This window comes from Molossus molossus, unplaced genomic scaffold, assembly GCF_014108415.1.
Source record: "Molossus molossus isolate mMolMol1 unplaced genomic scaffold, mMolMol1.p scaffold_m16_p_8, whole genome shotgun sequence".
Classification (NCBI taxonomy): domain Eukaryota; kingdom Metazoa; phylum Chordata; class Mammalia; order Chiroptera; family Molossidae; genus Molossus; species Molossus molossus.
In genome coordinates this window covers 7779329-7850582 of record NW_023425402.1, presented here as the reverse complement: position 1 = coordinate 7850582, position 71254 = coordinate 7779329, and the positions used below count along the sequence as shown (strand labels likewise).

The 71254-nt window shown below is 46.1% G+C and overlaps 2 protein-coding genes across 2 annotated transcripts; both read left to right on the top strand.

Annotated features, from left to right (window-relative positions):
- Window positions 1-11673: 11673 nt before the first annotated feature.
- On the top strand, window positions 11674-37231 carry PXT1 (peroxisomal testis enriched protein 1). Its single transcript, XM_036249389.1, has 3 exons — window positions 11674-11842; window positions 28858-28988; window positions 36721-37231. The coding sequence occupies exons 1-3, from the start codon at window positions 11674-11676 to the stop codon at window positions 36823-36825; spliced, it is 405 nt and encodes a 134-aa protein (XP_036105282.1). The 3' UTR covers window positions 36826-37231.
- A 1891-nt stretch (window positions 37232-39122) lies between these two features.
- Window positions 39123-59028, top strand: ETV7 (ETS variant transcription factor 7). The gene is made up of 8 exons (XM_036249390.1): window positions 39123-39351; window positions 40842-40977; window positions 49753-49917; window positions 50311-50436; window positions 52369-52599; window positions 54768-54910; window positions 56496-56596; window positions 56701-59028. The coding sequence occupies exons 1-8, from the start codon at window positions 39346-39348 to the stop codon at window positions 56816-56818; spliced, it is 1026 nt and encodes a 341-aa protein (XP_036105283.1). The 5' UTR covers window positions 39123-39345; the 3' UTR covers window positions 56819-59028.
- Window positions 59029-71254: the final 12226 nt, after the last annotated feature.

Here is a 71254-nt window from a genome sequence, read left to right as displayed (position 1 = left end):
TCATTCAGAAGTTCATCTTCCTAAGCTGTTAAAAGAAGAATAAAGAGAAAATGATAACATTTCTACTTACACATTTTATTACTTTAGTTAAAATTAGCAAATTTAAGCCCTGGCTGGGTGGTTCAGTTGGTTGCAGCATCATCCTGTACACCAAAAGGTCTTGGGTTCAATTCCCAGTCAGGGCACACACCTAGGTTGTGGGTCTGATCCCCAGTCGGGGTGCATATGGGAAGCAACTGACTGATGTTTCTCTCTCACGCCAATGTTTCTCTCTCTCCCTCTCCCTAAAATCAATCAAACAAACATATCCTTGGGTGAGGATTTAAAAAGAAGTAGCAAATTTAGTAATTAATTGTAAAGGTGCATTTGCCATGTAACTAAATACAAATCTTTTCAAACTGCAAGCTTTTAAAATATTTTACTTCTTTTTTACATACCTTCATTGTCCAACGAACAAATCTTTTTAAGTACGTATTTATATAGTAAACCTAAATACTAGTGACTGTCAATTCTTTTGTATGTCAAATTCTCTTGGATTTTACCCAAACCACTCCACCGAAACTAAGTAGGATTTCAGTTATATCATTAATTAATTTTCCCATCTGATTAGCCTGTAATAGCTACCTCACTTGATTAGATTCAACCAATTTACTGCTTCATTCTATTTTGAATTTGATTCAAAATAGGCCACAGTTCTTGCAGACATTAACATTAAAACCTAAAAAATTTTAGATATTTCTCATGACACCCCCCCCCCAAGTTTTTATTATGAAAAATTTCAAACATGAAAAGTTGAGGGTATGGTATATTCAACATGAATATACCCATTACTTAGATGCAACAATAATCAACATTTTGACATACTTGCTTTTCTATAGCTATTTATTATGAACTATTTCAAATATAAAGAAAAGTTGAGGGCAATACTATGATTAAAACTATTGGTTTAGTCCTGGCTGGTTTGGCTCAGCGATACATCCTGAGCAGATCAATGAGTCGAGGGTTCGACTCTGGCCAAGGGCATGTACCTTGGTTGTGGTTCGTCCCTGGCCCTGGTCGGGGTCGTGCAGGAGGCAACCAGTCGGTGTGTCCCTCTCATGTCAATGTTTTTCTCTCTCTCCCTTTCTCTCCCTCTCTTTCCCTCCCACTCTATCTGAAGATAAATTAAAAAATATCCTCCGGTGAGGAGTAAAAAAAAAGCTTTTAGTTTATCCCTGGCTGGGTAGCTCATTTGGTTAGAGCATTGTCCTGAGATGTCAAGGTTTTGGGTTCAATCCTGGTCAGGGCACATACAAGAATCAACCAATGGGTGCATTAATGAGTGGAACCACAAATCGATGTTTCTTTTTCTCTCCCTTCCTCTCTTTCTAATAACCAATTTATAAGACTATTAGTTTAAACACTATTAAGATTAAACAGTGTTTAAAATTATGATCATTTTCCTATGTTTGCTTTATTTATTTAACTATTTTGCTGAACTATTTGAAACAAAGTGGCAGACAACATAACATTTCACCCTGAAATACTTCAAAAAAGAAAATCCTAAAAATTAGGACATTCTCTGTATGCCTAAAATAGCATTATTGAACCTAGGAAAAATAACAATAGCTTATTAATACAATTTTCTTATAGCGTTTTTTCCCTCTTAAAAACAAAACAAAACAGGACCCAAAGTTCATATATGCATTGGTTGGTTTATCTCTTTAGCTTATTTTATTCTAAGCAGTCTCCTCATCTGCCCACCATTTTATGCCCCCATAATACTAAATTTTTTAAAGGATCAGACCAGTTATCTTACAGAATGTTCTCATGACTTTTTCTGACTTAAAACAATTTCCAAGTTTATTCTTGGAGGATTTCATTGTATCTATCTATCTAAATATGTTTTTATTGACATTTTAGAGAGAGAGGAAGGGATAGAGATAGAAACATGGATGTGAGAGAGACAGACATCAATCAGCTTCCTCATGCACGCCCCCTACTGGGGATTGAGCCTGAAACCTGGGCATGTGCCCTGATCGGGACTCGAACTGAGATTTCTCAGTCCGTGGGACAAGATGTATATTTTTTTACTGAATTTTAATTAGTTATACTATTTGTCATTTCCAATTGCTCTTTCTTACTCTTCAATTGTTCCATTCTTTTAACATCCTGTTCTTGTTTCATGGATACAATATTTCTCTGCTGATACTTTAGTTTTTTTGAAGTATTTTTATGCTCCCTGCATTGTCTCTATTTCTTGTGATTCCTCCCCCACCCCACCCCATTCTTACATGTTGGAGTTTTTTAATTTTTTCATGTTGAAGGTTTTCCGTCAGTCTCTGGTGAATTTTGTTCATTCATATTTTGAGTGATGTCCTAAAAGCCGATGGGAAGCTCTGAGTGTGTGTTTGACTATGGTCAATTGAAAAGATTCAGTGCAGGCTTTTCCTGTGGGGACCCCTCAATGTCAGCATCTGTGGCTCTTTTTCTCTGGCATGGTTCATTTTTTTCCTGAGAAGTACCCTTTATTTTCTGCTAGAGAGCAAAACCGGGCTGTGAAGGTCTGTATCTGGGCAGCAGAAGAGGCCTGGGTGTCTCTCCTTTAATTTGAGATTTAATCTCTCTTTTTTCAGTAAGATGTCTCACTCCCACGCTGATCTATGCCAGGTGTCTGCACATCTAGAACTCCTTTGGTTTACTTTCTGCAGAGGTGACATTTCTGCACCTAAATCTGTTTATTAAGTGGTCAGATCTCCACCTTCCCACCCCCAACTGATATAATCAGGCTACTACTTCTACTACCTATTGAGGTAGTGGCTTGATTATATCAGGTGGGAGTGGGGAGGTGGGGATCTGACCACTTAATGAACAGATTTTCAAACAAACCTTCCTATTCAGCACTACACTGCTCTAGCTTCCCTCTGCCTGTACCTGCTTCTGATTTCCGAGTATGTCCAAGGTTCCTCAGTGTGACCTGTCTTGCTTCGCCTCGGTTTCTCCTTCTCCAAGCACTGAGACCTGACCTTCCTTGGGTCTGCTAAGTTCTTTAGCATCCTCCATCTAGTTTCTAATCGTATGCATTGTGGTGTGGAGTGATTCCTAGTTCAAAAAAGGATGACATTTGTGTTTCTGGTTTTTCTTCTTAAAAATTTTTAAATTATTTTTGTTACAGATGTTTCTCCTTTTTCCCCTATTGACACCCTCCTCCCAATTCCCCCACCCTGCCCCATCCCCAACATTGTTGTCTTTGTCCATGGTTACACATACATGCATATAAGTTCTGTGGCTTATCTCTTCCCTCCCCCTGACCTCCTCTTCTGAGGTTTGTCAGTCTGTACCCTACTTCTATGTCTCTGGGTCTGTTTTGTTCATCAGTTTGTTGTGTTCATTATATTCCACAAATAAGTGAGATCATATGATATTTGTCTTTCTCTGATTGACTTGTTTCGCTTAGGATAATACTCTCCAGATCCCGCCATGTTGTCTCAAAGGATAAGAGATCTTTCTTTCTTACAGCTGCATAGTACTCCATTGTATATATGTACCACCGCTGTTTTTTCTTTCACAATTGAGATTTTATTGTTTGTTTTGAGGATAAGTACACAGACATTTCAATTGTACACAATTCTTAACATGCGTACAAAAAATGTAAAGTCATGTAGTTGTGATTCTTTTCTAAACTGTTATTCCAGTGACTTTCCAGCTTAAAATTGGGAGGTAAATTTTCCTCAAAAGTATCAAGTACCAATATCTTCAAATGTTGATACGCTGTTACATCAAAGTCCCACTAATTCACAATTTAATATCATTTATACTACATAATCAAATTTTCAGTCTTTCACAGCACATTAACAAAGTTACTAGGAAGACCGGACCACCACACCAAAGATGTTCCAGAGTGCACGGACTTCTGACAGGGAGAGCTAAGATCAAGGAATGGTTTCTTTAGGAAACAGTTCTACCAAAAACATGGGAATAAAAGTAATTTAAAATGTTCAAGACATATTAAATGCACAACTGACTCCAAACTGCCATGTAGTATGCTTTGTATTACAGGATATAAAAACCTCCCCCATCTATGGAATGTTAAGCTGACACCCAAGACAATCAAAGCCTCTCATATTCAATATCCCACCATTTTCTGGTTGTACCAAAAAATAAACAACCAACAAATGATTTCACCTCTTAAAAAAGGAATTTACACTAAAAAAAAAAAGGGATGACATGGAATTCCCTCCTTCTTAAAAATGTTTCTAGAGCTAGTAAAAAACTTGCATTTACAAAATAGTTGACAAAAATATTCCTCTGGATTGTACAAGAAGGGAGACAGGGACCACTGATAAGACATGGTACATGATATTAATCAGACTTGGCTTCTTTCTCTCCTGCTTCATCTGAGGCTGGACCCTCCTCGTTTTTAGTTTCTCCATTTTCCGCGGGTAGATCTTCTTTAGGTTCCTGGTCAGCCACGTCGGCCTGCTTTCCCTTTGCTCCCCTTTTCCCTTTTGTTTGCACTTGTTTGTCTGCAGATTTACCCTTTTTTGGCTTTGTTTCCACTTTTGCAGGAGCAGGTTTGGCTGACAACCTCGCCGACTTCCTCTTGGGTGTACCACCACTTTTTTATCCACTCATCTATTATTGGACACTTGGGCTGTTTCCAGATCTTAGCGATTGTAAATAGTGCTGCTATGAACATAGGGGTACACATATTCTTTCTGATTGGTGTTTCAGGCTTTTTAGGAACAAATGGCAGTTCAATTTTTAACTTTTTGGGGTAACACCATAGTGTTTTCCATAGCGGCTGCACCAGTCTGCATTCCCACCAGCAGTGTACTAGAGTTCTTTTCTCCACACCCTCACCAGCACTTGTTGTTTAATGTTTTGTTGATGGCAGCCATTCTGACAGGTGTGAGGTGATACCTCATTGTTGTTTTAATTTGCATTTCTCTTGGCCATTTGTATGTCCTGTTTGGAGAGGGGTCTCTTTAGTTCCTCTGCCCATTTTTTTAATTGGGTTCTTTGTCTTCCTTTTGTAGAGTTGTATGAGTACTCTATATATTTTGGAAATTAACCCCTTATCTGATGTATCGTTGGCAATTATGCTCTTCCATATAGTGGGTTCCTTTTCCATTTGGATGGTTGTTTCTTTTGTTGTGCAGAAGTTTTTTAGTTTGATGTAGTTCCATGTGTTCATTTTTCCCTTTGTTTCTCTTGCCTTAGGCGTAGTATCAGTGAAAATTCTGCTGCATGTGATGTCTGAAATTTTGTTGCCTACATTTTCTTCTAGGAGTTTTATGGATTTATGAGTCACATTTAAGTATTTTATCCATTTCTGGTTAATTCTTGTGTATGGTGTAAGTTGGTGGTCTTGCTTCATTTTTTTGCATGTAGCTGTCCAATTTTCCCAACACCAGTTATTGAAAATGCTGTCTTGATTCCACTGTATGCTCTTGCCACCTTTGTCAAATATTAATTAAGCATAATGACTTGGGTCAATTTCTGGGTTCTCTGTTCTGTTCCATTGATCTATATGCCTGTTCTTGTGCCAGTACCAGGCTGTTTTGGTTACAGTAGCTTTGTAGTATAACCTGATATCCTGTATTGTGAGCCCTCCTACTTTGTGCTTTTTTCCCAAGATTGCGGTGGCTATTGAGGTCTTTTTTGGTTCCATATAAACTTCTGGAGTATTTGTTTTAGTTCTCTGAAATATGGCGTTGGTATTTTGATGGGGATTGCATTGAATCTATAGATTGCTTTGGGTAGTATGAACATTTTAATGATGTTAATTCTTCCAATCCATGAACAAGGTATATGCTTCCACTTTTTTATATCTTCCTCTATTTATTTCTTCAATGAACTGTAATTTTCTGTGAAGAGGTCCTTTACTTCTTTAGTTAAGTTTATTTCTAGGTATCTTAATTTTTTTGCTGCAATGGTAAATAGGATTGTTTTTTTTTTTTAGTTCCTGTGAGTTCATTATTGGTGTATAAGAATGCCATCGATTTCTTTACGTTAATTTTGTATCCTGCTACTTTGCCAAATTCATTTATTAAATCTAGTAGATTTTTGATGGGGTCTTTAGGGTTTTCTATGTACGATATCATGTCATATGCAAATAATGACAGTTTCACTTCCTCCTTTACAATTTGGATTCCTTTTCTTCTTTCTTTATGTCTAATTGCTGTGGCTAAGACTTCCAGTACTGTGTTAAATTAGAGCAGTGAAAGTGGGCATCCCTGTCTTGTTCCTGCTCTTAAGGGAAATGCTTATAGTTTTTGCCCATTGAGTATGATGCTGGCTGTAGGTTTTTCATATATGGCCTCTGTTAAGTCAAGATATGAGCCCTCTATTTCCATATTGCTGAGCATTTTTATCATAAATGGGTACTGGATTTTGTCAAATGCTTTTTCAGCATCTATTAATAAGATCATATGGTTTTTATCTTTCATTTTGTGTGTGTGGTGTATAACGTTTATTGATTTGCAAACATTGTACTATTCTTGTATCCCTGGGATGAATCCCACTTGGTCATGATGAATAATTTTTTTGATGTATTGCTGGATCCAATTTGCTAATATATTTAATTTTATTATTTTTTGTATCCTCACCTGAAGACATTTTTGCATTTAGCTTCAGATAGAGCGGGAGAGAGAGAAGGAGGAAGAGAGAGAGAGAAAAATCCATGTGAGAGAGACATGTTGACTGGCTGCCACCTACACTACCAACCCGGGGCCGGGGACAAACTGCAACTGAGGTACATGCCCTTAGTGGGAACTGAACCCGGGACACTCTGGTTCGAGGGCTGATGCTCTAACCGCTGAGCCAAACCAGCCGGGGCCAATTTGCTAATATTTTGTTAAGGATTTTGGCATATGTATTCATCAGGGATATTGGTCTGCAGTTTTCTTTGTAGTGTCTTTATCTGGTTTTGGAATTAGGATTATGCTGGCCTCATAAAATAAGTTTGGAAGTCTTCCATCTTCTTGGATTTTTTGGAATAGTTTGAGGAGAATGGGTGTTAGATTTTCTTTGAATGTTTGGTAAAACTCCCCTGTGAAGCCATCCCGGCCTGGGCTTTTGTTTGCTGGGAGTTTCTTGATTACATCTTCAACTTCCTTAGGTGTTATTGGTCTGTTCAAGTTTTCTATCTCTTCCCGGTTCAGTTTTGGGAGACTGTGTGTTTCTAGAAATTTGTCCATTTCACCTAGATTGTCCAAATTTGTTGGCGTACAATTGATCATAGTATGTTTTGATGATCTTTTGTATTTCTGTGGTGTCAGTTATTACTTCTCCTCTTTTCTGATTTGGTTTATTTGGGTCCTCTCTTTGTCTCTTGGTGAGTCTGGCTAAGGGTCCATCAATCTTGTTTATCTTTTCAAAGAACCAGATCTTTGTTTCATTTATCTTTTGAAATTTTTATTTTTTTAGTTTCTATGTCGTTTATTTCTGCTCTGACCTTTACTATTTCTTTCGTTCTACTTGCTCTGGGTTTTTCTTTTTGTTTACTTTCTAGTTCTTTAAGTTGTAGGGTTAGAAAGTCAACTAGAAATTTTTCTTGTTTCTTGAGGTAGGCCTGTAGTACTATGAACCTCCCTCTCAGGACTGCTTTCGCTGTGTCCCATACATTATGTGTTGTTGCGTGTTTGTTTTTATTGGTTTCTAGGAATCTTTACATTTCTTCCTTGAGTTCCTTGGTAACCCATTCATTGTTTAATAACATGTTATTTAGCCTCCAAGTGTTTGAATGTTTTTGTTGTAATTGATTTTTAGTTTGATGTCACTGTGACCTAAGAAGATGCTTGATATGATTTAAATCTTCTTGAATTTGTAGAGACTTACTTTGTGTCCTAACATGTGGTCTTCGAGAATGTCCTGTTTGCACTTGAGAAAAATGTGTGTTCTGCAGCTTTGGGGTGAAATGTTCTATAAATATCAATTAAGTCCAACTGATCTAGTTCGTCATTTAAGGACTCTGTGTCCTTGTTAATTTTTTGTCTAGAAGATCTATCCAGTGGTGTCAGTGGGGTATTAAAGTCACTCACTATGATTGTATTGCTATTGATCTCTCCCTCGAAGTCCTCCAAAAGTTTTAAAATGTATTTTGGTGCTCCTGTATTTGGTGCATATATGTTTACTAGTGTTATATCCTCTTGTTGTTTTGATCCTTGTAATATTATGTAGTGACCTTCTTTGTCTCTTATTATGGCCCTCGTTTTAGAGTCTATCTTATCAAATATGAGTATGCTACACCAGCTGTTTTTTCATTTCCATTGGCTTGGAAACTTTTTTTCTACCCCTATACTTTCAGGGTTGCATTCTTCAGTTTCCTTGCCTTTAATAGAGGTCGCCTGCATTGCTTGGCTCTTAGAGACTTTCTCATCACTCTGACCTTTACTTCCACTGTAATGTCTTCTCTGAGTCTGAACTTCTTGCCCCCCTCTTGTAAGGACCCATATGATTAGGGTGGGCTCATATAATACAGGATAATCTCTGCGTCTACAGCCTTAATTTAATTATATCTGCAAACTCCATTTTGCCACATAAGGTAAAATATTCACAAATCCTGGAGATTAGGATGTGGACATTTTTGGAGGGCCATTATTTAGACTCCCACATGTAGACAGTAAAATGTGAACCCACAGATGAATTAATTGCTGAAAGAAATGATAAAAACTTCACTCAAACTTTTAAAAATGTTTTTATTTATTTTTATAGAGAGAGAGGAAGGAAGAAAGAGATAGAAACATTGATGTGAAGAGAAACGTCGATTGGCTGCCTCCTGCACACCCCCTACTGGGGATCAGCCCGAAACCAGGGCATGTGTCCCCACCAGGAATTGAAGTGGGACCTCTCAGTCCATGGGATGATGCTCAATCCACTGAGCCACACCAGCCAGGCAAATATTTTAAACTTATATCAGAACAACCTTCAAACAAATAGATAAAAATAACTTTATTAAGTGAAAAATATCATCTATATGTTGGAATAGTAAGACAAGATAACTAACATAAACCAATGATTGTTAAATAGACCACATATATCAGCTCAATGGTTGCCTAGGCTTCCACATGCAAATCCATTATCATGCTTTCATGAATCCTGGGATTTCCTGGTATTTTCAGGTAGGCACACCATTTCCTAAAGGCAATTATCTAATAATACTAACAACTAGAGAAGTGTTTTTATTACATATATTTAGAAGTACATTTTAGGTGAAAAATATAATTAGCATTGATTTATTTTTTTCAATAAATACCTCTTAACATCCTGCAGAACTGTTTGGGAAAATTATAATAAAAACCTATTTGGGCCCAGCCAGTGTGGCTCAGTGGTTGGGCATTGACCCATACATCAAGAGGTCACCAGTTCGATTTCAGGTCAGGGCACATGCCCAGGCTGTGGGCCTGATCCCCAGTGGGGGGCATGCAGGAGGTGGCCAGTCAATGTTCTTTCTCATAGATGTTTCTATATCTCTCCCATCTCCTTTCCTCCCTCTCCAAAATCAATAAAGAAAAAATATTTTTTAAAAAACAACCTATTTGGGGAAGATCAAGTTAAACATTTTTTTGTTGTTAATCCTGACCTGAGGATATATTTTTCCGGGTTTTTACATAGAGTAGAAGAGAGGGAGGATAGAGTGGAAGGGAGAGAGAGAGGGAGGGAGGGGGTGGAGAGAGAGAGAGAGAGAGAAACAGAGAGAGAGAGAGAAACATTCATATAAGAGAGACACATTGATTGGTTGCTTCCCAAACAACCTTGACTGGGACTAGGGATTGAACCTGCAACCCAGGTAGGTGCCCTTGACTGGAAAGTAAACCCACGAATCTTTGGTTCACAGGCAGGGCAAGTTCAACATTCTTGGTCATTTACTTTAAACGACCTTGGTTAGATATTTTCTTCAGATATCTAGCAATGCCATGTGACAATTTCACAGCGGGCTGATGGGTAAAGCTGTTAGATGGCTCTTTCAGATAAGAACCTCACCTAGTAACTGCATTTTGATGATGAACTTTGCCCATTTAATAATTTAATAATTTTATTTGGGGCTGATCTGGCTCTGATGGATTAGCTGGAGAACATACCTTTTTCGCAGTGGAAACTTTACTTGAGAAATCAAATTAAGTTCAGAAAGTTGCTTGATGAGTATAGTTAAAATGTCAGGCTGTGCAAGGCACCAAAAATGCTGAGGAAGTCACAACTCTCCACCCTACAGCTCTCTCTCCCTTAATCTGGCTCAAATTGCAATAATCAAAATATTGAAGTAGCATACTACACCGGAAAATGTGGTACATTTGAAAAATGATTAGTCAGAATTCTATCTGATTTCCTTTGCCCTAGTTTATATTGCTGAGATAACTGTTTATTGCCTTTTTCTCAAATTTCTTTTCAATTTTTGCTTCTTCCTCTAAAGCCGATGTACAGCTTTACTCTATACACTGTCTAATACAGTAGTCACTAACCTCATGTAGCTACTGAGCATCTGAAATGTGGCTAGTCCAAACTGACACATAGCAGATTTTGAAGACTTACTTTAATGAGAATATAAGATATTTCATTAATAATGTTTATATTGATTACCTGTTGAAATGATAACTTTTGGATTTATTTTGGATATATTTGGGTAAAAAAAACTTACTAAAATGAATTTTACTTATTTATTTATTTATTTATTTATTTATTTATTTTTAATCCTCACCCAAAGATATTTTTCTATTTATCTTCAAATAGAGTGGGTAGGAGGGAGAGACAGAAACATTGATGTTAGAGAGCCACATTGACTGGTTGCCTCCTGCACAACCCCGACCAGGGCCAGGGACAAACCTCAACCAAGGTATGTAGAATCGAACCCACGACTCTTTGGTCCACAGGCCAACGCTCTAACTGCTGAGCCAAACTGACCAGGGCTCTTTTACCTTTTAATGTAGCTACTGGAAAACTTAAAATTACGCCTGGCCGGTGTGGCTCAGTGGTTGAGTGTTGACCCATGCACCAAGAGGTCACTGGTTCGGTTCCTGGTCAGGGCACATGCCCAGGTTGTAGGCCTGATCCCCAGTGGGGGGCATTTGGAGGCAGCCAATTGATGTTCTCTCTCATTGATGTTTCTGTCTCTCTCTCCCTCTCCAAAAGTCAGTAAAGAAAAAAAAAAATTCCATGTGATTCATTCATTTTTACTGGCTAGCACTGATCTATGGCTCTCGAAGCCCTCCTCTGTTACCTTCTTTAGTTGTTCTTCACAGTGTGACCTCTCTTATCCATTCCTTTTCTTTCCAGTAACTGCTTAGATTTATAAGGTAAAATAGAAAGTCAAACTCTGTGGCAAACCTTTAAGTCAAGGGAAGAGCATCGTACAGATACACCAAGATTGTGGGTCCTCTTTTTCTGTGTTTACTAATTTAGACTGTTCGGTTGAGGGAATATGGCTATTGAAAAGATGAACAAAAGCTGCTGGGAGATGCAGATGTGGGGTGGTGTAGCAGATCTAAAAACCAAGTAACAGAAAGATGTTTATCTAAGTTGAAAGAGACCTCAGAGATCACCCTGTTCCATCTTCCACCCAAATCCATAACCCTTTTATATATGGAATAAAGGCTGCTTGTATTGTTAGAATATCAATATTCATTTAACATACCTAATATATACTGAGAAACGAGAGAAATCCTCTGAAAATATATTTTTCAACAGGGAAAAAACATGAAGAAAAAAATTAATACCATTGTTTGTGAATCTAAAGAACTCCTGAATCCCTCTTCCAAAGTAACAAATTGTTGCAAATCACTGTGGGTGAAATACAGTTTTCAGAAGGCACACATGACCAGACTTGCCAGCAACCAGCTAGTTTCAGCCATGTCAAGGAACCCAGGTAAGATATTTATATTAAATTAAAATAAATATTCTACCGAGCATGTATTTTTCTTGGAATTAAGGACACAAATTGGGCATTCAATAGATTACTTAAACATTAACTGTAAGAAGTTAGTGGTAAATCTATATTCATCAAAGTTCTACGTGCTAAAAATCTAAAACTGACTTTGCTCTTTGCTTCATGGTATTACATTTCTTAGTTCTATTCGCCCTGAATCATTGCTGTGACAATTAATTAAGATGATCCCAAAGCAACTTAAGTAGATCAAATTGATCTTTTAAGAAAAACTTGTCTTTAAACAAAAACTTGTCTTTAAACTGGACCTGACAATGTCTATATTCTTAACGTAGGAAATATTCAGTTAGATTTCTTCTTGATTTTGCCAATACAGGAAAGAACTGACAGAAAGATAAACCTGAAACTTTGTTTTGAAAAACTGTATGATTCCTAAATATCCTAGCCTGGTGGAAAATTAAAGTCTTATGTTTCGAAGAGCGTTAAAGAGTGTTTGCGTCAAATGTATGGATTTTTAGACGTTTAGATTAAAATATACTAGACACGTGAAAGCTGTTATTAAAACTAATCTCAAACTCTTCTCCAATTTTAAAAGAATCACATGCCACTGAGAAAGTGGAAATTTTAAGCACTGTGATGGTCTCTGGCCGCCATATCAAATCTGGTATCCGTTTTCCAGAAAGAACTCAATTGACTTAAATATTGAATTTTCATTAGCGCAGGTGTCAACAATTTTCAAAGCCTGAGATTCTGTCACCTGCGAATAAGATATATTTTTAATTGAGAAGCAATTCATACACTATAAAGTTCAACCTTTTAAAACGCACAATTCAGTGGACTTTAGTATATTCACAGAGTTGTGCAATCATTCCTATTCTAGAACTTACATTTTATTGTCAACTTTTCCCAGTAGGTTTCGCGCACTCCAGCGCTCATCCTCACAGGCAGGGGTACCTTCCGAGGCGCCCTGCGGGCGGGTCCCACACTTACCCCAGATGCTTCCCTAACAGTTTCCCTCTAAAGGAGAAAGAGTGAAGAATAATGCTACTTCCTTTAATATAGAGTAACAGCCTGCAACCTAATCCACACGTTTGTCTTCGTGCCTAGTCCTCTCGTTTTACTCCGTATGTCAAATCTTTTTTGTGACCGGCACCTTAGTCCGGCGGGTCCCACTCAGGGGTGGGAGCCTCCCGTGGCCTCCGCGCACGGTTCCCCCTTACGCTTTAGGATACCGCTGAAGACATGGGGATGTGCAAGCTGAAAGAGGCGGTGTGAGAGGGACACGCACTTAACTTTGGCATCGAGAACGCCAAAGCTGGGGTAATCGGGCGCGGGGTTTCCTCGCCTCCCGCTGCCTCCCCTCGGAGCCTCGCCGGGGCGCGGGCCGCTGCAGCGCTGCAGACGCTCGGGCCGTGCGCGCTCCCCATTGGCCGCCGCAGGCCCACGTGACCGCCACGAGCGCCCGGCCGAGCGCGCTGGCCCCGCGGGGAGCCGGCTCCGCCGCCCTGCGGGGTCCGGTCGTGGGAGGTGCCTCCGAGCACCCGGGCGCCCGTCCTGCCGGCAACCTTGAAAAAAAAAAATCTCCCAGTACTGCCCAAAATAAAACTTAGTGAAGAAACTGATTGTCGAGAAAGGTCCCCTCCGTGACTTGCGCCCTGGGCCGTGACACGGAGCCATCATTGGCTGGAAAGGGGCTCGCTGAAGCCCACGCGGACCTGACTTTGGGGAAGTCTACACCTACGAACAACTCTTGGGAAAAAAAAGAGAACAATTTTTGTATGGGGAACTGAAAGCCACTTTTTCTTGGAGAAGTTGAGGGGGTGGGTAGAATCTTGGGAAGCCCAGCGAAACCCTCCTGATTTGGCATTCAAGGGAACTTAGAATTTCTTGGGAAAGCAAAAATGAGTGAAAGGCAAAAGAGATCTTGCCCACCGATTAAAAAAAAAAAAAAAAGTAATAATTATTGATAGGAAAGGGAAGAATTTTTAAAAACCATATCTATGTATATTTATTATGTATATACTGGTATAAATGGGATATGTAATTGTAGGAGTCAGTAGAGTCCAGTGATTCAGCTGCTAGATGCACATTTTGCCTCTTCTTTTTTCTTCTAAGGCTTGCCAGCTCTCCCCCGTCCTCTAGGAAACATTTTCTTTCTTATGCATCCAAGAGTACTAGGGCCTACTCTGTTGGAGGTAGGTACTGGGGTGACAGTGGTGAACAAACCCACCTCTTCCCTCTTGGAGCTACAGTCTGGTAAAGAACGCATATAGCAGTAATTGCACATACCAATGTTGAATGTAATGTAAGTTCTAAGAAGAAATCCAGATGCTATAATGAGGCTTTGACCTAGCAGGGAGGTTAGAGAAGGTTTCCCTCAAGAAGTAACCCTGGACCCACGCCTGAAGGGGTTAAGGGAGGTGGGAGTTGCAGGCAGAGGGAACAGCTTGTGCAAAGGAGTGCTGGTAGCCTCTCCCTTTCCTAAGACTGCCATCTCAGCCATTTCCATCATACATACACTCATTAATCTTGCCTCTTAGTCTCAGAAGACATTCTTTTTTCTTTCAATTCCAAGTTCTTAGGAAGTAACTTGTAACCTGTAATTATCATTATAGACAATGTTTATCCAATAGGTAATTATACTCATATACACGTCTAATATGCATTATTATTTCTGTTGTTTTACATAATGATAACATGCAATGATTATAACGAAGTAAAGAATACGATGTATCTCAATAGAAATAAAAGTACTATAGATATTCAAAGTGCTGAGAGATCACATTATTTTGGAAGATAAAAAAGGCATCTAAGAGACAGAAATTATAATAAACAAGTTACTAATTCTAAATGGCTTGCAACAGTGGCTGACACACTGTAAGTGCTGTCTATGTGTTTGCTTAAAAATACATTTCACCCTGCCCTGGCCGGTTTGGCTCACTGGTTGGAGCATCGGCCTGTGGTCTGGAGAGACCTGGGTTGGGTTCCCACTAAGGGCATGTACCTTGGTTGCAGTTTGTCCCCGGCCCTGGTTGGTCGTGCGGGTGGCAACCAATCAATCCATGTGTCTCTCTAACATGATGTTTCTCCCTTGCTCCCTCAAAAAAATCAATGGAAGGATTAAAAAAAATACATTTTCATGATTGGAAAACTAAAGATTATGAAAAGTCTCTCCTGCATTTTTGCCTCCCATCTGCTCAGTTCCCACTCCCATTACTTCCTATTAGGCAACCACTGTTCTTAGATCCTTGGGCATCCCTCTAGAGGTTTTTAATGCAATTTTGAACAATCATGAATATAGATTTTTATACTCCCTCTTTAGACAAAAGATAGGATATTAAATAGACTGTCCTTGTTTGCTTTCTCACTTAACAGTATGATTTGGAGATCTTTCTGCATTAATTCTTAGAGAACTTCCTCATATTTAAAAAAAAATTTTTTAGAGAGAGGAAGGAGGAGAGAGAGAAAAAAACATTGATGTGAGAGAGAAACATTGATGGTTGCTTCCTTTATTTGCCCCAATCAGGGCTTGAACCCACAACCTAAGTATGTACCCTGGCTGGGAATCAAACCTACAACCTTTTGGTGTCTGGGACAACACTCCAACCAACCAAGCCACCTGGGCAGGGCTCATTCTTATTTACAGTGGCACAATATTTCATTGTGTGTTTACACCATCATTTATTTAAATAGTTTCCTGTGGATGTATATTTGGGTTGTTTCCAGTCACTTAATATTGAAACCAATGCTACAACAAATAACCTTGAATGTATTTGCATTTGTAATATTGGGTAAATAAATACATTGCCCCCTAGAGAGGTTGTACCGGTTTACACTCTCACCACTGATTGTGAGAGTATCTCCAGGCTTTTGATAAGGTTATATACCAAGAGTTCAAACTATGTGAATGTACACTATTGTTGCCATTGTACAACTTTAAATGAAAGGAGAGCTGTCTTCAAAACAAACTGTCCTTAGGTAAACTTACAGAGTAGCCAACATTTTCATCTAACTCTTACTTCCTTTCTGTTTCATTCTCTCCACTCCCTTATGCAACTGTATGTTTACAATCACAATCAACAATATCTGTTGAGTATCTTCTATGTGTAGGGCACTGAGCAAGGTCCCAGAGTTATGAAATAGATACATGTCCTCCAGGGTTTCATCATTTAGTTGGTCAGACATGCACAAACTATAAATAGTTTATGTGGAGTTCTAAAATGCAAAACACACCGATTGCTTTCAGCACAGTTCTTTGCCACATCCTAGCTCAAGGTACTTCCTTCTCTGCCCCACCTTGTAATCCATCTTTCTACTGCAGATAATGTATAGATCTTGTATTTTCCAAGTGATGATTAGTTAATCAGTTAAATACTTGTAAATCATTATGCTTTTGATTGGCACAGGCAGGGCTGGCCCTAAACTCTTTTTGAAATCAGTGACATTTGTTTAGAGGGTTTCCCCACTCGGTTCCCTTTTCTTCTCTCTGGCACCTTCTCGCAGCCTCATTTTTTCTCAGATAATTGTCAAATCTTGCTGTTGTGTTAACTAATCACTAATGTGTCATTTCAAAAGGGCTTGAGGTGAGATGGTATGTGTCTGTTTCAAGATCCTCTTGAAAACAAGAATAGAAATTTTGATCAAAGGGCCATATGTTGTACCTTCGAGTTAAGCCACCTGTTTAGGGGCTTTCCCTTGGCTGAGGTGAATTAATGCATCGAGACTTGTCCCTTCCTGCCCCATCCTATCCTCTCCCTCCCACTCTTTTTTTTTTTTTTTTTATCCTCACCTGAGGACATTTTTCCATTTTCTGTTCAAACAGAGTGGGAGGAGGAGAGAGGAAGAGAGAAACATCGACGTGCAAGGTACACATCGAGTGGCTCCCAACCGCATGACCCAACCAGGGCCGGGGACAAACTGCAACCAAGATACGCGCCCTTAGTGGGAACCGTACCCGGGTCTCTCTGGACCGCAGGCCGATGCTCCAACCGCTGAGCCGAACCGGCCAGGGCTCCCTCCCACTCTTTACACTGCTGTAGGGTCCTGGAGCTCTGGGGACCAGTGCCCCCAGAGCTCTTAACTTTCAAACTCAGCTGGCAGCCCTGGCTGAGTGGCATCTGGTGGTAGCAGAAGGGGTCCTGTGAAGTGGGTGGGTTGCCCTTAGACATTCTTCCCATTGTCTTTGCCCAGTCAGCTTGCAACCTGGCTGGCCCCACCCACTACCATGTGAAAGGTTGTTTTTTCCAACTGCATCACCGTGCATAAGTGGCTGCCCTTTCCACTCAGGGTGCAGTGGTTCTTGCTAGTTTCCCAGTGTATTTAAAAGTGTGGATTCAGGTAATGCCGCCGCTTTTATGTTGCACTAAAAAAATGTAAATCAAAGCAACTTACATGTTCATGGAAACGAATCAAGTACTGGAAAGCTGATGGTGAAAAGGGCCTAAAGCAGTGCCTGACGCGTAGGAGGCCTTCTGTAAGTATTTGTTGAGTGAATGATGAAATACAAGTCAGTATTCAGCCTCTCCCTCTCGCCTCAACCCTATCCCACTGTCCCATTCCCAGAAGAGCAACTCTAATTGGTTGTGCTTTCCAGTTTTCTAGGTCAGTGGTTCTCAACTCCGGCTGTATGTTAGAAGCACCCAGAGAGCTTTAAAAAAACACCTATGTGTTATTTCCAGACCAACAAAATTGCCCTTTTTTTTTTAAGTCTCTAAGCTGATAGTCATGTCAGCCAGAGTTGGGAACAACTGTTTTATTTCTCTCTCTCTTCATTTATTGATGCCATGCATTGTTTCCTTCATGTGACAGATGAGGTTTAGCTCATACTACACCCTCCCTTTTCATGTTTGATAGTTTTTTTGTTGTTATTGTTAATCCTCACCAAGGATATTATTTCCATTGATTTTTAGAGAGTGGAAAAGAGGGAGGGAGGGAGAGAGAGAGAGATCAATAGGTTGCCTCCCACACATCCCCCAGTCAGGGCAGGGGATCGAACCTGCAAGCCAGGTATGTGCCCTTAACCGGGAATCAAACCCAAGACCCTTTGGTGTGGGGGCTGACGCTTTAACCACTGAGCCACACCTGCCAGGGTTTGTGTTAGATAAATTATTATTTTAATACTTCTGTTTTTTTGTCTTTGCAAACTTAAATAATTTAAACTTCTATTTTTATCTCATATATTTTCAGCAATATCATGTGACTCAGCATTTTATACGATGAAGATACTAACTTCCCTGCTTTCTTCTCGCTCAGCCTTGCACCGCCTGTTATTTGTCCCGTATATTGTCTTCTTTTTCTGTGGCCAAAGTTGTTGATATTTACATTCTGACTTCCAGCCACAGCCTACTCTTCTAGACTTTGTCCATCAGTTTATGCTGAAGTTAAAAACCAATAACTTTGGTTTTGCCTGATTTTATCTATGTAAATATTGTCTCACACCATGTCTGGTAGTAGGAGCTGAGACATAGGATGTAGGACATTTTGTATAACCAGGCACTTTATGAACAGCTTTGTTTAATGGTCACAATAATACTAAATTCCCTTTTATTTTTCCTTTTTTTCTTTTTTGGTACGTGCCCCTTAGCGGGAACCAAACCTGGGACTCTCTGGTCCGCAGGCCGACGCTCCAACCGCTGAGCCAGACCGGCCAGGGCCTAAATTCCCTTTTAACAAATGAGGAAACTGAGGCACAAAGAAGCTAAGTAACTTGCCTCGGAACCAGAAATGAGAAAGTGACTGAGCTAAGACTTGAACCTTCCCCTGTGGGAGGACAGGGGACATTTTTCTTTACTTTAGGTACAAGTTTAGGACCCTGGTCAGCTGGAACGACAATGCACATCAAGGTCAAATACATTTTCTTTCTTCTTTTTTTGAGGGAGTGATGGTTGTTATACAACTCCGATCAGTTTTCTTGTTTCCATTTCTGTTAGTGACTAATTTCAGCCACTTCAGCATCCCGCTCTGTCTCAGCAGATGGCTCATTTTCTGTTCTGTGTACAGAACTGATGTCATCACGGGCAAACACCGGACTCTCCTTTCCCTTTGCTCCAGACCTCCGTATGTGAGCATCACACCCCATCTCCGTCTAGCCTGGCTCAAAGGAAGGGGGGGGGCTCCTGTCAAAGCTCATCCTTCTGTGTGTGTTCATTCTTTTCTTTTTTAAAATCCTCATTTGAGGATATGTTTTTGTTGATTTTTAGAGAAAGAGGAAGAGAGAGCGCGAAACATCAACCTTTTTTTTTTTTTTAATCCTCACCCGAGGACATTTTTTCCATTTTTTGTTCAGGTAGAGTGGGAGGGAGAGAGAGACAGAGAGAGAGAGAAACATCGATGTGAAAGGGACACATCGAGTGGCTGCCACCCGCACGACCAACCAGGGCCGGGGACAAACTGCAAACGAGGCACACACCTTAGCAGAAACCCAACCCGGGTCTCTCGGGACCACAGGTCGACACTCCAACCGCTGAGCCAAACCGGCCAGGGCGAGAAACATCAATCTTTCACCTCCTCATCTGCCCCGGCTGGAGATCAACTGTTATCATCAGAAGTGGGCTTCTTGGGGTACCGCTGGAATAAGAATGTCCAGAGGCACCCACAGGAGGATGAGGTATTATAGAAAGCTTTATTTCTGTTGAATCACATCCCTGAGTTTCCAAGGTTTCCTTTGTCCAGTCAAGAAAGAAATGTAGCTGTGACTTCAATATGGCTAAAATTAAAGCTGTTTTTGCTCCATGTTAGGACATGGTCCAATCCAGCATCAGGCTAGCTTAGTTTGTGTTCCCACTGCAGTTCATCTGTTTACTGCGTGCGGGGTCTGTGTGGCCATGGGTCACCTGGCTCTGGAGGGAACACAGGCAGGAACAAAGCCAGAGGAACCAGAGAGCCAAGAGCAAGAGCGAACGAACCTACAACCCAGGTATGTGCCCTGACCAGGAATTGAACCCGAAACCTTTTGGAGTACGGGTTAGCCGAGCCACCTGGCCAGGACTGTTTTCATCCTCGTTCCTCATTAACCTCTGAAACTTTGCCTCAACTGTCTGACCTACGCTATCTTCTACGTTTCATTGCACCTGCTCTAACCTCCCGCCTCAACCCACAAACCTGCTCAAGACTCTCGATTTAGGAAATTCCTTCAACACACCTCTTCTTCTTGCCACTGCCTTTCTCTCTCAGTCCTGCATCAGGACACCTCTTAGAGGAGCCCACACTTACTGATGCTAAATGTAGTCGGATAGCTTAAATTCACACCTCACTGTCCTGCAAACTTTCTTTTATCCTGAGTTCTCTTTTGTTATACTTCAATCCTGGGTGATACCAGCAATCTCCGCCCCCCCCCCCCCCCCCCCCGTTTATTGATTTTAGAGAGAGAGGAAGGGAGAAGGAGAGAGAGATGGAAACATTGATGAGAGAGAACATCGATTGGCTGCCTCCTGCATGCCCCCCACTGGGGACCGGGCCCACAACCTGGGCATGCGCCCTGGCCAGGAATCGAGCCAGTGACCTCTAGGTGCATGGGTCTATGCTCAACCACTGAGCCACACCAGCTGGGCCCAGCGATCTTTTTTAAAGGACCAGTATGTCCTTACTAAGAGACTTGAGCCTTCTTGAAATTGATTAATAGTCTTGCTAAGTTTAAGCAAATTACTTTGAAATTGTTCTTCAGATTAGATATTGTGAGGAATTGAAAATTCAATGATAATGTGTTTGATTGATTAGGACAGGGCGTGGCCTTCGAAATGGGGCAACTACTGTTGATTTTGTATTTGGCAGATTTAAATATTCAAATGGTTGAATTTGAAGCATTAGCTGATGCCCTAAAGCCCTAAAGAAGCCACCTTCCTCAAGTAAAAAGAGACGCGAGTGTGAGCTGAAGCCTCACTGGTGAGGCGCTTTATCTCTGAAAGCAGGAGGCCTGCGTTTCCACCATGTGGCGAGGCCAAGACTTCTAGTACCTGTGGCCTCGCTTCTGGCCACCCGTGGTATCAGCATCCCCCAAATAAAAGGTTGTGCAAACTCCCTCAACGCTCAGGGATTTGGGGTGGTGGCTACCAGCAATAATGACTGTATCTGCTGGCTCTGGCCAGTTTGGTTCAGTGGTTAGAGCGTCGGCCTGTGGACCGGAGAGACCCGGGTTCGGTTCCTGCTAAGGGCACGTACCTTGTTTGCAGTTTGTCCCCGGCCCTGGTTGGGGTCATGTAGGTGGCAACCACTTGATACATCTCTCTCACATCGATGTTTTTCTCTCTCTCTCTCCCTCCTGCTCTGTCTGAAGATAAATGAAAAAATGGCCTCAGGTGAGAATTAAAAAAAAAAAGACTGTATGTGCTGGAATGATTATCCCTGAGAATAACCACCTGCCAGTAAACAAGGGATTTAAGCTTCGGTTGCTTGTAGGTATGCCTAGTCACACAGGAAAAGCACTGTGAAGAGTAACACAGACAAGTATCATTTTAGAAAAAACTAGAAAACGACGCCTCCAGTTTAAACTTAAGCCACATTTTAATTTGCTTCACATATGGACCATAAACTTCCCGTATGACCTTTGATTGTTTTCTGGATTTTTTTCATCACCTCTTCTCCCCTCCCATCCCCTCCCCAACATGCTTTGTAGTTTCCCCAAATTTTCAACCACACTGTCTCTTCTGTCAAATCTCCCCTCCCCACCCCCTCACCCCCTGGGGCTTCCCATCTACAGCTGTTCTCTGGTTGCTCTCAAGGCCTTCTCGCATCATTACGGTCCCGGGACTTCCCTTCGCAGCGGTTGGATCCACCTTTTGCTAAATGTTCTGTCTTTTTTCTGGGCTTAGTCATACTCTGTTTACTCCGTTTCACTGGAATGCTTCCTCAAGAGGCTTCCTGAGAAGCTGTGTGTGGGAGAAAAACTTTCCGAGTCCTTGCATATCTGCAACTGTCTTATTCACATCTCACATGTGGCTGAGAATCCCAGTTTGAAAAGAATTTGTTAGAGGACATTCATTGTTGATGGGAAGTTAGCTGCCCAACTAATCTGTGTTTCTCTTTGGAGATTTTTTAGCATCTCCTGTGCTTGGTGTTTTGAAATTTCAGTATGTTTTGTTTGTTGTCCTGCAAATTTGGTGGGGCTTTTTTTTTTTTTTTTGGTGGGATTTAAAAAAAAAATTTTTTTTTCTTTATTGATTTTGGAGAAAAAAGAAAGGAGAGAGAGAGAGAGATAGAAACATCAGTGAGGGAGAACATAGATTGGCCTCCTCCTGCATGCCCTCCACTGGGGATCGGGCCCACAACCTGGGCATGTGCCCTGACCAGGAATCAAACTGGTGACTTCTTGGTGCATGGGTCAGCGCTCAACCACTGAGCCACACCAGCCGGGCTGGTGAGACTTTCTAATTTGAAGTTTGGTGTCCTTCAGCTCTGGGAAGCTATCTTAGATGGTTCTGATCATTTCCTCTATTTTTCTCTTTCTGGGACACCTAGTAATCAGATGCCGGTACGCTATACCACTTTTTCTCGCTCATATTTTTCAAGTTATGATGCTTTTTCTGAGTGATTTCCTTGACTTCATTTCTTAGATCATCAACTGTATTTTTAATTTTGGCAATTATATTTTTTAAAACTGAAAGAATTTGTTCTAGGATTATTCTTTTTCTCAGAGCATTCTCTTTGTTTCATGGATGTGGTATTTTCTTAAATCTCTCTAAAAACATACGTTAGATTTTGCACACATTCTCTTCTGTTCCCTGAATTTTGTCTGTTTTCTTTAGCATTACTATTTTGTTTGTTTATCTGGTATCTCTTATTCTGTGGTTCTTATCAATTGCCTGGTGATACTTTGTTATTTTAAAGAAATATGGACTGGGTAGCTGGTGAGGTTTTGCCTGCTGTTAATGGGGGCAAGACTGTTTTCCCGGGGGGTGTAGAAGCTAGCATTTCTGTACTGTTTACCTGGGCTCCTGTGCAGGTTAAATATGTTAACTCAACTCAGTCATCTCAACAACTCCTCTGCAAGGTAGTTACTATGGTATTTCATTAAACTTAATATTTCATCAACAGATTATAACTCACATTCTAATTTTGGAGGCATTAAAAATATTAGAATTGAGGAAATAATACATTATCATTCACATTTTACAGTGAAAACTGAGGCATAGAGAGATTAAATAACTTGCCCCAGGTCACATATTTTATTTGTTGTGAATTTTACATTTAAACCCGAGTGACCTGGCTTCAGAATTTTACTACTGTGCCTACCTGCCTCTCCAGGCTCCCAGGTGAGTGGGCCCTCAAATGCAGCACAGGAGGGTCTGAGTTGGGGGAGGGGAGGCTTCGGGAGATGAGTTAGGAAGCTAGCTTTCTGGCCTCAGGTTCCTCAAATACCAGAACAAAGAGACATGTAATCTAAGGCACCAGCATTCATAAAGAAGCTTTAGCTTCTTTCATAAGAAAAGATTGGTCTGGGTTCGTTTGATTGACTGCCTGATAATCTTTGCCGGGTATAGTGGGCTGGGATGTCAAGGGCACCAAGTGGTTCAATTGATCCCCATCAGAGGGAGTCAATGGCGTGCCTTCCTCCGGGCTTAATTTGAGGCTTAATTTTCTTTATGAAGGAATTATTTTTACAAAAAGATTAACCATGAGATTGGTGGGTAGATGGGCTTCCAGCCTCAGGAGCCCCTGTGGTAGGTTCTTGGTGCTTCCTCTGCCGGGCTCATATGACCATATCTTGTCTCATCTCCCGTCTGCCTTTCACAAACACACACAGGTCTTTCATCTGCGACTGACCTTGCCTTCCGGTCTCTTCACTGCTGTGGCTTTAGTCACTTTACTACTTGGTGGGGTTTGGGAGGGATTAGGAGAAATGGAGAGGCCAACACGTGTGCTCAGACTTGAACCAGAAGTCCCTAGCCCTCTCTGTTTAGTGAACACAATCAAGAGCAGAAAAGGATGACCACCATGAGGAAGTATAACATTCACAGGATAGCTGGCAATGGAAAGGCACTTAAAACACCTTAAGAGCATGTTTGCTGAAAGGTTTCCCTCGATGCAACCGAAGGGACGGCCGGGCAGAGTCAGGATTCTCAATATACAATATTTTTAAAAAGTTCCAATGCATCGAGGCTTAATTACTTTATGAAGGAATTATTCTTACAAAAAGATTAACCATGAGATTTTCCCAAATTCCCCTCTAGGCCATTTGGACTATGATTTTATTTTCAGAACTCTGTATGGATATATACGTATTCACACAACTTTCTAGCATAAAACGAGATACTTTTCCCCGTTGGGTATTAAAAATTCAATACTTGGAAAATAATACAGAGTTTTACTTTTTTATTTCATTCACAAGACTTCTCACCTCAATGTATGCTCATTTTAGAGCTTTAATTTAATTATTTATTTCCTGTTATCTTATAATATTTCTTACACTGTGGTGGCATAACTATTTTATTGTATAAATGTCTGTAGGACAGGTATACCAACTCTCTTTAGCCATCACACACTGCCATGTATAGGTTGAGCACAGCACAGCTCAATCCATTTTGCATTCAGCTTTTACAAGGAGTGGATTCAGGACCTGAACCAAAAATACAAGACACTGTAGTATCAGGAACGTGATTTTAAAATTTCACTTCCAGAGTTTATGCTGAAGCCGATTTATAGCCATTACAATCTCCTACACAGTTTTATTACCATAGGACAGTTCTGGACAATGCTAATTAACACAGCACTTATGACTATTTGTTTAGTTGCAGGGAAGAGAAACCAACTCTAGTCACCTCCAGAAAGCTGTGGTTTCTGGTGAGGATGCTTATGAAAAAAAATGTGGAGGGTTCAGATTCTGAGGCAGTTGCGGGGGTTAGTCTCTTTTTCCTTTTGAGTCTTGGTTTCTTTCTGAGTGCTCAGTTCTCTATCTGCTGGCTTCCCCTGCCTCTCCTCAAATGTTTCCTTCCCCTTTGTAATTTTCACTTGCAAATGACTTTGACTTCTTCTGGGCCCAACTTAATCCTGTGGCATTCCTGCTCGAGCTGCCAACTCTTCCCCTACATTGACCAGAGGAGAAGCTGACACTGAACAGAGAGGAAGGGACCCTGTTTTGGGACTAGGTTCTGAGTACCTGGCCATACAATAGATTATTGGTTCTTGCATCAGATGTCCATCTCTGATCCAATCAACTGTGGCCTGGGGTTGGGGCAGAACCATGTAGGAAGGAACCTGATTGCTTAGGCAACAGGTCAGATTCTCATGGAAAGGGGTGTGGGCAAGTCAGACAATGATTGGCATCTTTCTCTGGACCGCAGGCCGATGCTCTAACCACTAAGCAACGATTGGCATCTTTAATACAAGGACTCTAAGGTGTGATTCAGTATTCTGAATTATCATTAGCGTGCACACACACACACACACACACACAGAGTTATATTCTGTACATCATAGTTAACCAAATAACCTAATATCCATTAATATAATTTATTTATTTATTGGTATTTTAGTGTTTAATTTTTTTCTTTTTAAACTTATCTTTATTGTTGAATGTATAGATGTGCGCCCTTTTCTCCCTCGTTGACCCCTCCTCCCCGCTCCTGCCCTCTCCTGCCTTTCCCACAATATTGTCGGTGTCCATTGGTTATGCATATATGCATAGAAGTTCTTTGGTTTATCTCCTCTCGCCCTCCCTCCCCTCTTCCCTTTGAGGTTCATCAGTCTAACAACCAATTTATACTTCTTAATTCCTTCACCTTTTTCACCCATCCCCCTACCCCCCTCCCATCTGGCAACCAACAAAAAGTTCTCTGTATCTATGAGTCTGTTTCTGTTCTGCTTGCTCATTTTGTTTGTAGATTCAATTGTTGACAGATATGTATTTATTGCCATTTTATTGTTCATATTTTTGTCGTTCTTCTTCAAGAAGACCCTTCAACATTTCATATAATACTGGTTTGGTGGTGATGAATTCCTTTAGTTTTTTCTTGTCTGGGAAACGCTTTATAGGTTCATTTATTCCAAATGATAGCTTTGCAGGATAAAGTAACCTTGGTTGTAGGTTGTTGTTTTTCATCACTTTGAATATCTCTTGCCACTCCCTTCTGGCCTGCAAAGTTTCTTTTGAGAAATCAGCTGACAGCCTTATGGGAGCTCCCTTGTAGTTAACTATCTGCTTTTCTCTTGTTGCTTTTAAGATTATCTCTTTGGCCCTGGCCGGTTTGGCTTAGTAGTAGAGTGACGGCCCGCAGACCAATGTGTCACAGGTTTGATTCAGGTCAAGGGCACATACCTCGGTTGTGATTTGTCCCCAGCCCTGGTCAGAGTCGTGCAGGAGGCAATCAGTTGATGTGTCCCTCTCACGTCGATGTGTCTCTCTCTCTTTCTCTCCCTCCCACTCTATCTGAAGATCGATGGTAAATATCCTCAGGTGAGTATTAAAAATAAAAAGATTCTCTCTTTGTCTTTAACCTTTTGCATTTTGATGATGATGTGTCTTAGTGTGGGCCTCTTTGGGGTCATCATGTTTGGGACTCGTATGTCTGTTTCCTTCACCAAGTTAGGGAAGTTTTCTGTCATTATTTTTTCAAATAGGTTTTCAATTTCTTGCCCTCTCTCATCTTCTCTGGCACCCCCATGATGTGAATGTTGGTACGCTTGAAGTTGTCCCAGAGGCTCCTTACACTATACTTATTTTTTAGGATTCTTTTTTCTGATTGGGTGTTTTTTTTCTTTCTTATATTCCACTTTGATGGTTTGCTTCTTGGCTTCAACTACTCAACTATTAATTCCCTATAAATTATTTTTTTAGTTAGTGCATCCTTCACTGCTGACTGGTCCTTTTTTATGCTCTTGAGGTTCTCGCTAAGTTCCTTGACATTCTCACTAAGTTCTTTGACTTTCAATCCTCAGGCAACGTACTCAACTATTTTCTAAACCACTGGTTTTTAAACTTGGCTGCAAATAGGAACCACCTGGGGAGCTTAAAAAAAAACAAAAAAAAACAAACAAATAAAAAAACTGGTGCTTGGTTTAACTCCCAGGATAATGATGTCATTGGAATGAAGTTTTCACTGGGAGTTTTAAAAGGCCCAACTCCACCCTGGCCAAAGATTCTAAGGTGGAGCCAAGGTTGAAAAGCATTCTGTAAAGCACAGCTCTCTCATCTGTAACACAGGTAAATGTCCTCATGGGGGTCATTGTGAGGGAGTGGTCAGTAAAATAATGCATGTCTGGTCTGACATGTAGTAAGCATGTTAGTTATTGTTAGGCAACATCTTATCATCCATCCTCAGGACTTTGCAGTAGCCCCTAAACGCATTCCCTGCCTGTCTCACCATTCTCCACTCTGATCCCAGAAGGAAATACTGTAGCTAGAAAGCAAATCTGTCATATCATTTTCTGCTTAAAACCCTTCAGTGGGATCTTGCTCTACTAGATAAAGTCCAAGCCTCTTACTCTCCCTTCATGATTTTTCTGTTGCCTACCCTATTAGTTTTGTTTCCTATCACTCCCTGCCTTTCAACAATAGCATTACTTAAAGTTTACACACAAGAACTCACTGTGAGATCCCCCACGTCTTTGCTCCTGTGATCCTTCAGCCTGGAATGTTCTGTTTGCCACTCTCTCCCAGCTGGCTTTGGCCTCTATCTCTCTCTTCCTCTCCTGGCTAATTCTTTTTTTAAAAAGAATTTTTTTAATTGACTTTTTTGAGAGAGAGAGAGAGAGAGAAACAGCAATATGAGAGGGAAACATTGATTGGCTGCCTCCTGCATGTTCCCTACTGGGGATTGAGCTGGAAACCTGGGCCGGGACCTCACAGTCCATGGGACAAGGCTCAATCCACTGAGCTACACCAGCCGGGCTTCCAACTAATTCTTATTTATCCTTCTTCCTTCAAGACTGAATTTAGATATCTCCATTGGGATGTCTTCCCTACCTCTGTGCAGACCCTGTTCTTACTATGACATATTGAATTGTAGTGTGTGTCTCTCTCCTACTAGCCTCTTTGAAGACAAGGCTTATTCTCTTTGTATAAAACTTGAAAAATCAAAGTCCCCAAATTTTATTGGAACAAAATAATTTCAATGCGAAACTTGCTATACTTATGAAGTCATACTTTTGTCTACTTTAGCCCAATTTTATTTTCTTCTCTGTAGTCCTAAAGCACTTGGGAATAGTTTCATCCCTGATCAGTGTGTTGTGAGAAACTTAAGGACAGAAACCTTGTCTTTTTATTTTTTATAAGTTTCCCAAAGCACCCAGCACAGTAGTTTGCTCCTAGTGTTGCTTAAAAACACTCATTGGTTGCTGGAAGAAAATAGGAATTCATTCAAGGATTGTGGATTAAAAAAGGAAAAATCTACTTTTAAGAAGTGTGCAGATCCAGACCTATCCCATACCATGACTACTGGTTTTTGAGCACTTGAAATATAGTGATTAAAGAGCCAAATTTCACTTTAATTAATTTAAAAAACGGATACTTGATTTAATCATTGGAAAACTTTCAAGTATGTTTGGAACAACTTGGATATATGAATCTACTTTTTTAAATGTAAATTTCATGAAATCTAAACACAGATCCCGGTTTTCCAATGAAAAGTTAGCTTCTGAATTCATATGTGCTGTAAGAAAAAATTAACACTAGATTTCGAAGACTTAGGCATAATAAAAAAAATGCAAAACATAGATTTATAATTTTATGTTGATTATATGTTGTAATGATAATACTTTGGATATATTGGCTTAAGTAAAATATATTACTAATTAACTTTTATCTGACTTTACTAGTAGAAAATTAAAAATTAATGTTAATAAAATTAAGATATTAATATATAAAAATTAATATAACTTGAAAATTAAAAATTAATATTGAACAGAACTGGTCTACTTCAATGCAAGGCTTTGTTTTCTTTGATAATCATGATGAAGATGGGTTTTCATCCCTCTCTTTGTCTAAGACGGTTTTTAGTTACTAGTGGTAAGTAATTTCACAGATAGCTAATGAAGTACCTCATTTGAACTCTGTTATCTTAATGCAGATCACAATTCACCTTCGCAGCCCAAGGAAAACAGCACTGGCCAGAACGATTACCAGGAGGAGATAATCCAAAAGTTGGCCGTGCAGCTGAAAAACATTGGAGACAGCATTGATCACAGGATGGTTCAAGAGGTGAGACCTCTGTTTCTCCAGCAAGGGCCTGTCCAATAGGAGAAAGAGCAGGCAGAACAGTGGCTGCTGAGTGAACGAGATGCCCAGGAATTAGCAGAACACATGGATTAGTAATGTCTGGATTACCAAGCATTAGATCTGAAAATTGTGAACCTGATTCAAGGTCAGTATTTGACCTTACATTTGCTGCTCAAACTGTGGTCCATGGACTAGGAGCCTCAGCAGCACTTAGCAGCCAGCCAGGTGTGCAAAATCCAAGCCCACACGCTGGAATCACCATCCCCCTTTTTTACACACACCCCAGAGGATTTGTGTGCCCATTAGAGTGTCAGAGCTTTTGCTCCACACCCTAAACTAGGATGCTGATTGGAATCACCTGTGGAATTTTAAGACCTACAGATGCCCGGGCCCCACCTGAGAGATTCTGATTTGATTGACATGAGGTGTGGCCTGGGCAGAGGGCAGTTTTTAAAGCTCCCCAGGTGAATCGAATGCTCAGTCAAGGAGGACAACCTCTGCCTCAGATTGTCGTAATCCTCTTGGACCAGCCCAGAGGTATGCTCCAAGCCCCACTACCCCGATTTCTTAGTTTCTCCTGATTATTACAAGAGATAATAAGGGAAAACAGAAAAGAATAATGATTGCTATTGAGATCTTAGGGGTGATGAAACCCACAGCCAACTTCGTTTCCTCAGAGCAACTTGCAGTTGGCAGCAGAGGGGAGATGGGGGGCACTCCATGGTAGGAGGGTGGCTGCCCCTCAGGGCCCAACTTCCTGCCCTTCAGTTCTCCTCTCCTGATGGTTCTTGGTCATCACTGCTGCTGCCACCGCGCTGGCTCGGGGTGCCGTGTCTTCTTTCATGCCCTGGCCTAAATGTGGACAGTGTTTCCTTCAATAAAACATTCCCAAAGACAGAACATGAATGGGAAGTCCCAACAACAACACTACTAAAAGCAAGAAGGAAACAAAGACAAAATAAACACAGACAATCAAATAAAACATTTGCTAGACCAATTTCATTCAACCAGATATTTATTGAACACTTACTATATGCCTGGCTCAGTTCCAAGCGCTGGTAGCTAAAGCAGAGAGCGGGACAGAAGATGAGCCTCCTCTCGTAGACCTCACAATCTGGGAGACAGACAGACAGACAACGCAGTGGACAGGTCAGATAGGATGCCGACTCAAAGCAGGAGTAGAGGATAGTGATGGAGACTGAATTTGCATGGGCTATCAGGGATGGTGATATCTCTGGGGAGGTGAGGTTCGAGCAGGGACTGGAAGTGAGGGAGTGAGGCGTGGGAATACGTAGCCGGGAAGCGTTCCAGGCAGAGGGAACAGTGAGTGCAAAGCCCTTGCTACAGGAGCAGGCTCAAGAAACAGCGAGGAGGCCAGAATGGCTGGAGTGGAGTGAGGTGAGGTCTGGAAGTTGGCCTTGGTCTTAGAGGCAGTGGTAGGTGTTCGGGTTTTATGCAGAATATAAGAGAAGCTTCGGGAGAGGAACAGTCTTACATTTAGAATGGAGACTGGCTGTGGTGCAGAGAGCAGGCTGTATGCAGGGGCTGGAGAGGCAGAGGAGACCCCAAAGGCTGCGACCAGGGTGTAGCAGTGGAGGTGGTAAGAAATGATCAGACTCCGGATGAATATGAAAGTAGAGCCTGCAGGATTGGCTGATGAACTGGATGTGCAGAATGAGAGAAAAGGAACGCAGTGCTTGAGTGGTTTGGGCCTGAGCCTCTGAATGAGTGGCGGTGCCATTTACTGGGATGGAGGAAACTGGAGAACAGGTTTGGGGGAAATACAGAGCTCTGTTTGGGGGAAATACGGGAGTCTGAAGTTCCTACTGGACACGCAGACGGAGATGTGAAGTTGTGCAGGAGTTGTAAATCCCAGTCTGCAGTTAGAGGAGACGTTTGATTTGAGATTGTAAGAATTTGGATTATAAAGTGCTGCTTTCTCCCTGGGTTCACAGGATCAGTAATGGCCTTGCTCCCAGCCCAACTCTATTTGGAGGATAAACTAAAGCTGTGTAACAATAACTAGTGCTGACTGAGGGCTTGCTGTTTGCTAGGAGCCATGCCAAGGGTTTCACTTGCATTGTTTTATTCTTGTGTATTTATTTAAACTGTTTTTATTGAATTGAGAGGAAGGGAGAGGGAGAGAGAGAGAGAGAAAAACAAAAACATTGATTGGCTGCCTGCCACCAAGGCCTGACCCAGGATTCAGCCCACAACCTGGGCATGTGCCCTGACTGGGAATTGAACCGGTGACCTTTTGGTGCATGGGATGACGCTCGACCATTGAGCCACACTGTCCAGGGCTGCATTGGTTTTTTTGTTTGTTTGTTTTTTGTTAATTCTCACTTGAGGATTTTTTTCCATTGATTTTTAGAGAGAGTGAAAGGGAGAGAGAGAGAGAGAAAGACATTGATGCAAGACACATTAATCGGTGGCCTCCCGAAAGACCCCCAACTCAGGCATGTGCCCTTGACCAGGAATCAAATCCGAGACCCTTTGGTCTGTAGGCTGATATTCTAACTGCTGAGCCAAACTGGCCAGGGCTGCATTGTTTTATTAATTCTTACAACCATCAGTGAATCTGGGACTATTACTGTTCTCACATTTCAAATGAGGAAATCGATGATTTGAGAAGTCAAGTAACTTCTCATAGGTTACACAGCTGGTGAGTTACAGAATTAGGACCTAAACCCACGTCCGCTGGTTCCAAAACACGTGCGCCACCCATTACTGTCTCTACTATTTGGCCCCCTTTTCTCCCAGGAGCCACCTCCAGGCATCTACACTCTGACATCGGGGCCCAAAAGTGTGAGGCGCAGAGAGAGGTGGGGTGCCTTCCTACCTCTGTACATTTCCTGTATGGGGCCCCTCAGAGAACACCTCACCTGAGAGCCTTACTCTTGGCCTCGGTGGACAACCATGTCTGAACACTACAGCAGAAGCCCAACATACATAGAAGAGATACTTACACATGGACTCATTGAGTCTTCAACTGCGGTGTAAGGGGTTAAATGTGCTGGTTTTAGGGTCCCAGTACTGAATACAAAGTCTGCTCACCACTCTTTACTGTGACATGGGGCAAGTTACTTAGCCTCCCTGGGTCTCATCTATAACATGGAGATAACAACAGTATTTACCTTTTATGACTGTTGTGAAAATTAAATGAGAGAATCTATGTGAATCACTCAGAACAGAGCCTGACCCACAGAAAATGATCAATAAATGTTATCTAAACCAAAAAATTATTATTTTTTTTGTCTTTGCCCTTTCGATATTTGGAGTTGACTGTCTCTTTATCCTTTGTTACAGCACACTCTGATGTTAACTGTCTCCCTTCTAGGCTCCAGCTCCTTCTGTAGGAAAGTTCTCACTTTTTCTTCCAGGAAATTCTTTAGTTCAACTTTCCTGCTTTTTGATCACCTAATTCTGAATACTCATGGGTCCAGCTAATATTTTTCTCTGAATTGGAGAGACCAGAGTAGGACAAATGTAATCTCCTTTGCCTTTTAAGTTGTCATTTACTTATAAGTCTTAAATTCACCTCTGCAGCTGCATAAATCAACACGGAATGACCCTAGCTTTTCTTCTCGTTTATGTTGTAGCACATGCCATTACTTCATTTCTTTTATTGCTGGATAATATTCTGTTGTATGTATATATCACATTTTGTTTATTCATCAGTTGATGGCTATATGGGTTGTTTCCACTTTTTGGTTATCATGAATAATGATGCTATGGACATTTGTTTATATGTTTTTGTGAAGAATATATTTTCAGTTCTTTTTTGGGGGGGGGTGACTTTTTATATTTATTATTATTTTTAATGCTCACCCGAGGATATTTTTACATTTATCTTTCAGACAGAATGGGAGGGAGAGAGAGAGAAACATCAATGTGAGAGAGACACAGCCATTGCCTCCCGCACTATCCAGTTGGGGCCGGGGTCGAACCACAACCAAGGTACATGCCCTTGGCCAGAATCAAACCCGGGACTCCTTGGTCTGCAGGCCCATGCTCTAACTGCTGAGCCAAACCAGCCAGGGCATATTTTCCGTTCTTTTTGTGTTGTTGTTTTGTTAATTCTCACCTGAGGATATTTTCCCATTGATTTTCTAGATAGAGTGGAAGGGAGGGAGGGAGAGAGAGAAAAGAAACAGCAATGTGAGAGAGAGACATCAATTGGTTGCCTCTTGCATGTGCCCTGGCTGGGGCTGGGGATCGAACCTGCAACGCAGGTACATGCCCTTGACTGGGATTGAACCCAAACCCCCTCGGTCCTTGGGCTGATGCTCTAACTGTTGAGTCAAACCGGCAAGGGCTATTTTCAGTTCTTTTGGGTACATTCCTAGGTATGGAAGTGCTGTGCTATATGAGAAGTCTGTTTACTTTTTGTAGGAACATCCAGACTGTTTTCCAAAGTGACTGACCTACTTTACATTCCTACCAGCCGTGTACAAGTTTCCAGTTTCTCCACATCCTCGTCAATGTTTGTTATTAGCTGCTTTTGTTTACGATAGCCAGCCTGATGAGTTTGAAGAGATATTTCATGTGGTGTTGATTTGCGTTTCCCTGATGGCTCATGTTGTGTATCTTTTCATGAGCTTATTGGTCATTTGTGTATCTCTTCGGAGAAATGTTTTTCAGATCCTTTGCCCCTGTAAAAAAATATTTGTCTTTTATTATTGAGTCATAGGAGTTATTTATATATTCTAGATGTAAGTTCCTTATAAGAAATATCATTTGCAAATATTTTCTCCCATTCTGTAGGTTGTCTTTTCACTTTCTAGGTGGTATTCTTTGAAGCACAGAAGTTTTTAATTTTGATGAAGTTCAATTTATTTTTTCTTCTATTTCTAGTGTTTTTGGTGTCATATCCAAGAAATCATTGCTTAATCCAAAGTCATGAAGATTTTACACCCATGTTTTCTTCTGAGAGATTTATAGTTTTAGCTCTTAGATTTAAGTTTTGATCTAGTTGGAGTTAATTTTGTATGTGGTGTGATTTAAAAGTCCACCTTCAGTCTGGCATGTGGGTGTCCAGTGGTCCCAGCACCGTTTGTTGAAAAGCTATCCCTTCCCTGACGCTCATGTTGGAAATCAATTGCCTGTAAACAAGAAGATTCATTTCTGGCCTCTCGGCTCCATTCCATCGATCGGTATGCCCATCCCTCTGCCTGCCCTAGCTTTTCTTGCAGCATTTTATAAAGCTGGCTTTGACCCAGACTTTTAAAGATATCTTGTCCTGTTCCACAAAGCTGTATTCTAGAACACTTTTAAGCAGACCACATCATATTTTAAAAATAATTTTCTTTTCTTTTTTTATCCTCACCAGAGGATAGTTTTCCATTTATCTTCAGATAGAGTGGGAGGGAGGTAGAGAGAGGGAGAGAAAAACATCAATGTGAGAAGGACACATTGACTGGTTGCCTCCTGCACGACCCCGACCAGGGCCGGGGACGAACCACAACCGAGGTACGTGCCCTTGACCGGAATCGAACCCACGACTCATTGGTCTGTGGGCTGATGCTTTAACCACTGAGCCAAACTGGTCTGGGCTTAAAGCTAATTTTAGAAATTTCACTTAAGTCTGGCTGTAAAATGCTGACAGCTTCACTTTGGTGCTTCAGGCTTAAATCAAGCAACTTGAACAGAATTTAAACTCTGGCGCGGTTCATTTCTTTTACATGTGGTCATCACTTGTTCACCTTTGTACTCTGTTTAATCAAGTTGTCACACTGATTCTCCAGATCCCTTCCTGTTTTTGATATATTCAAAGAAATCTTATTCTTGCCTTTGGAATGTCATGGTTTTGTCCACGGATCCGACTGCCCTGCGGAGCGACTCATCTGCTAAGAAAGCTTTCACTGAAGCACGAGTTCTGTTTCCAGATGGGCCTGATTCTCGCAATAACATGTTTTGCTATTTAGTTATATAGGGTTTTGATTCAAGGACCTGGTCTTTTTTTAAACCCAGGGCACGTCATTTTTCTAGATAGAAAGTGTGTTTCATAATAGCTTTCCCATCATTTGTAGGCTCTTAAATGTGTCTTTGACATTTTTCTCTCCAGGAAGGACTCTTCCCTTCTGGGTTCTAGACACTGACCCCTCCCTGTCCCCACAGGCCAGGGGTACCTGGCTCTGCAGTTACCAGCACGGGGTGCTGTGCTGCCCTTCTGTCCCCTACCCCCTGGTAGATAGTCCCCTTATTCAACCCTCCCTGAATTATCCTAATTTGAGTGTGCCACTGTTTTCTCTGGGACTCTGCCTGATAACAGTAATGACAAGGAACTTCTTACTTTGTTAGGAAGAGGGGAGGGCCCCTAACATTTATAAACAATTTCTTCCAGGTCCTCTTTGAAAACACTCCCAGAGGGTAGAAGGAAAACAGAACTTTTCCTTTATTTTGATTCTCCCAATAACCCTATACACCAGTAATATAGGTATTTCAGGAGAGCCGTTGAGCTTCAGAGATTCAGTCACCTACGCCAGGCCACTCAGCAACTAAGGGACAGAACCGGAATTTAAATATACGAGCACCTGGCTCCTGGCTCGTTTTTCTGTCTGCTGTGCTGACTGATGTCAACTGATGTCAAAGATAAAAGGGAAACATCCTCGGTGACTCCCGGTTACTGATAGGACAAAGCCTAAATTCTTACCCTGCTGCCAACCACTTTCATCCCGTCATTTAGTACCAATATGTGCTGAGGCCCTGGGTGTCGGGCAGCCTCAGTCCTGGGGACAAGGCAGAGAGCAGAAGAGACAAGCTCCCTCATCTCGGAGTTTTCACTCTAAAAGAGGCAAATCATAACCTAATAAATAAAGTGTATGGTTTATCAGACAGTCATAATTGTTTTGGAGAAAAATAAAGCAAGGAAGGGGATGAGGAAGGTCAAGGATTTTCAGTTTTGGCAGAGGAGCTGAGGGAAGGCCTGGCTGAGAAGGTGACTTTGGAGCAGACCCGACACCGCGTTGGAGGGGTCGGGGCTGGCTGAGGACAGCGGTGCAGAGGCCGCTTCGAAGGGGCGAGGAGGCCAGTGCGGCTGGAGCTGAGTAGGGAGAAGGTGTAAAAGATGTGGTCAGAGTGGCGGGTTGGCTGTAGGTGAGGTAGGGCCTTCAGGTCACCGGCAGGACTTGTGTTCTGAGGGGGGCCCCGAGCCATAGAACTCTGAGCAGAGAAGCCACATTTCAATAGTCAACAGGCTGCAGTGCTGAGAAGAGACTGTAGGAGGAGGGGGAGGGGCAGGGAGAGCTTTGTGTGGACCCCCAGCCTCCTCCTCCTGCCGCTCCCACGTACACAGGCTCCACACACCTGCTGTGATCCCATCACCTCCCACTTTGCCCCCATTCACTCCCCTCTCCACCCGTCTAAGTCCCACAGTTCTTCCAACCCCAAAGCAAACTCCCTCGCTCCTTTGAGAGGATGAAGAAGTGCTCTGGGAAGCCAAAGGAAGCAGTTATCGGCCCTGAACAGAGGGCCCCCATTTGCTGCCGGTTAAGATGGGGAAACACGTCCAGGGGAAAACTTTCCAAGGTGGTGTGGAAGATATGGACATGACTAAACTCCCAAGATCCTCTCCTTCAGCTTGTGCAATTCGAAAAGCGCCCAAGAAGCTTGTTCTCTGGTGTTGATTGAATTAATAGTAATACTGAATTTTTAACTTTGGATTATTCTATTGCCTTTTAAAAATATCCCTCTCTCTTCCTTTTTAAAACAGGATCTTCAGCGGGAAGGCAGAGATGCCCTGGCTCATTTTGTCGTGGTTTTCTTTGGAGGAGCTCACCAGCTGCTGCGCTTCATCTGGAATAACCATTTGATGTAAAAGGAATGTAGATGTCAAGTTCTGTTATCCTACTACCCTCGGAGAAACATGAGACCCAGCGGCACAGATGGGAAGAAGACCCTTCTCCGGCTCCCTCTCTTTTTACCTGTCCTTGTTGGTTTACGCCTGGTTGGTTGGTTGGAGAACTGTGGACTCACTGACCGTTTGTCTGCTCAGAGCCACCAGCTGTGATTGCTTCATGGTAGGGCCCATGGAGGCGGGTGGATGGTCCCAGTGCTCCTTGTGAGGAGATCCTGAGCATTTCCTTCTATAAGTGAAACTGAACCTTGTTCTGAAATCAGAGGTCACAGAAATGGGTGCTTTCTCCTGGGCCCCTCCCTGGGTACCCCCAGTTCTTGGTGCCCATGTCCAGATCCGCAGTGCCCCATTTTTCTCCTCCTTTCTGTCTACCTCATATTCCCCCTCTCCTCTCCTTTAGAAGTAGTATAGGTATTAAGAAAGTTTGTTATTATAAATTATAAGTTCTGTATATGTTTGAGTTTTTTGTGGGAAAAGTGTTATTTAAAAATGAAATAAATAGTTATTTTATTGAGCATGAAACATCTATGCATATTTCTTTTGTGAGGGAGGGATTTTACTTATTCCTGCTCACATGGGTTTATAATTTTGTAGACTTAGATCATATGTAGCACCGCCTTTGTCCTTCCAAAAGGAAAGGTCCCCTTTTTATTTTTTTTAATCCTCACCTGAGGATATTTTTCTATTTATCTTCAGATAGAGTGGAAAGGATGGAGGGAGGGGGAAAGAGAGAAACATTGACGTTAGAGGGACACATCGACTGGTTGCCTTCTGCATGACCCCGACCAGGGCCAGGGACGAACCACAACCAAGGTATGTGCCCTTGACCAGAGTCGAACCCATGACTCTTTGGTCCGTGGGCCTATGCTCTAACTGCTGAGCCAAACCGGCCAGGGCATGTCCCCACTTTTTCAGTCTGCCTCATGCCTTATTTCCATATCACCTAGGTTTTGGCTTGCTGACATGGAGCAGGTCCTTAAACTTCTTTCTTTCTTTCTTTTAAAAAAACACTCTTTTGAATAGATATTTAATGATATGGTTCAAAAATCAAAACAATATAAAAAAGTTTGCAATGAAAACCCATCCTCTTCCTTTCTATCTTGAATCCCAATTATGTTTGTTTGTTACACATCCTTCCAGGGGTGTCTTTGTATGAATACCAGTGTACACACACACACACACACACACACACACGGTAGTGTGTAATACTGCCATTGGTGGGAGTGCTGGGTGAAGGGTAAATGTATTTGTAGCTTTGCTAGATCCTGCCACAGGGCCCTCCATGGGCTCATACCACTTTGTGCCTCCAGTGACGCGCCTGTTCCTCTCAGCCATTCCAGCAGATTGTCATTAAACTTTTGAATTTTTGTTAAACTAATCGGGTAAAAATTGTATCTCGAGAATAACTTAATTTGCACAGCTTTTGTAATGAGGGAGTCTGAGCATCCTTTTCCATGGTCAGGAACCATCAGTATTTTGTTTTATGTGAACTGCCTATTCATATCCTTTGCTCATTTTTCTGTTGCATTTCTGGCCTTGTTCTTATTGGCTTCTAGGAGCCCATAATATATCAGTGCTAAGCCTTTTTTATCACAGCATTTACACCCTGAGATTTCTGGCAGAAGGCTACTAAGGCTCCTTCCCTTCTTTTCTTTGGTGGGCATGTTGGTTTGCTTTAGTGCTTACAACCTCTCTTCGTTTTCCCTCGAGACAGGAGCTGAGGCAGGGCACGCAGGCAGGGGCGCATCATGCCCCAGGCAGCCAGAGGCCTGGGAAAAGGTGCCAGTCGGGATCCACTGAGTACTGGGGTCTAGGTCAGGAGGGGCACAACGCCAGCTCTGCTGGTGGCTCTCGGGCCCAGGGCCTTGGGGTCTCCACCCAGCCAAATGGCATGCGGGCAAAGGTCACCCTCCCTAAGAGGAGGCACCTGGTCCAGATGCACAGCATGAACGGGCCCCCTCCTATCCATCTATGGACACACATAAGACCAACTTGAAGTTGGTCTGTCTTGGTCGGGAGCCCAGGGCCAGGGGTTCCCTTGGCCCCTCCGATTCCGCAGAATCCCACCTTCATCTCCCTGGAAGCCAGGGCCGGGCTGCCCACCCGGCGGCAAGATGCGGGCGGGACCGACGCCTCCCGCCGGTCGAGCCACAGCGCCCCGGGCTCGGCTCCCGCAGGGGCCGGCCCTGCCCTCCCCCCAGCCGGCCGGGGCGGGAGTGGAAGCCGGATCCTGCTCTTTCGTTTTCGTTTCCCGGAAGGATAGCGATTACCGGAGCGCCCTGCGCGCCTGCTCGCCGGGAACCGAGCGCACGCTACTGGCACTCGGTGAAAGAGATTTCCTCCCACGAGACATCTCAGCTCTCCGGGCCAAGTTAGGGGTTTGGGAAGGGAGGGTCTGGCAGCTCCGGCCTGGCGCCCAGCAGCTGCGGGCTTTGCGCGCTCACCACGGACAGCCGGGCGGCTCCCACGCCTCCACCTGTAATGCAGGTAAGAGCCCGGCGGCCGAACCACGCAGCGCGGACGCAAAACCAACTGCCCCCATCCCTTCTCCACCACCGAATTTTCCGTACTCATTTTATCAGACTTTTTCTCCTGGCTGGAGTCTCACTTTCCAATACATTCCCAAATCTCGACCCCCCCCTCCCCCCTTACTCCCTTCACCGCACCCCCCTCCAGCCCCTTGCTCTCTCTCTTTGAAATTGCTCTGTGTGCGGCTCCTCCTTCCCTTTTCCTCAGCCCTACATCAACCAGGTGTGAAATCTCTGAACGTTTCTGCGCCAGCCAGACCCTCACAGCTGCCACACAGAAGCTCCCCGCAGGGGCCCCTCTTCTTAGCAGTTCCTCTTCATTCGTCATATTTTCCTGGGAGCCTCAGAATGTGCCCAGAGCTGGGTACCCTCTCTGACCCCCAAGGCCTTCCTCTGCTCCCTTCTCCCCAGGATCCACATCCATGTCTGTTTCCCACACTCCTGCCTGGCCCTCAAGCCGGCACCCAGAGCTCTCCCTCAGCAGCTCCCCAGTTGGCCTTCTGCAGCCTGGCAGCCGCGGGCCTGGAATTCCCCGTTCCTCTTGCTTGGAAGACAAGGATCTTTCTAGAAGTCCTAGGCCGGTTCTAGGACTCCAGCCCCTCCTCCAGCTTGGCAAGCTCCGCTGCCTCTGAGGCTGGGTTACCTGGAAAACAGCACCAACTGGGGCAGGATGGGGGGCACCCAGGAAGGAAGTGGGAATTACCCCAGAAGTTGTTGAATCCTCTTCTGCAGTGACCAAGGTTTTGGAGTTTGCTTTGCTGGCTTCAGGTCCAGTCTTTTACTGCAGATGGCCCTCCTCGGACACCAAGGGATGAATGTAAGGCTCAGAAGAGCCCAGAGTGAGGCAATGACTCTTGCTGGGACTGGTTTCACTTTCACTTTTTAGACTATGGCAGCCTGTGGCTGGGCATCAGCCCCAAGGATCCCCCTGCTTCTGCAAAACCTTGCCATGTTTTTCACCCCCTCACCCTGCTCAGTGCACTACATCACCCCTGGGGGCTAGGCTGATGGTAAAATTGTAAAGATACAGACGTCCTTTGGTGGGACTTTGGGGTTCAGAAGTTTATTCTTCCTTTTTCTCTTTTGAAAATAGCATGTAATTGTTTGTTTATTTCTGATTTAAGGTCTTTTTATCCTGGCCCCTCGGGTTCTCACTGAGTATTATTAAGCCCTCAGATTTCCAACTTACAAGTCAAGTCTTGGCAAAGAGGCCTTCTGGTGGGGTTAGGCACAGGCCCGAAAAGCTTGACTAGGAAAGATGAATTTATCAACTGTCCACTGTGTACAAGATGTTGATTGTATCCATTGAAGACATACTGGCTCCTACCTTTAAGGTAGACATGGAGATGGATGCTCTTTCCCTTTGAAAGAAATTCTGAATACATTTCAGGATGACTGAGCCTGCACCAAGATGCTCAGCTTTGACTACACTGGTTTTTCATCCTCTAGGAGGGAGCATTGGCCAGTCCTCCTGTGAGCCCCGTGGCAGCCCCGCCACCTCCAGGCACCCAGGCCCAAGCCAGGTGCGAAGCTCGAGGGGACCTGCTGGACGAGGAGGGGATCTGCAGGCTGCCAGGAAGGCTCCGTGAGTAGAAGGAAGGGGAAAGGGTGATATTTTTAAAGGACATAAATGGGAAGCACTAACTTTTCTTATTTAAGGATTTAACGTCCCTCCATGTGCCGCGTCTTTGCTGGGTGTTCTTTATTCCTCGGCGAGGCAGTCAGAGGCGGTAAATGTGAATTCTCCCTGCAGAGAATACAGCTGACATGACTCAGGGCGCCAGTCTCCTCTCTGCTAACATGTTGGGATCCGATGAGCTGTCGCGTGCCTCCCAGCCTACAGACAAAGAGTTGGGGACATTGCCAGTGAGGAAGCCAGTCGGGGCTAAACGTGAACAGTTGTGTGTATGTAGAATCATCTTTTATTTTATTAAATTTTTTTCAAATTGATTTTTAGAGAGAGAGAGAGAAATATCAATGTGAGGCTGAAACATCGACCGACTGCCTCCTACACACCCCAACTGGGGATCAAACCAGCAACCCAGGCACATGCCTGATCAGGAATACAACCGACAACCTTTTGGTGCGCAGCATGATGCCCAACCAACTGAGCCGCACCTGCCAGGGCTAGAATCCTCTTTTAAATAATTATGTTTAATTTTTATTATAAAAATAGCATGTATTTATTATCAAAAATTGGGAAATGACAGAGAAGTATAAGAAGAATATATACAGAATAATCGAATGCACCCAAAAATAACCACGGGAAATATATTGGCCATGTTCTTTCACTCCACTCCACTAATATATTTACGCCTGTGTTTCAAATGGCAACGCTGAGAGGCAGAAACGCTGAGCGACGTTGAAGATCACACAGGCTCTCCATGTTAAGGCTAAACCTTGGTCCTGTTGATAATCTTTTAAAATTTTTTTTTCCTTTATTGACTTTAGAGAGAGAGGGAGAGGGAGAGAGAGAACATCCATGAGAGAGAACATCAACTGGCCACCTCCGGCATGCCCCCCCCAGGGCATGTGCCCTGACCAGGAATCGAACTGGCGGCCTCTTGGTGCATGGGTCGACGCTCAACCACGGAGCCACACCGGCCAGGCGATAATCTTCTAAGAGATGTGCGAATGCACTTTCTAATCTGTGGAAATCATGGGCGAGGCAGCGAGCTGACAGCCGCGGGATCTTTGATCTGAGCGAGGGTCTTGGGGCTCCCAGGCCACTTCCTGCTGGGTGGCCCAATGGCTGGAACACCGCTTTATCGATGTCACACCCTTCTGATTTCCTGGCCACAGAGTGCTTCTGAGGCGCCGACAGGACTGAGCAGAGTGTGGTTAGGATTTCACAGGCTTGCGGAGAGCCTGCTGCTCCTTAAAGCCTCGCCTCCCTGCTGCCTGGCATTTGCTAAATGGGGGACAGAGCCTGCCTTGCCACGATTAGAGGGAAGGTGGGGTCCGAGACGTGGACGCATGGACAGGAGAGAAGCCCAGAGTGTGGAGGCCCCGAGCCGCAGAGCAGCGGTGGAGGGAAGTGGCGGTGTGTGGGGAGAAGGGCGGGGAGGTCTGTAAGAACCTCTGTTGTTTCCCTTTGTCCAGATGCCAACCATGACCGGTAGTTGGGGCTCAGGGCTGCTTCTAGGAGGCATTTGGCAACAGTTACATAGAGGGTAGGATTTGGGCTCCATTCCCAGTCCAAGCCATGGTGATGAGGAAAAGCAGGACCTGGAGGACAGACCTGAAGACCCTGAGTGTTGCTGCTGGGAAGGACCTTAGAGGTCATCTAATCCAGTGTCCTCGTGGCAGCTGAGGTCACAGCCTCAGAGAGGGAGGGCCTTCTCTGCAGGCCCCCAGAGCCCTCTGGATTGTCCCCCATGGCCTCCCCCATATTCAAAGACCACTCCCACAACAAGCTCACCAAGTCCTAGGACATCAAAACTGGCAGAGACCCTAGATGTCACCTCAGGTAACTCCCTCATGTTCCAAATAAAGAAACCGAAGCTCAGGAGATTCATTCTTCTCAAAGTCAAGTAGCCTTCAGTCCCTGCCTTCCACTGTGTACCTAACTCAAGGTTACTAGGTGAGAGGGTACAGAAGTGGGGACTTAGAAAGTTGAGACTCCCATTTGGTGACTACAGTCCCCTTCAGTGGGGCCCCTCGGAGACGGTCGTCAGGTCTTCCTGCTCATTTCTAGAGACAGGAGTTTCCTCCCCTCTGGACCAGCCTGGTCCCTGGTGACTCAGCTCAGAATACAGGGTCATGTGACCTCTCTCAAGCTCCTGAGGTACTAGTCTTATTGCCCCGGGTTAGATTTCTCCAGAAGCAGACCCTGAAATACTTCACAGAGGAAAGAAGGAATTCGAAAGACTGTTCTCTCAGGCCAACAGCACTGTGGACCCCTGGAGCTCAGTCCCGGTGGGGACCTGTCGGGGACAGTGCGAGCACACCCTGAGTTAGCCCAGCCCAGGGGGAAGGAAGCTGGACCTTTATCCACTCACTTCTCATCCTGATGGGATGACGGCTGCTTCCAGGGGTATGGACTCCCCAGGGGCCTGCTCACTGGCTGAGTCCGGCCGAGCATGGAGGTGAGAGCTACAGCCCACGGGCCGGGCACCGACGGTGTCTTTTATATTTCTCATGTAGATTCTGTGACTCATATTTACTTCCGAAAATATTCAGACAGCCCAGTCTGGCCCTTAGTAAGTATCTAACAGTCTTAGAAGATAGGGTACACTAAATGACTCATTTTCCTGTCAACAACATGCCACATAAGCCAACTGCTGACACCTAATGAGGGTTTGACCTTTCAGATGGCTGGGTGACATCAGTCCAATGCTTACGCCTCCGGAAATTGGGTTGGCATGGCCCTGACGTTCGTTCCCAGTCACCCAGCCCGCTCCCTCCTCCACCTCCAGCGCCGTTCTAATCAGCGGTGCTGCTTTGCCCCAGCGGGAAGGCGAACACACGAAGTAAACCTGGCTCAGCTTTGTAAGTCAGCGCCCCGAGGTGCGACCAGCCAGGGCCCCGCAGGCCCCCGTGCCGCAGAGCAGGGGGATCCTGATGTCGTGACAGGCGGAGGGCAGGGTGGAGGGATGGGATTCCTGGGGCTCTGGAAGAGTGACCCCCACTCACAAAAGGGAACTCATGACTGTGTGTCCCCCTGTGCAAGTGGAGAGAGAGAGTATCGCCCCGTCTGAGGGCCGGCTGAGGCTGGGGAGTCAGGAGCTATGAGGGCACGGCCAGCCCTGTGGCCACTTCCAGGACCCCTGCTGAGATCACAGGGAGTGAGTCTGGGAGGAGGTGATGCCACCTCAAAGATCAACTGGGGGGATTTTGAGAGGAGTCAGTTTAGACATGATCACCAGCACAGCCTCACTCGATGACAGAAACAGAGACTCCTTGAGAGCAAGAGTCTAACGATGGTCAGAGAGCGCCTCAGCCCGGGACTCTCAGTTCTCGGTCCCCAGTCCCTGATTTTCCAGGAGCTCATTCCTGGGGAAAAGCTCTGTGGACTTCCCACTGCTGGATGGAGAGGATTGTGTTTTCATTTTTAAAGCTCCTCGTTGTGGAGCCACAGGAAGAGATATAGAGTGCCACCTCCAATTTTCAGATGTCACAGGCAGAGGGGTGGTATCTGTCTGCAACTCCCCAGCAGGGTACAGGAGGGGCAAGGGCTCTAGGGGAGCTCCAACAGAGGATGCTCAAGCTCACATCCTTCACCCATAGGAGAGCCCTGGGCATTTACATTTTTTTCCCCTTTATTGATTTTAGAGAGAGAGGAAGTGAGAGAGAGAGACAGAAACATTGATGAGTGAAAATATCGATTGGCTGCCTCCTGCACGCCCCCCACTGGGGATTGGGCCCAGAACTTGGGCATGTGTCCTGACCGGGAATCTAACCGGCGACCTCTTGGTGCATGGGTCTACACTTAATCACTGAGCCACATTAGCCAGGCTCCATTGAATTTTAGATAGAATGGGAGGGAGGGGGGAGAGAGGGAGAGAGCGAGGGAAAGATTAATGTGAGAGAGGTTGGTCAGGATGCCCAGAGGCCTCTTTGGCCCTCCCTGATTTGCTTAGCTCCTGCAGTCAGGCAATATATGTTTATTGAGCATCTACTATGCAGCAGGCATGGCTCTAGGTGCTGGAGAGACAGAAATGCCTGAGACTGACAAGGTTTGTGTCTCACAGAGCTGATGTTCCAGTGGGGTGGGGGTGACTACACGAGGAAGCACAAAGTTCTGGTAAGGGCCTTGAGGGCAATACAGCTGGGGGGAGCCCCCATGTTCAGCCCTGCTTGTTCTTCAGGGAGACACCCAAGCCCTCTCACCATGCCCTGGACAGGCAGCTCCTCTGGCTGCCCCAGACAGCAGGGTCTCTGTTCAGATCTGTCCAGAAACTGGTTGTTGGCCAAACTGGAATTTCCCTGTGAGCAAGGCTTGGGGCAGGGAGAGGAAGGTGATATCGGGCTGGAGTCTTGCGAGGCAAAGATGGTTGGTGTGAAGGAACTGAAAACACAGCGGATCACTGCGGAGAGAGAGAAGTTGTGGGCTGGTTTGCAGGTGAAGCCCCGGGGGGTTGGTTCGACTGGGAAGGGAGCCCCAGTTAGGCCCATCCCAGTCACGAGGTCAGGGAGACTTCTGGGGGGAGTCCACTCCTTAGATAAGGGCACCGGCATTTGTTGGGGTGCAGGCGTGCTGGGCCCCATCAGGCATTTCACACGCGTGACCTCATCTAACATGAAGAGCTGGGTCTCGGAAGGCAGACACCACATGCCCGGCGCTGGATTTGAAGTGGATTCTCTCAGAGTCCTCGTGACAGCCCTGAGGGGCTGGTCCTATTTGTGTTTGCTTTGGTTGCTGAAGGCTGGCCCAGATCCAGATGAGAAACCTGAGACAGTCATTTAGGCCCCATTGTTGACCGCTGACCTGGCACAAGCATGGGTACTTTTTGCTGTTGTATTTTTTTTTTTTTTTTAGGTATGACTTACATACAGCCAAGTATACTAATCATAAGTGTGCAACTCCTTGCATTTTTTAATGTATGTATACACCAGTGTGACCACCAAGTACATTAAGATCTGGAGCATTTCCTGTGTCCCGGAAAGTTCCCTTGTGTCTCTTCCCAGTCACTTCCCCTCCAGAGGACCACTCTGCTGACTTCTCTCCCAAGAGGAGCACTGCCCGTTCTTGATCACAGTTTTATGTCTGGCTTCCTTCCCCAGCACAATCTGTAAGCTTCACCCATGTGTTGTAACACTCGGCTGTACTTTCTGGTTTATTACTGAGCAGCATCTATTACATGAAAATATCACAGTTCGCGTGTCCATTCTCTGGCTGATAAACACGTGGGATGTTCCCAGTGCTTGTCTGTTGTGAAAGAGCCACGGTGGACATTTGCATGCATGCCTTTCAGTGGATGTGTTTCTTGGGTCTTTACCTAGAAGTGGAAATGCTGGGCTCACAACTTCTGCACCACACTGTCCCTCCGGCAGCACAGCAGCCCAGAGAGGCAGTGCTTGCTATTAACCCATTTCACAGAGGGGGACATGGAGGCTGAGGGAGGTTGGGTGGGGAATTGGCTAGCAGGGGCTGAGCTGGAACCCAAACTCTTGGGAATTTGGGCACAAGCTAGGTGGCTGACCCACTTCTCGGAACCTGGTCCTTTCCTAGGGCACAAGCCCTATTCGATAGCTCTTTGATGTTAGTACTCTTTGCAGACCTGGGAGCAAGGTCCCTGTTCTTTATCACTGGACCGGAGGTGCTGGCAGCGATGGGATGAAAGGCAAGGGTAGGAATGAGCACAACATAATGAAAGCAAAACCAAACGACAGTCCAGCCAGATGCAGGCTTCAAGGCCTCGGGTTGCTGTGGGCTGCGCGTGACCTCAGGGTCCCTCAGAGATAGCTCGGAAAGTGTGCAGCCCGTGTCTCTGGATCTGGGAGCAGGACCACGTGTGTGGTTGTGAATGTCTGTAAGTTCAGGTGTTCCCCTCTTACTGTTGTCATTTTCTCATGGAGGCAGAACAGCGGGGGGTTGGGGTGGAACCCATCCCCACATTCTGGCCAAACATGGGAAAATGGGGCCCTCTGACTCAGAAATTATAGTTTCGAATTTTCAGACTGACAGCCTCAGATATCACGAAATAGGCAACACTGCAGAAAATGCAACCGCCAGTTAGCCCGGAGCCCAGACAGCCCTGACTCTCGCCACTGCCACCTCGGAGTCCTACCTGCCTGGCCCTGTACCACCAGGCTGAGCTCCGCCGTGGCTCCGAGTTCCCGTTTCACAACAGCAACTCATCCTTCTGTGGTCGCGCCAGGCCCTGACTATCGGGGTGCATTTCTTCCCACGTGTTTAGTGGGGGTGCTCCTCTGCAGAGGTTCTCAACCGGCCGAGACTGTGCTCCCCTGCCCTTGTGGACATTTGGCAATGTCAGCAGACATTTTTGGTTGTGACAACTTGTGGGGGTGTGTGTACCGCTGACATTGAATGGGCGGAGGCCAGGGATGCTGCTAAACTTCTGCAAAGCGCTGGACAGCCCCACAGCAAGGGGTTCTCAGGCCTGAGGTGTCACAGTGCTAAGCAATCCTGCTGCTCTGTGAACTCAGGTGGGATATTTTTGTCTTAAAAAAAAATGTAGAGATGCTCTTGACCTCTGACAGGTATTAGTCTTTTATCTGTGATTTGTGACTACTGTATTTCCCCGAAATCTGCCCCCTGTTGGCTTTGTTGATGATATCTTTGCCACACAAAAATTAATGTAGTCAAGCGTGTCTTTCGTTTGTATTGCAGCCTCAGTTTCCTGTCGAGGTCGAGGTTTCCCTACCCTTGTTTAGTGCACAGGCTTCTTGTTTCTCCTTCTGTTGAGGTTTTTGTTAGGCCTTATTTCATCAGAAATTGATTTTTGTGAATGGTGGGAGGTGAGGGTGCAAATATGTTTTTTCCATGGGGAGAGCCAGTGTGGTTTTACCACATCTTAAATCAACTGTCCTTTCCCCTGAATTAAAATCTTACCTCTGTCATACTTTAACTCACACACACACACACACACACACACAGCGCTCCCTCTTCTTTTTCAGTGATTCTTGTCAACCTTAGTTTAATACCATTGGATCTTGATTACATGACTTTGTGGTATGTGGTACCACAAAGGTGACTTGTCACCTCTATTCTTCTTTCCCCCTTAAATAACTTTTTGGTCCACAGACATTTATTCTTTCTTATTCACAATTAGTTCCCAAAGTCAGGTGAGGAAAACCTGTCCTTCCTTCCCAGCCGGGCTGCCTTGCCCCGCTTTCTGCGATAGCACAGTGCCCTGTGCAGCTGGCTAGCTTTGTTATTAGACAGCCTCTGCCTGCTGGGGTCCCTCCCTCCTGCCAGCCTCGCTCTGTGCCGTCCCCAGCGGTGGCCCGGAGCTTGGCACATGGCTCTTGCTTGTTAGATATTGGCTGAATGAATGAATGAGTAGATGGTGCACATTTTTTTTTTAATGTGAAAACTACTTTGATCTCTCATGTTGTTTTGGGAACAAGACAGTCAGAGGTTGTCACTGCCAGGGTGCGGTGTTCGACAGCTGTTTCTCTCCTCTGCCGCGGTTTCTTACCAGTCATACTGGACCCAGTGAACCCTGAGCCCCTTCCACTGTCACACGGCTCAGGGTCCTGGAGGGACACAAGCTCTTAAGAGGGAAAGCACCGCACTGTGCAAAACGCCAGGCTGACTCACTGCAGGGGCACAGTGCTGGGGCCCAGGACTTTCAGGAACCCATGAAAATATTTCAATTTCTTTTGAAATCAGGAGAAAAAAAGGTTTTAGGTAGAAGGAAATGTTTTAATATAAAACAGTATACTCACTTTATGCCAATACAGTCATAACATATAATTAAATTTTTTTTGTGTGTGCCCGGCCTGTGTGGCTCAGTGGAATGAGTATCGTCCCATGGACTGAGAGGTCCCAGTTCGATTCCTGGTCAGGGCACATGCCTGGGTTTCAGGCTCGATCCCCAGTTGGGGCGTGCAGGAGGCAGATGATTCTCTCTCACATCTATGTTTCTATCTCTCTCTCTCCCTTCCTCTCTCTTTAAAAGAAAATCAATAAAAAAACATTTTCAGTTGAGTAAGGGGCCCGTGAGTGTCAGGTTATGGCCCTGCGAAACAAGCCAGGTTAGGGAGGTAAGTAGCTGGTATCAGGAGCAGCCAAGCCAAGGCAGACTAGAAGTGTAGGGGGAATAAACAAAGGCAGCCCCTTGTCTGGGTATTCCCAGGGATAAGGTGGGTGGAGGCTCCTTGCCCTGGGCTGTTCCCTGAGCACACCCAGATCTGCGCTGTTGCCATCACCGAATGGAAGCGTACCGCAGCCAGGCGGACCTGGTTCAGACCTGGTTGTACCTCATGCCACTGTGGTACTGAAACTCTGAGAGCCTTGGTTTCCTTACTTGGAAAACAGTAACAATAACAGCCTCTTTGTAGGACAGGTTGGCCATTCATGCAATCATTCAACTGTGTTGACGGGCACCTATGTGCCAGGCACTGTCCTGGAACCCATACACAGTGTGCCCCAGCACGCCCAGCCCAGAGCAGCTCCTCATTAAACATTTGTTGGATGAACAACCGGAAAACAGGCTGAGGTGGGGGTGCGGTTGGGGGGGCACCAGAATTATAAGTGAATACATACATAATGCCTAGATAATGATACACATAAACATATAATTATATCAAATGGAAAGTGCAGTTACAAAGAAAGTAAGGTGCCAGGAAAGAAAGCACAGGACCGGGTGACAGAGCCAAGGACGGAGTGGGGCAGGGCAGGGGGGCGTCTGCCCCGGTGGGCGTTCAGGGTGGGCTTCCCGTGTTGCAGGGATCCAGCCTGCGCTCTGGAGCCGCGAGGACGTGCTGCACTGGCTGCGCTGGGCCGAGCGCGAGTACTCCCTGCAGCGCACCCGCGAGCACGGCTTCGAGATGAACGGCCGCGCGCTCTGCATCCTCACCAAGGACGACTTCCGGCTGCGCGCCCCGGGCTCAGGTCTGAACCGCACGGGCTGTGCTCTAAACCGGCGGGGACCCAGGTGGGCCCGGGAGGGAGCCGCGGGCGTCGGTGGGAGGATCAGGACCGTGCTCCCCCCAGCACTGCCCACGCCCCTCTCTTCGCACTTGTCTGCCCGGTGGTTGCAGCCACAGCCGGCCTGCGGCTAAGGACCCAGAGTGGCTGTTGTTTTCAGAGCCCCAGGGGCTCCTGCCCCTCACTTTCCCCTCCCGTTCCCTGTGGCCCTGTCTCCCCTACCGCACTACTGCCCCCATCTCCATCAGTACCAAGCTTGTGACAGGACATGCCACCCGAGAGGTAGGTGACTGCGGGGGAGTGAGGCCAGCCTCCCCACCCAGCTGGTCAGCAGCCCTCCTCCTGCCCTGCCCCCAGGTGACGTCCTCTATGAGCTGCTCCAGTACATCAAGACCCAGCGGCAAGCCCTGGTACGTGGTCCTTTTTTCGGGAGGGCCTTCAGGCCGAAGATGTCCAGTCAGTACTGCCCCTGCCCCCTGGAAGGTGAGAAGGCCCTTCGCAGAGCTCTGAGACCCTCCCCAAACGGCCGTTAGGAGAGCAGCGCTTCCTCCAGGCAAAGTCATGCAAGAGGCCCACCTGTGGGAGCGCCCTCTCTCCCCCCTGCCCTGCCCCCAGCCCGCACCACCTGCCCTCTGGGACCCTCCAGCCTCTCACCTCCTCATTTCTCTGCTGGCCTCCCCAGCAGAAGGTGGTTGTGGGGTGCCGGTGTCTCCCTTTCTTTTCCTCCTGATCTCTCCATGAAAACTGCTCTTATCAGGGTCTCCAGGGAGCTGAACTTAGGGATGACCTGACCACTCACCAGGACCTTTCACAGCCTCCCACCCAGTGGGGTATCCTCCTCCCCAAGTTCTTCCCTTGGCTTCTAGGACACCCCACTGGTCACTCCGTCTCAGTCTCCTGGTTTCTCCTCTTCTCCCCTACTTCTAAATGTTGGGGTACCCCAGGGCTCAAGGCACCTCTTCTTTTTTTTTTTTTTAAAAAAAATGCTTTTATTAATTTTTTTAGAGAGAGAGGAAGGGAGAGTGAGATAGAAACAGATGTGAGAGAGAAACATCCATCGGCTGCCTCCTGCATGCCCCCTACTGGGGATGGAGCCCACAACCTGGGTATGTGCCCTGGCCAGGAATGGGACTTCTCAGTCCATGGGACAACGCTCAACCACTGAGCCACACTGGCCAGGCAGTGGACCTGGGTAATCTCACCTAGTCTTGTGTGTGAAATACCATCTAGTGCTGATGATTCCCATACATACCTGGACCTCTCTGAGTTCCAGATTGAGCACCCCACACTGCCTGTCTCACCCCCACAATGGGATGTCCACTCCAACAGCAACTCAATTCCTAAAGCAAACACCTGATTTCTGGCTCCCCCCAAGTCTTCTTGCCTCCTTCCAATTGCTCTGGTCAAAATGTTGAATGTCATCTTTGGTTGCTGTCTTTCTCCCATAGTGGGAACCGAACCAGGGACTCTCTGGTCTGCAGGCTGACACTTCAACTGCTGAGCCAAACCGGCCAGGGCCTCTTAATGTCCTGTGATCTGTTCTCAGCAGAGCAGCTGGAGAGAGTCATTTGTCAGTTCATGTGACCTCTCTGCTTAGAACCTTCCAATGGCTCCTGTCTCACTTAGATTCAAGGCTACAGTCCTTACCACCTGTCGTCCACTGCTACCCCTTTCCCCCTTGCTCATGTGGCTCCAGCCACACTGGCCACCTGTTCATTGAACAAGCCAGAGACGCTCCTGCCTCAGGGCCTTTGCACTTTTTTTTCCCTTTTCCTGGCATTCCCTTCTCTAGATACCAACATAGCCCACTCCTCTACCTCCTTCAGGGGTCTGTTCAAATGTTAACATGTGAGCGAGGCCTTCTCTGACCGACATGCTGCACCTTTCCCAGGATTTCCTATCAGTCTGTGGTGCTCTGTTTTCACCCCTCATACTACATACTGTTTCTATTTCCTTTTTAATTTTAATCATCTATCTCCTTCCACTCCCAACTAGAATATAAGCTCCATGAAGGCAGGTGCTATTTTTGGGTGTAGTGATGTGTCCCCAGTATTCTCAGAACAATGCCTGGCTCATCGAAGGTTCTCAGCTTATTGGGTGGATGGAGAAGACACTGGACTGAGATACAGGGCGCCTGGGCTCTGGACCTGGCTCTGCCACCCCTTGGCTTTGTGAACAATTTTACAGATGAGGGAACAGGTTTGAGAGATGAAGTTACTTGTCTAGGAGCTGGGGTTAGCACCAAAGTACTTGGCCGTCACCCGTGCCCTCCGCTGCTTCCTTGACCTTCTAACCAGGGCCTAGATGGAGGATTATTAGCAGTGCTGCCTACTGGGCTCCCAGGCATGTCATCAAGGAGGCCAGGGCTGGGGGAGGCTCTGGTCCATAGAATCAATGGTGCTCATTTGCTTGCAGATGGGACCAGGCTGTCTCCAGTGGCTCCCCAGCGAGGCCTCCTGCAGCAGCCACCAGATCTGGAGCTTACCAACTCCTTGAGCCATCTGGATGGCCCTGGCCTGGCCAGGTGTACCCTCAGCAGGGAGGAGTCCCGCGACTTATCTCACTGTGCGGAGCTGGGCTGTAGGACTGAGGGAGTCTGCTCTTTCCCCATGATGCCGCAGGCCCCCATCGACGGCAGGATTGCAGGTGGGTAGGGGGCTGTGTTCCCCTGGCCTGGGGAGAGGTCACAGGTGACAAGGAGGAGGGTGGTATTGATCTGGGGGATGAGAGGTTCTGTCTGCTGGGCGGTAGGGTGTGGGTGACTGTCCCGTGTGCTGCCACAGCCTGGCCACGGTGAGCAGTGCTGCTCGGGATTGCCAAGCCCCCCTGTCTCCAGACAGAGACAATTAAGCCGTCCCGGTCAGTCAGGTCAGCGTTTCCAACCTTATTTACTTTTATTTTTTAAATTCTCATCAGAGGATATTTTTCCATTTATCTTCAGATAGAATGGGAGGGAGGGAGGGAGAGAGAGAGAGAGAAACATTGATATGAGACACATCGATTGGTTGCCTCCTGCATGATCCCGACCAGGGCTGGGAACCAAACTGCACAGGAGGTATGTGCCCTTGATCAGAATCGAACCCGAGACTCTTTGGTCCGAGGGCTGACGCCTTAACCACTGAGCAAAACTGGCCAGGACCTTATTTACTTTTATTTATTTTTTTAAAGAGAAAGCGACGCCATTTATTTATTTATTTATTTATTTATTTATTTATTTATTTATTTATTTACTTACATACATACGTGCCCTTAGCGGTAACCGAACCCGGGACTGTATGGTCCGCAGGCCAATGCTCCAACTGCTGAGCCACACCGGCCAGGGCCTTATTTACTTTTAAATAGTGGAGCACGTACTATGTGTCAGACATGGTTCTTTAATCCCACAACAGCCCTCGAGGTCGGTATTTTTTTTTTTTTTTTTTCGAGGACATTTTTCCATCTTTTGTACAGACAGAGTGGGAGGGAGAGAGAGGAAGAGAGAGAGAGGGAAACATCGATGTGAAGGGACACATCGAGTGGCTGCCACCTGCACGACCAACCAGGGCCGGGGACAAACTGCAACTGAGGTACGTGCCCTTAGCGGGAACCGAACCCAGGCCTCTCCGGACCGCAGGCGGACGCTCTAACCGCTGAGCCAAACCGGCCAGGGTGAGGTCGGTATTTTTATTAGCCCCAGTCACAGATAAGGAAAATGAGGCACAGAAAGGTTGAGTGACTTTCCCATGTTCACACAGCAATAAATGGCAGAGCTGGGCTGTGAACCCAGGCAGTCTGGCCTAGAGCCTGAGCTCTGCAGGGGATACATCTCCATTTTGCATTTGTTGTTAAAGGATTAACGAACAGACAGGCAAGCAGACAGACTGACAGATAAGCACCAAAGGGTGTTTTCTAGCCATATTTATTCTATATTTATATTTATTATTAAGAGGGGGGGGGACACTATATTTATTCTGAGACCACAGAAAGGGAAGAAGCCTGGTTTCTGGGTTGGAAGTGACTGGGAATCACTAAAACACAATCATTTAATTTTAAAAATAATAGTGCTTAACGTTCTTTGAGCGTTTCTTCTGTACCAGGCACTGTGCTAAGGTTTTTGCTTTTGTTTTGTCTGCTATTTCACGCTCACTTCTGGCCTTGAGGAAACCAGCTTGGAGACCCAGGAAGTGGGACTGAAGCGCTCAGTGCTCCTGGGCTCCCCCTGCTGCTTGCCCTCTGCAATGGCACATTTGCTTTTCCTGAATCTCCGGTTAGGATGGAGATGGATGTCAGAACCTGATTTAATAGAGTCCAGGGGCTGAGTGCCTGGGCCAGGGCCAGACAGGGACCTGGACCCTGAGGGGAGGGCATTGGCTTTAGTGTCTGCAGAGCGGGGTTAGACTCAGGCGCTTGGTGCCTTGGGACACATCTGTACCTCTCTGAGCCCAGTGCCTCATGTCTTCCTGGGGATGAAGGTAGCACCCCCTAGACAGGGATGGGGAACCTTTTTTCCTGCCAAGGGCCATTTGGATATTTATAACATCATCCTTAGGCCAGACAAAATGATCAACTTTAAAATCAGCCTGCTGTATTGGTCAGGCTGATTTGGTGAGGTATGTGACGTTAACTGGTGTTGATTTGCGGGCCTGACCTTCCCCACACCTGCCCTGGAGGTAGGGTGACTGAATGAGACAATGAGTGATGGCCCGTTTCGGTTGCCATCATCTGCACCATCCTGCTGCAGCCTGGGCTCCAGCCTCGAGGGCCCAGAGCGCCTTTCTCGTGCCCGTCCTCACAGCCAGGAAAGGGCCCTGTCTACACCCTGTGCTCCATTGCAGACTGCCGGCTGCTGTGGGATTACGTGTACCAGCTGCTCTCCGACACCAGGTACGAGTCCTACATCAGGTGGGAAGACAAGAATGCCAAGATCTTCCGAGTCGTGGATCCTAATGGTCTCGCCAGACTCTGGGGAAACCACAAGGTGAACCTCAGCTAGCAGGCGGGATGGCCTCAATGCGTCCAGAAGAGGACAGGGCGGGGTCGGGGGCCCTCAGCACAGGGGCAGTCCTTAACTGATGGGCTTCGCCAGCAGCTCTACACAGTGTTGGGACCGCTTTACTGGGGGAGATCCTGAAGGACAGACAGTTACTTCTTAAGGATGGGGACTGTCCCTGGAACTTGGTCCCTTTGCTTAGCGTTGGAACCTTTCCGAGCTCATTCCCGTGAACTGCACCTCATATGCTGAGGGCTCTTGGGCCAGGTGAGGAAGCTGGTCCCTGGGGAAGCTGGGCCCAAACGCAGGTCCCAGGCCCTGCAGGGCCATCCGGTGTGAGGGCTGGACAGGCCTGGGGACGACTGGGACCAGCATTCCAGCTCGAGAAATGCCCATACCCAAATGGTGTCTGCCAGGGATGCTAATGACTAAGTACTTATTTTAGTAAGAACTAGAATTTAAAATGTAACTATCATGTCACTCTCATGATTTACAGTGGTGATATAAAGCAAGTGTCCTTGTCTATAAATTAATTCATTTAAGTGGAAAAAAAACACGAGTCTTTTAAGGAAAACTATTAATAATCACAATAATTTGCAATATATAGCATTTCTTAAAATGGTATAGCGTTTGATTGGCAGGCACTGCTCTGAAGGCTGTACCCGTATTAACTCATTCACTCCTCACAACAGCCTGGTGAGGGCAGGTGGGTATTATCAGATGGGGAGCCTGAGGTACGGACTGGTTTATCAACTTGTCCAAGAATCTGCAGCCAGGAGGTGGTGGAGCAGGGACTCGAACCCAGACTGGAGATCTACACTGCTCTGCTCTATTTTATTGCCTCTCAGTGCTGCTGGTGGTTGGAAGAATGTAAACAATTAAAGTTTGGCTCCCCTTCGCCCTCTTACAGAAAAAAAGAAAAATAAATAAATAAATAAAGTTTGGCCGTGCTTATCTGGCCCAGTCCCTGTGTGGTACGGGGGGAAACAGGCTTGGAGAGTGGCAAGTTCGTTTAATGAGCACATGCTACATGCCAAGTACTGTGCTAACCGTTTACTCCTCACCACAAGCCTGTGAGATGGATGTTCTTGTCCTCATTGTACAGCCAGGGACACAGATTCAGAGAAACTCGTCCAAGGGCACACAGCTGCCAAACAGTGGAGTTGGGGCTTCAGTTGACACCCAAGCCCGGCCGCTTTGCCCCTGCTCTGCACTGCGCACCCTGCGGAGAGAGGAAACCGTCACTTGGCCAAAGTCATTTGGCCCTGACCCCCCCTTACCAGTCTCTCTGATGACCTTTCCAGCTAAATGTGTATTTATGCGTGACTACCTGTGAATTCCCTATTTAAAGCAGCGTGTGACTTGCTCCTGCTCATGGTTCCCAGTCTGGTAGATGAGAACCGCCCCAGGGTCCTCCACCCCCCCCCCCCCCCGCCCCCGTCTTTCTCCTTCCAAACTGAAGAGAAATCTCATGCGCGCTCTCAGAACTCGGGCTGCTCCCTTCCAGTGTAGAAGCCGAGGCCTAGGAGTGGGGGGTAAATTGGGGGGTAACGCGGGCTGCTTTGCCTTCCAGAACCGGGAGAACATGACCTACGAGAAGATGTCACGGGCCCTGCGTCACTACTATAAGCTGAACATCATTAAGAAGGAGCCGGGGCAGAAGCTGCTGTTCAGGTGAGCAGCCTTGGCCCAGGTGCACAGCGGGCGGGGTGGGGCGGGAGGGCAGGAGGCCCCACAGCTGGGCAGTGGCTGACTTGCAGCTGGGGCCTGAATTCCAGATTTCTGAAGATCCCCGGGAAGATCACCCAGGACAAGGGCAGCCGCCCGGAGCAGCTGCAGGGCGAGGAGCAGGGCAAGATGGGCTTCAAGGCAGAGACACTGGAAGTCTCTCCATGAGGGGCACGTGGACTCTAGGCGCTGGGCACTGATGGGATGGAGACCGGGTCTCTCGTGACGTAGCTAGCTGCAGGGTGTCCTCCCTCTCCCAGGGCAGCAGGGACGGCCAGGCGGGCTCTGCTCGTTCAGGATCTGTTGTCTGGGACCTTAAAGCTGCCCGAGGGCCTGGGCTGGCTGAGAACTGGGAGGCTCACAGCCAGGACATTGTGGGGGCATCAGTCTTTGGGTAGGGCAGCCCTGGGCCTACGCGGGGCACAGGGCGTGGACTCGCTCTCTGCCTTACCCCTGGCTACCTGCCCAGCTAGGGAGAGGCAGCTGGGTGCTGAGAGCATCCAGCCCATCTCCTTCAGTTGGCAGAGGGAGGGAGCAGAGGTCCCTCACTGAGGCGCAGCTGGCCTCATCTGTCAAAGGGGCTTGCTCATGAAATCACGCCCTCGGGGCTGATGTATGAACAGGACTAAAGGATCATTGCTTTGTCAGCCTTAGTGATAATAATACCTGACATCCAAGGGCTTACTGTCTGCAGGCCTTGTGCTAAGGGTTCTTCCTATTTTTTATCTCATTCAATTCACACATCAGCCCCGTGAGGTTTAACGGCTTGGAAACAGAGGCAGAGACTCCCAGAACAGGGGTGTCTCTCCAGAACCCAGCGCTGTTGCCTGTTTCCTGTGACTCTGAGTGTCTTGGGCGCTTCTCAAGCAGAGACCGGGGCCCTACCTCTCTGCCTCGGCTCTTGGCGGAACAATCCCCTCGTCCACGGTTTTTCTTTTGGTGACTCTGTGACTATGGCCCAATGAAGACTGCCACCCCCTCCACCTGTGGCTCCCTCTGCTCCTGCACCCGTCTCTGCCATGTGACTTTGGGCAAGTTGTCCCACCTCTCGGGAGCCTCAGTTTTCTCATCTGTAAAGGGGGGATGCTGCCCTGCCGGACCTCTCAGGAGAGCCGGAAAGCTCAGTAAGAGTGTCCCTGCGTGCTCAGGGCGTACCCGCTCTGTGGGGCGCTCACTCCGCGTGAGCTAAGAGAACGGCGAACTGAGAGCTGCTCCGAAGCCTGAGAAGGCCTGTGCCGTGGTTTCAGCTTCTCTCCGCTCCCCAGCTTCCCAGCTCCCCGCCCTGGCTGGGGCCTCCTGGGCCGGTCGGAGCCTCCGCCCTGCACCACGGAGGAGCTTGGGGAGAACTCGCAGGGGGTGCTTCACTTATCAAAAGCAGAACTTCTTGGGTCTTTGTCTTCCTTGGAAGGAGAAACCACCTGTGCCTTCAGCAAACCCTGTCTGGCTTAGCCTGAGTTGGCCTGAGTCACTGTACAGGGAAACTGACGGTTTTTGGATCTGGGGACTCAAAGCTCTGACCACTTGCAAGCAGGGAAACTCCTGGCTGAGTCCTGTCTGGGGCTCTGACAGTTGCACACCCAGACGGGCCAGGCAGGGATCTTACCCTTCCATCTCTCCTGAGACTGTTCTGTCTCCTTGACTTCAGTCCAGGACGAACCCACACCCCATAACCTTTCTCGTGATCCTCAAACTATGTAACTGGAGTGAGAGGGACCGTTGAAAGCAACGTGTCCAACCTCTCCCTTTGTAGAAAACACAACTGAGGCCAGAGACAGGGGTGACTTGCCCAAGATCACAGAGCCCAGCTCAGCCTGCTGGCCCCTAATGTTGCCTCATTTCTTCTTGTCTCACATCTTTTTCATGGGTCCAAGATGTAGAGGTTGAGACGAGAATGGAGTCATGGGTCACTTCTGCCGGTTGCAATGCTGACATTTGCCTGCTGGTGCATTAATGGTTGAACACACCTGTGTGTCCTAGGGACTGTCTTCACCCAGAGCAATGAATCTCACCCCCCGCTGGGACTCTTGGGGCCAGGAGTGGGCTGGGGGCTTGGGCAGAGCTTACCACCCCCGATCCCAGATCCTTGGACGCTCCGCTCGGCCCTGGGCTCAGCTCCACCCTCTCCCCATCTCCTCGGGCACATTGGCTGTGCCCAGGGACGGACACCTGGGTGCCAGGAATAAAGGGATTCTTCAGCCCTTCCTCCCATGAGCATTAATTGAGCACCTGCTATGTACCAGCGGAGGCTCTGGGTTTACCTCCACTTTTTACGAACTGGATTCCTGAAAAGCCAGGGGTCGCTGACGACAACATATGTCAAAACGGACTTCCTCACAAATAATTTTAACAAGCAGAAAATACATTTCATGGTTTGAAAAAGTAGCCAGTCATATCCTTTATTTTATTTTTTACCAGATTATATTGATGTCAACAATAAATAGTTTATGGAAAAAAGTGGTATGTTAAGAGGTTCACAAATGAACAGATGATGCAGATCACTGCCTCCTCCCAGCACAGACCCAGGAGCACAGGCCCCGCGATGCCCCAGCTTCTCCCTGACAGGGATTCTTTTGTTCGTTTATTTTTAAAATTTTATTTTTCAGGCATAATTTCCACTCAGTGTTGTTCTGAATGGGTTTCAGGTGCACACGTGTCAGACAACCACACACTGCAAAGCTCTCCCCGCGGTATGTCCAGTACCCGCCTGGCACCACGTGAAGTGATTCCAGTGTTGTTGGCCGTGTTTCCTACGCTGTAGTTTTCATCCCTGTGACTGTTCTGTAACTACCAGCTTGTACTTAGTCCCTTCACCTGTCCACCCAGCTCCCAACCCCGGCCCTCCGGCAACCATTTGTCTGTTCCCCACGTCTGTGAGCACAACAGGGATTCGGGCTCCAGATCTAGCACCCCAGCTTGGTTGGATACTTGTGCAGGAAGCCTGGCAGATGCTGGGGACCCACCCACACACTCTCTCTCGTGTGCCAGATGCTAGTGGTGACAACCTGTCCTGACTTCTTCCTCTGGTCCCTCCCCATGATGGTAATCCACATTACTACTCAAGTGCTCTCTGAGTTTCAGAGACACCCAGAAAACACGTGATTTACTGAGCAAGGGCTTGGTGTCTGCAAACCACCCAGCGTCTGGTGGCAAATGCAGAGGTGGTGGTGGCAGCCCAGACAGAGCCTGTCCAGGGCTGGTCAGGTCACCTCCACACTGGCTTGGTGGCCACTCCTAGGACCCCTGAGACAGCCCAAGGTTAGGATGAGGAGTTTAAAGTGGGTGGTCATGCAATCTGAATGTGCGTATTTTAAACATCTTTTAATCATACTCTTTAGATTTCCAGAATCTTTGTAAGCAAACTGCTCATAGGGGAGGGGTGGGGGCCTACAGAGGAGGCAGGGCCCTGCCTTTATGAGCTCCGTGAGGGGCACGCCCACTGGGCAGTGGGGACAAAGTAGCACTGGTGACTTCTGCTTGGCAGGTGCCAGGGCAAGTGTCCCAGAGGAGGATCATCTAGGCTTCTGCTCTGCTTCCCCTTCCCTTTGGAGGGGTGAGGTGTGGAGGTGGCAGGTGGTGGTCTTCCCATCACGAAGGGGCAGGGTCTGTGGAGGTCTGTCCCTGGGCGAGGGGCACGGGGTTCCTGAGGTTCATGCTGGGGTCAGCCTGGCTCCCAAGACAGGGCTGAGATGAGGATGAGGAGGGAGCCTTTAGGGAGAGGGAGGGCTGTCCCGGGTCTGACCCCTGAGGAGCAGCAGGAGGCGACTCCCAACAGCCCCACCTGCACACCCCCACTTCCCGGGCTGCTCTGTGAGGGAAAGCCACACCAAGGACGCCCGTCCCCGGGAGCCTGTGGTTCACCCTGCAGACGTGCAGGAGAAGCATGGCCCCAGGCACCGTGCTGGGGCTTCCCAGTGTCATTTCCTGGGAGCCCCTGACGCCCAGGTCCGGGCTTGGGTGATGACAGTTATGCCGTTTTCTCAGAAAGCAGTGAAACCGGAAGGAGGAATGATGAGAGGAGCAGCTGGGACAGGGGCTCAGCGCAGGGCAGGGAGCAGGGTCCCCTCGGCCCAGCAGAATCCCACACTCGCCGCAGACCGGATGCGCAGTTCCGCTGGCTCTCAAGTGCCTTCGGTTTTGCTCAAATGAAGTGAACTCCGTGAGGAGATGCTAATGCACGAAGTTCATCTCGGCTTCTCCTGGCAGGTGCAGAGGCCTTTGATGACACATGATATAATAAGATAGTAACATAAATAACAGTATAACAAACATATTTAAAGCATGCACTGTGGTAGACAGAGTCTTTCAAAACCTGATGTCCATGGGGCAAAAACTTAAAGTGGTTTTTTTTTTCAGTGGCTTCATGGAGACTCATCAGAACTGAACACAGTTGGGAACTGTTACTTCTGGGCAAGAGACAGGTCAGGGTCACTCCCAAATACAGAATGGACAAATGAGCCCTCCCCAGGCAGCTTCCCAGGCTGTCATCCAGGAAGGATGTGTTCCTCCCAATCCCATTAATAATCGTCCCTGTAATAGCGACCTCTGACGCCTGCTGCTGCGTGGCCCAGTGCAGGGGCCCGGCTGACCTCCCACGAACTGTGTGGGACCTCCTGAAACCGTTAGAGACTGTTCTGGCTTCACTGCCCACGATTCTGGGGACACAGGCGGCTTGCAGGCTTCTCTCCACGGAAGAGGGTCTGCAGTTTAAAATCATGTCCACCAGGGGGCGCAAAGCCTCTTGTGTTGGCGATGGGGACCGCTGTCTGCGGGCGGCGCCTGTTCTGTGACACAGCAGGCCTGCCTCTACCAGGGTTTGGGTACTGCTCTCCAGCTCAGGCATGCTCTGTAAACAGACACACAGCCACTGCTCGAACACCTCCAGTGACGGGAGCTCACCACCTCTGGGGGCAGGGTAAATAGCACTAGTAAGGGTGGAACCGAAGGCTCTGAAAAGTCACCTGTTCAATGATGTCACCCTCCTCTCCCAACCCACAGGCAGATGTTTCTGAAATTCCTATCTTCCCAGTTTCTTTGTTGGCAATAACTTACGTCCTTTTCTTTTCACCATACGCCTGAATAGCTTATATACTTTCTGAGCTGAGGCCCCAATGATACCTTTTATTTTATTTCTTTTTTTATTGGATTTATTGGTAGTGACATTGGTTAATAAAATTATATAGGTTTCAGGTGTACAATTCTATAATACATTATCTGTATATTGTATTGTGTTTCGCCACCCCACGTCAAGTCTCCCTCCATCACCATTTATCCCCCTACACCCTCTACTACCTCCCCCACCCCCTTTCCCTCTGGTAATCACCACACTGTTGTCCATGTCTATGAGTTTGGGTTTTTTTGCTTAATCCCTTCACCTTTTTCACCCATCAGTTTCTGTTTTGTTTGTTAGTAAATTTTGTTCATCAGATTCCACATATAAGTGAAGTAATATTGTACTTGTCTTTCTCTGACTGGGTTATTACACTCAGCATAATGCTCTCCAGGTCCATCCATGCTGTTGCATGGGATAAAATTTCCTTTTTTTTTTTTCATGACTGAGTAGTATTTCATTGTGTAGATGTACCACAGCTGTTTTAGCCACTCATCTGCTGATGGCACTCGGCTGCTTCCACATCTTGGCCACTGTGAAGAACACTCCAATATAGTCTTGATTTAGTTTTTTGAGAAAGAGAACGAGAAGAAAGGAGAGAGAAAGAGACAGAGAGAAACATTGATTTGTTGTTCCAATTATTTATGCATTCATTGATTGAATCTTTTTTTTTTTGAAACTCAGGCATCAGTACATTTTATTTATTTATTTCTGTTACAGTTGTTTCTCCTTTTCCCCCCCATTGACACTCTTCTCCCCATCCCCCCCCAGTATTATTGTCTATGTCCTTGTTTACGCATACATGTGTATAAGTTCTGTGGTTTATCTCTTCCCTCCCCTCACATCCACCTCTTCTGAGGTTTGTCAGTCTGCACCCCACTTTCATGTCTCTGGGTCTGTTTTGTTCATTATATTCCACAAATAAGTGAGATCATGTGATACATTGGTTGATTCTGGGATGTGCCCTGACTTAGGATCGAACCTGCAACTTTGGTGTATGGGGACTATGCTTTAACCAACTGAGCTCCCTGGCCAGGGCACATATATTCTTTCAAATCAGTGTTTCTTTGGATAAGAACACGAAAGTGGAATTGCTGGGTCATAAGGAAGTTCCATTTTAATTTTCTGAGGTAACACCATATTGTTTTCCACAGTGGCTGCCCCGGTCCGCATTCCCACCAACTGCACGAGGTTCCCTTTTTGGCACATCCTCGCCAGCACTTTTTTTTGCTTGTTTGTTAATCCTCACCTGAGGATGCTTTTCCACTGATTTGTTTTAGACAGAGTGGGAGGGAAGGAGGGAGAGAGAGACAGAGATGTGGGAGAGACACATCAATTGGTTGCCTCCCCAATGACCCTGACCGGGACCAGGATTGAACCTGCAACGTAGGTACGTGTCCTTGACCAGCAATTGAACCCGTGGCCTTTCGGTCCAAGGGCCAATGCTCTACCACTGAGCCAAACCGGCCAGAGCCTCACCAGCACTTACTGTTTGTTGATTTATTGATAGAGCCATTCTGACAGGTGTGAGGTGATAGCTCATTGTGGTTTTTATTTGCATTTCACAATGAGACTTTGTACAGGTCTGGGACACAGGCCAAGGGCGTGAAAAGCCTCTCCACCCCCGTTCCCCCCACACAGAGCCCCTGATCAGGAATCAAAAGTACTGGGACTCCCTCAGTTACCCAGTGACTTTAGTGAAGTCAGACTTCCGAGCCTCAGTTTCCACATCTGTGAAATAAATAAAGCACCCTCTGCCCTGCGTGCCGCATTAAATTGTTGAGAAACTTCAAATGAAATAATGTATTCATTTACTTAATAAATATTTACTGATCATCTATTAAAGGGTGGGGCAAAAGTAGGTTTACAGTTGTTCCTATGGAAAATAATACAATTAATAAATAAGAGCACAAGAATAAACTCCATGTTTTGTGTACTCACAACTGTAAACCTACTTCTGTGTGCCCTGCATATCCAGGCATTGCTCTGGGGAAGCAGCGAAAACCAAGTCAGAGAAATGAAATTGACGGCATCTGTGCCACAAAGAAAAATAAGTCATGAGAAGGGGCCATTGTCAAACTGAGCCACCAGGTGTGAAAAGCATGTTAAAGAAGGAGCAAGTCGCCTGGCCAGTGTGGCTCGGTGGTTGAGCATCAACCCATGCACCAAGAGGTTGCCGGTTCGATTCCCAGTCCGGGCACATGCCCAGGTTGTGGGCCTGATCCCCAGTGGGGGCCTGCAGGGGGTGGCCAATGGATATTCTCTCTCATCGATGTTTCTCTCTCTCTCTCTCTCTCTCTCTCTCTCTCTCTCTCTCCCCCTTCCTATCTCTAAAAATCAATAAAGAAAAAAATTCTAAAAAAAAAAGAAGGAATAAGTCACCATCCTTATATCAGTTTTCCCCTGTAGTCTGTCTGTCCCCCTTCTACTTGGCCCGCGGTCCATGCCTGAGATAGACACTGTTGATATGTCCATCAAATTCAGCCTTAGTGGGTGTGAATGATGTACACAGGAAGTCTGGAGGGACACCAATCTCGCCCAGAGCCATCCCTTTCCACACCTGTCCTTTGCCTGTGGAGCAGCCGCAGCTACGACCGAAGAGATCATCACGTTTCCCGAGCAGACGTCAGAGCTCAGGTCAGCCCGTGCACACCCCCCGGCTCAAGGACGCGCAGCGTGCTGTTGAAAGTGCTCTGGCTGGAAAGCCCCAGAGTTCTGCCTATGACTCTTGAAATCCCAGCAGTTCTGATCAGCAGGGGATTCCCCTTGGTCATAGGATCACACTCTCCAGTGAGTGACATGTCAGCTTCTCAACCGGTAGGGTGGGTGGGGTCATATTAGATTCTCGGGGAGCAGCTGCCCGGGCACAGGGGCTGGGCATGGTGCGTGCATCTCCACAGAGGTTCTGAAACACCTGCTGAGGACCCCCCCGCCCCAGCCCTCATGGGCATCGAGGTGTGCCTCTGTTTTAGGGATGGCAAAACTGAAGCTTAGGGTGTCGGGGGAGCCCGAGGGGTCTGGGACTCCAGCTTTCAGCCCGACCCCCTTCCGAGCCTTGGAACAGATCCTACCAAACAAAACTCTAAAGAGACTAGCAAAAAAAAAAGTTATGTTTTCCTGGCCGAACAGTGAATAAATAATTCACCAACTTGGGCCTTGTTCACACACACACACACACACACACACACACACACACACACACACGGGAGGAGGTCTGAACTAGAGCCAACAGCATAAGGTCCCCGAACAAATACGTACCAGAAACCAAAGCGTGTGGCTCAACCACTTCTTTATTTTGAGCCAGATGAAGTGCCTCTCTCATAACACAGGTTCGAGTTCACTCAGCCGGCCTTGCCGTGAAGGAGACACACAGATGGAAATCTAGCTCCTCTTCCAAGGAAGCCAGTCCTGATAACCCTGCTTCCACTGAGCCAGCGGAGGTGCCCACCGTGTGTCGGTCGCAGCTGCCGGACGCAAACGGGCCTCTCAGGGCCTCACAGGACAGACGTTTGCTTCTCAGTCACGCCAGGCGTGGTTGGTGGGCAGGGACGGATCCTCTCCGGGAAGTCATTCGGGGACCCCGGCTGATGGGGCACTGCTGTCCTCTTCGTGTGGTTTCCATGTTGCAGGTTGACCTCCAGCCAGCAGGTTGGGGAAGAGACAGCAGAGAGGATTGGGAAGGTTCTCCAATGGGCCAGACCCGGGAGAGGCAGCCATCATCTTTGCCCACATTTCATTGCCAGAATGAGGCACCAACTCCGTTCCTAATGCAAGATGTGCCATCCTTACATCACTCTCCGCCTCTCTTCCTCCTGCTCCGTGGCCAGGAGGCTGACCTGCGTGGACTATACCACGGGCTCCCTTGTCCTGTGCTTCTGGGTGGGTTTGTCAAGGAAGCTCCCGGCAGGAGGATGGAGGAGAGTGTGGCCAAGCATCCCCAGCCCCCCAGCCCCTCCTTGCTGGCTTCCATGGGTTGGCTATGTTCCTCTGCTGAAGGGCCACAGTTTCTGTCACTACCCTCACTATACAGTCACTTCCTCCAAGTTGTCCCTGCTCCCTCCACCTGTCCTTTTAGGCGTAGGGGTGACGACTCCCAGTGAAGAAACTGCACCGTCACATGCTGTTTTCCCTGCACCCTGCACTCACCCTTGTAAACAGTCTCATTATTAACTGTGCACATGCTCAGAATGAGTCCTCCTGTCTCCTGCTGTGACGGACTGCTGCCCTGGGCACACAGACATGCAGAGGGCGGGCAGCAGAGTCCCAGCCTGGGCAGGCACTCCCACAGTGTGGATGGAAGGAACTTTTTTCTTTTTCTTTTTTTTCTTTATAGATTTAGAGAGAGAGAGGAAGGGAGAGAGATAGAAACATAGATGAAAGAGAACACTGATCGGCCGCCTCTGCATGCCTCCCACTGGGGATCAGGCCCACAACCTGGGCATGTGCCCTGAAATGAATTGAACTGGCAACCTCTTGGTGCATGGATTTAGGCTCAACCACTGAGCCACACCGGCTGGGCATGGTTGTGCTTGCCCCATTCACTCTGACCTCTATGCTTCTCGGCCTGTTTTTATAGGCTATCTGCTCACGTGGCCTTGGGCAGTGTCTTTTCTCTGCGCCCCTGTTTTCTCATCTGTGAAATGAGGGGCTGGGCCAGGAAATCTGTCGTACTGGTATTTAGCAGCCTCTCCAGCTGCAAATGGCATCTCAGTTGCCCTGAGACACTTGACTTCTTACCTGTGAGCTCAGATGCAACTCTCTCTTCCTGGCTCCAAAAGAGAGGCAATCCCATAATCCACTGCCTGCCACGTGTCCTAACGTCTTTTTATGGACTGAACAGTGTCCCCTCCAAATTCATATGTTGAAAGCCTGACCCCTCGCACTTCAGAATGTGACTGTATTTGGAGATAAGGCCTTTAAAGAGCTAATTAAGTTAAAACAAGGCCATTAAGCATGGGCCATAATCCAATGGGACTAGTATCCTATAAAAAGAGGAGATTAGCCCTGGCCGGTTTGGCTCAGCGGTTAGAGCGTCGGCCTGCGGTCCTGAGAGACCCGGGTTCGGTTCCCGCTAAGGGCACGTACCTCGGCTGCAGTTTGTCCCCGGCCCTGGTCGGTTGTGCGGGTGGCAGCCACTCGATGTGTCCCTTTCACATCGATGTTTCTCTCTCTCTCTCTGTTCCTCTCTCTCCCTCCCACTCTACCTGAACAAAAAATGGGAAAATGTCCTCGGGTGAGTATAAAAAAAAAAAAGAGGAGATTAAGGTACAGAGTTACCAGGCATAGGAATGCAGAGGAAAAACCATAAGCCAGAGAGGGAGAGGCTTCAGGAAGAACGAAACACCTTCAACTTGAACTTGCCTCCAGAAGGGTGAGAAAGTACATTTCTGGTGTGTGTGCCACCCGGTCTGTGGTGCTTTGTTCCGGCAGCGGAGCGGACTGATACACGCACTGTCCTGGGTTCTAGCCCTTCAAGGCTTCTCTGTGTCATGGCTTAGTACTTTAGTAAATTAATTCGTTTTGATGTTTTAATGGAGGTGATGGAGTCCCTCGATAACATACCTATACTTGAACATTAATCTTCAACACTTAACCCCCAAGAGAGGTTGGCGATGAGGTCATGCAGGTATAAGCCCAGCAACCTTCTTGCCACCTTGCCGATAACTGATTTTGCCTCTGGGTGTGGCTCCTCTCCTACTCCAGCAGGCTCCTGTCCCTGCAGTGGCGGAGGGCTCTGTAACCCAGGAAGGGCCCCTGACAGCAGCTCATTCCCCTGACCGCAGCAATTGGTCCAGAGATGGAACATGACCTAGCACAGGCCAATCAGAGTCCTTCCTGGGATTTTTCTAACTGGATCTGGCAAGGAAGTTATTCCTAAGCTGTGGATGGCCATGTCCTCTGCCATGGAGGATGCCAGAGAGCAGGAAGGTGGGGTGAAGTCCCAACAGGGTCTGGTCTCCTAGTTCCAATCCTTGGGATTTCTGAGCTGTCCTGATCCCCATGGATCTCCCTTAAAATTTTTTGACAACCCCAATCACTTTCTGATAAATGTTTTCTCTCTTAAGGTGGTTCGAGTTGGGGTTTTGTCTTATGCAAATGAGAAAGCGCTGACTAGTTTTGAGGAGGATCTACAATTTTTAGTCAAAAGATTGTTTGGGACCCTTCAAGGTACTTCTGGGCCCTCTACATTGCTCTGCCCTAGGAGGTGAGTTCCCCATCACTAGAGGTTTCCAAGCAGAGAGGGGCTGTCCATTGGGAAGAATCAGAGGGAGTCGCTGCATTGGAGCTCAGGAGGTTTAACCGGGTGGCATCGAAGATGCTCAGTAACAATCACTGGTCCCATTGTGGACAGTCTCCTCCTGCCAAGGACCAGAGGCCTGGCATTTGAATATGGTTCTCACACACAGGGATCAAAAGTTTATGAATATCACAGTAACACACCCTATTCATAAAATGAAAGACAAAATCCACATGATCATCTCAATAGACACAGAAGAAGCCTTTGATAATGAAAACACTCAACCAACAAAGATTGGAAGCAAACTTCCTCAACCTGATAAACCTCGTTATAAAGAAATAAAAGGCATCCAGATTGTTCACCGGCAACAGGATATTGTATATAAAAGTCCTAAGGAAAAAAATCCATTAGAACTAATGAATGAGTTCAGCAAGGATTCAAGATACAAACTTAATCTATGAAAGTCCATTGTATTTATATACATTAACAACAAACTGAAAATGAAATCTAAAAACAATTCTATCTACCATAATATCAAAAAATAAAATACTTAGAAATGAATGTAAACAAAGTGCAAAAACTATACTCTGAAAACTACAAGAATTGTTGAAAGAAATTAAAGAAGCTCTAAATAAATGTGCAGACATCCCATGTTCACGTATCAGAAGACTTAATGTGTATATTTTAAATATGTTTTTATTGATTTTTTAGAGAGACAGGAAGGGAGAGATGGAAACATTGACATGAGAGAGAAACATCGATCAGCGGCCTCCTGCATGCCCACTACTAGGGATCCAGCCCACAACCCAGGCATGTGCCCGGACCAGAAATCAAACCAGGACCTCTCAGTCCATGGGATGACGCTCAGTCCACTGAGCCACACTGGCCGGGCAAGACTTAATAGTAAGACGGCAACACTTTTCAAGTTGAGCTACAGATTCAGTGCAATCCCTACCAAAATTTCAACTCTTTCTCTTCAGAAATAGAAAAGCTGATGCTGATACTCGTAAGGAAGTGCAAGTGACCCCGAAGAGCCAAAACAATCTTGAAAAGAAAAACAAAGCTGGAGGACAGACATTTCCCAACATAAAGCTTCCTGCAAAGCTGCAGTGATGAAAAGAAGTGGAACTGGCATAGAGTAGACATACAGCTTGATAAAATAAAATGGAGAACTCTTAAATAAACCCACATATCTATGGCAATTTATTTTTTACAAAGGTGCCAAGACTATTCAATGGGGAAAGAGCAGTCTTTTCAAAAATGGTGTTAAGACAACTGCATATTCGCATGCAAAAGAATGAAGTTGTACCCTTACCTCACACCATACACAAAAATTAAATCAAAGATATAAATATAAGAACTGAAACTGTAAAACTGTTAGAAGAAAACATAGGTGTAAATCTTTATGATCTTGAATTAAGCAATAGTTTCTTAAATATGGCACCAAAAGAACAAGAAACAAAAGAAAAAATATGCCCTGGCCGGTTTGGCTCAGCAGTTAGAGCGCCCGCCTGCGGTCTGGAGAGACCTGGGTTCGGTTCCCGCTAAGGGCATGTACCTTGGTTGTGGTTTGTCCCCGGCCCTGGTTGGTCGTGCGGGTGGCGGCCACTCGATGTGTCCCTTTCACATCGATGTTTTTCTCTCTCTCTCCCTCTCTCTCCTTCCCACTCTGTACAAAAGGTGGAAAAATGTCCTCGGGTGAGGATAAAAAAAAAAAAGAAAAAATAGGTAGCCCTGGCTGGTGTGGGTCAGTGGTTAGAGAGTCAACCTGCACAACAAAGGGTTATGGGTTCAATTCCCTGTCAAGAGCACATATCTGGGTTGCAGGTTTACTCCCTGGTCCTGGTTGGGGCAGGTGCAGTAGGCAACCAATTGATGTGTCTCTCTCACATCAATGTTTCTCTTTCTCTCTCTTTCTCCCTTCAATGGAAAAAATATCCTCGAGTGAGGATTAACAACAACAACAAAAAAGAAAAAAACATGGCACTGGCCGGTTTGGCTCAGCTGTTGGAGCATTGACCTGCGGACCAGAGAGTCCCAGGTTCGGTTCCCACTAAGGGCACGTACCTCCGTTGCAGTTTGTCCCCAGCCCTGGTTGAGTCGTGTGGGTGGCAGCCACTCAATGTGTCCCTTTTATGTCAATGTTTCTCTCTCTCTCTCTCCCTCCCACTCTATCTGAACAAAAAATGGAAAAATGTCCTCGGGTGAGGATTAAAAAACAAAAGAAAAAGAAAAAACAAGCTAATTGACTTCATCAAATTTAAAAGAAACTGAAAAGATAACACAGGAATTGAGAAAATATCTCTAGAACATGTATCTAACAAGGGACTTGGATTCAGGGTATATAAAGAGTTTTCACAAACCAGTAATAAAAAGACAAATAACCCAATTTAAAAATGGAAAAATAGACACATCCTCAAAGAAGATATACAAATGGCCAATAAGCACATGAAAAGGTACTCAACATCATTGATCATTAAGTAGATATAGCTCAAACCTTAATGAGATACCACTTCACATCTAACAGGATGGTTCTAGTAAAATAGATGGAGCCCTGGATGGTTTGGCTCAGCAGTTAGAGTGTTGGCCCATGGACCAATGAGTCCCTGCTTCGATTCTAGTCAAGGGCATGTACCTTGGTTGTGATCTGTCCCTGGCCCTAGTTGGGGTTGTGCGGGAGGCAGCCACTCGATGTGTCCCTTTCATGTTGATGTTTCTCTCTCTCTTTCTCATCCTCTCTCTCCCTCCCACTCTATCTGAACAAAAATGGGGGAAAAAAAGTCCTCAGGTGAGGATAAAAAAAGAAAGAGATGGACAATAACAAGTGCTGGAGGAGATATGGAGGAATTAGAACCCTCATACATTGCTGCTGAATATAAAATGGTGGAGCTGCTATGGAAAAATAGTTTAGCAGTTTCTCCAAAAGCTAATACAGCTCTACCATATATCCAGCACCCCTACTTCTAAGTGCATAACCAAGAAAGTGGAAAATATATGTCCATACAAAAATTTGTAAACAAATGTTCACAGTAGCATTATTCATGATAGCCAAAGGTAAAAACAACCCAAATGTCCATCAGCTGATGAATAGATAAACAAAGATGGAATATTATTTGGCCATAAAAAGGAATAAAGTTCTGATAAATGCTTTATATGGATAAATCATGAAAACATGCTAAGTGAAAGAAGCCCAGTACAAAAGGCCACACATTGCATGATTCCATCGATATGAAATGTACAGAATAGGCCAATCCGAAGA

Bases quoted from the DNA above. Each gene is read 5' to 3' on its own strand.
- ETV7 (XM_036249390.1), top strand. The intron at 40,978-49,752 runs GTGAGTAGAAGG...CCCGTGTTGCAG, and splicing joins CAGGCTGCCAGGAAGGCTCC to GGATCCAGCCTGCGCTCTGG. The intron at 52,600-54,767 runs GTGGGTAGGGGG...GCTCCATTGCAG, and splicing joins CATCGACGGCAGGATTGCAG to ACTGCCGGCTGCTGTGGGAT.
- PXT1 (XM_036249389.1), top strand. From the start codon at position 11,674: ATGAAGAAAAAAATTAATACCATTGTTTGTGAATCTAAAGAACTCCTG. The intron at 11,843-28,857 runs GTAAGATATTTA...ATCTTAATGCAG, and splicing joins AGCCATGTCAAGGAACCCAG to ATCACAATTCACCTTCGCAG. The intron at 28,989-36,720 runs GTGAGACCTCTG...TTTTTAAAACAG, and splicing joins ATCACAGGATGGTTCAAGAG to GATCTTCAGCGGGAAGGCAG.